This window comes from Trachurus trachurus (genome assembly GCF_905171665.1).
Source record: "Trachurus trachurus genome assembly, chromosome: 9".
In the NCBI taxonomy this organism is placed as follows: Eukaryota; Metazoa; Chordata; class Actinopteri; order Carangiformes; family Carangidae; genus Trachurus; species Trachurus trachurus.
In genome coordinates, this window is record NC_139895.1 from 25,696,351 (window position 1) to 25,757,298 (window position 60,948).

Below are 60,948 nucleotides of genomic sequence, written 5' to 3' on the forward strand. Positions count from 1 at the left end.
TGAATAACACCACATCTTATTGTTCGTATTTGGTATGTTCTTTTTCTGTGATGATATTATGCAGTCAAGGTGCCTCCAGAAATATTCAGAGGAGTTAGGATAGGTGATTGGGGGGAAAGAGCTTGGTCTTTAACCAGTTCTTGCAAAGCTTTGAGGAGTGTTAATCCTGCTGCAGCATGAATCACTCCACAAAAAGATAAAAACCAGAGGGTACAGGATGGTCTCTGTAGAATTCAATAGTAGCCTATAACTCTCCTTGAATTCACTTCAGTGCAAATGTCAAACTCCAGGAAAAACAACCCCAGATTTGAATATTCTCACCACCATGTTTAACTGTCGGTTTTTAACACTGCAGTATTTGCTTCCTCTCTCCTTTTAGTCCCACAACATACATCCTTCTTTTACTACCATCAATGGCAAAGTTTGACTTATGTCTACTGTGAAATGCTCGTATTTCTTAGCCCACACTAAACATGTGGCCTTGTTTTTCCTCCTGAGCAGTGGCTTAGAAACTGCTACGCATCCTTACAGACCACTAAAGACAGCCTCCTTTTGGAGACTTGTGTTCTTTATTTAGCAAATTCTTCATCTGTGATGAAGCTACTCCTCTTTCTGCCAGGGAATTAAGCTTGATGTGTTGGTCTTCTGATCATGTGTAGCCTTGGTCTGTCTGATCGTGCTGTTCAGTTTCTGCAAAGTGATTGAGTTTACTGCACGGCCCCGGGCCCCCTCAGAAACCTTAAGTCTGGTCATGATTGGACTTTTGACACTGTTCTGACCTGTGACACCTTCTCTCAGTTCTGACAACATTTTCACTCTATGTTACTTAAAAAGCAATAATCTACTGGAAACCTGAGGCACAGCCTTATTTATAGCAGTTGACCACAGGCTGCAAGTTGAGTTATATGAACCAGGCTCTGATCAAATCGACCTGAGTGTCATCTGAACAAATGCTTCAATGGAAGGGATACTACTCGAGGAAATTTGACCTTTTGTCAAATTGAGTTAGGTTGGCCATTGCTCCAAACTTCTTTAAATTTGATAGCTAGAAACTATTTATTTATATAAAATATTTAATCTCCAGTCAGTCAAACTTTCTGATTATCTCCAGGTTTACATTAAAATATTTAAATCTTTTGAACCCATACTAAGTGCATAGTCTCAACTACCCGAGTCTCAATTTAGACTTGAAAACTTTCTATCTTTTATGCATATCTCCTTCAGTTAATATCGCAAAATGACTGGATTGGAGTGAAATTGAGGTTGGCTTGCTTTAGAGGCAGATAAAGTTAGGCCTACATGTTGAGTTAATGAGGCAAAACTCGTTTCATTTGTAACAGGAAGAAAAAGAGTTGGAGGGAAGAAACCAGTGTAATGCCAAACGTGGTAGGCTGAATGGCAAGAAATAAATCTAAGCACAGCTCCATATGTCTGAAACCCAGGCCACGGAGACAGAGATCTGGAAGCAGCACATTTTTTCACAGAAGTTATTTCCCAGTTATCAATAGGTCATCAGGCAATGATAGAAGGGATTATCTGGTCAAGGCTTCAGTTTGGAGAGTTCACCTCCCCAGAGAAGGAAAAAAAAAGAGTGTGAAATTGACTATGTTTGGCTCAACTGGCACAATCGCTGGACAGAGACTGATTCAACTATACATTTAGGAAAGGTGATGGAGGTGAGCCCAGACTTGAAATGGGTGATAATGGCTGGGTGACTTCACTACAGAACAATCCCAAGTGTATATTGAAACCTCCACCGAGCAAAGGAAAAGCTGTAAAAGGGATAAATCCTATAAAATATGAAATTTACAATTAAAGAGACAGAATGACAAGGAATACAATAACTACAGTAACAATAATAAATCTTCTGGAGGTGAAAAGTGACATAAAAAAGAGATAACACATAATAAGGTTGCCTTGAAATTCATAAGTCATTGAGACAGTGAAATCGGGAGTGTGCAAATCAGTTAGAAACAACAGTGTTGGGGAAATTGATGACCAGAAAGATTCCCATATTTTACTGTAGCCTTCTCACACACACCAGCTGCCCTGCAATGTAAGCATCACAAGTCAAATCTGCTTATTTTTTACACCACTGAGTCAGTAATGAAATGACTTCCATAACTTGGCAATAATCCCTTCTGTCACTCATTTTCCAGGGTGAAATGGCTTTTGGGTGTTGTGCTTTATACTGTATATTCCTATTTAATTTATGAAATTGGGGCTTGGAGCTTTATACTCTCATTTCAGTAATGAGAAGTTGTACACACTGACCCGGGTGTGTGGAGGACTATAAACATGTCTGACTTTGAGCTCTAACCCTGGTTGAGCCAGGAAAGTGTTCACACAGCACACAAGTGTTTCACCAATATGCACATGCAAAAAAGAACATCAAGGCTGGATAACTGTATATTCATCATGATATTTGATATTCCGTCGGTTATTAATGAAACTCATCTGCTCTCATCTCATCTGTTCTCATCACTTTTCACTTTTTTCCTTTCATCTTAATTTTCTTTCATCATTTCACATCATCTTTTATCTTACTTCGTGTCATCACCTCATCAAATTTCATTATCTCTCACTCTTTCTGATCTGTCTTTATCACATGTTTCCTCTCATTACCCATCACCTCATATGCTCTTTTCATTTCTTCTTCCTCTGACCTCATTATATACTAGATTTACATCATACTGTGTATCTTACACTTGAGATTAAACATGCATATAGCTAACAGCAAATGACTGGCACTGTAACCTGAGAAGATGATGCTGTCACTGTCAATAGTGCCGACTGCTGCTCTCTTTTTGCAGACATGGAAAATCCAACAAATGAACACAGACCACACATGGCAACAACAGGAGGTAAGCAATGGCCCCCGCTCAATGCGAGAACTTTATTTGGCAAAAATGAGATCTCTTTCTATTATGTAACTGACCTGGTAGACTAAGTGCTGTGATGAATTTGCAAGATCAATTTCAATGAAGTCATTTATACTTGCTTTCTTTTACCTCTTCAGCTGAGTGCAGTGCACTTCTCCAACAGATTTAATGGAGAGAAGATCTTTGGCATCAACTTCAGTGGAGAGAGATGTTCTTGTATGCTAAATCACTTTTAGACAGCGATCTGGATGATGCTTAGAAGCAGGTCTGGACCACTTCTAATGGTGAGATGAAAAGCTTTGCAATAACTGTGGCCACTGAAGCAGAATACACTTATGGGCTTTCACACAGTATTATGTCTTCATAATTGTCAGTATTGATAAATATCAGGATAGCATCTCTGAAATGACATGACCCAATGTAGGTCTAGTAAATAAAATTGCTGTAGCTACTTTAGAACATGGGTCCAAGCATCGCTTTCAAGACATTACTCAGCATTTTTCACGTGATCTGACTGAGTTGCAAATTCACATTTTCTCAAAGACCTTTTTGGATGTATTTGTCATTTTTGTCACTACATCCCTCACAGTCTTGCCTTCTCTAATTGACATATCCCTTTCACTGAGTTCCTCATGGGGCACCCTGACTCAGCACGGTGAGTGATGTGGGAATATACCTGTCATCGATTTCCAGCTACTACTGGTGGCGTGCCTGATATCAATTTGCAAACTGGACCACATTTCATTGAAAAGGGAAAGCCACGATGAACCCTTGAGTACACACGGGGCCTGTTGCAGCCTCTGTCTCCAGGCAAGGACACTGTGCCAGATGGACTGTGTGAAGCTAGGGGACAAACCCTGTTATGGAAGAGAGCGGTCTGAGCATGCACAAGCAGACTGTTGACAATGTAGACTAGAGCATGTGGTCTGTTTTGAAATCAGATTTCCAGTTCAGGAAAACAACCTCTCTCAGTCAGCTATATGTAGCAGCAGGGGTAGCTGGATTGGGAACACATCAACACAAGTAGCTTGTGATGCAAGCTTGTTGTTGGTGATGATTACACAGGCCTACACTTGCATTGGATGTCATCTGCAGCCCTTCAAGCTATACAGGACATGAGTCAAGAAATCAGTGGACTGGCAAATCAATGAGCGCCTCACATGATTGAGCACCTTGCACCACCATCAACATGAAACTTGTATCTTTTATTTCATTCCCAAGCCTTTTTCTTGTGATTTTTTTTAATACATAGCCTATATATATTTCTGCTATGATCTTCCAGAGAATTTACCAAGATGAGTGTTTTACCACATGAGTCTTTACTCACAGAATCACTTGCGTTTTTACGCAGCTGCTCCTCCTCTCCCACCACCGCGGCCGTGTCCACGACCAGTTTCTCGAAGCACGCCGAGCCGAGAGAGGAGCTCTTCTGCTGGTACGTGATCAGCTGGGACACGGGGAGTTTGGGGCTCCCGTGCGCCGTCAGCTCCGGCTTGCTCCCTGTGGCCCCAGAAGCCGCGCCAAGGGGATGTGTCAAGGGCTGTCCGTCTTTGCTGGTGCCGGGGACCGCGTCGCTCCCAATTGACTTCTTGTCCCCTTCAAAGGACAGATTCGGCTGAGACGACGAGAACACGCGGTCTAGTTGTTTCTTTTTCCTCTTAAACATCCACAGCCCCGATTCCTTCTTGCTGCCCTCCGCGCCCCCGGCCCCGCGACGCTCCGACCCCAGTTTCGGACTGAGCCACGGCTTGGTTTTCTCCTGGAAATTCTTCCACATCCTCCGCTGGTAGGACAGAGACTCTTGTCCTTTCGCGCTGCTCTCATCCTTGGGTGATTTTTGCTCCATGGTGCCTGTGCAGCAGCCAGCCAGCCTGAGCACACTCCGTATAGTGGAAGGATGTCACAGTTGGGCTGCTGCGGCTCGGGGAGCACTTCCACTGATGAGCGCCAAGAAAGAAACGCTCAGTGTGATGATGGAGGGGGTGCGAGCCTCACAACGGACCTTGCAGAATGCCTATGTAGGCAACACTGTCAATTTAGTGTCACTCAGTGCAGCACGCCTGTTAAACGGCGATCATTAACCTTCCTCTGGTGAATGAAGGTTTATCTCAGCTCTGTGGTGAACTTGGAGAACATGCAGTCTGCACTTCTGAATAGAATAACCTAAAAAAGAAATGCTCCGCGCGGCTGTTGCTTGTCTTTGCCTCCCTGCTCTGTCCACTGTGCTTAAACCAGGGTTTGAGCAAACTTCCTCATTAATTGCTCTATTCAAATGAAGGACGGAGGGACCACCGCGCCTCCCTCTGGCCAACCATGTCACACGACTGGATAATCTGTATGCTGGTGATTGCATAACACAACCCCACGGTGCCTTGTGGACGTTTATATTATAATTGTAGGCTCCCCCTCAGCCCATCCGGTGTGTATGTATTTCTTTGTAAACTGATAGCCAAAGTGTTGTTTGTGACTGCTGATCTGTGGATTGACTCTTTCAAAGTGATGACCTTGGTCAATGAAAAGCTGTGAGTTTGAAGCTTAAAAGGTTTAAAAGACTTGTTGTCTTTTGTGTGTGGAGGATGTTTCCACACTGTAGCCATCTCAGTATTTTCTACCCATCAAATAAGCCAGGCTTCACTGAATGTTATCACCCCATTGCAGGAGTGAGCAGGCGAGCTCAGCACTCTCTTCTCTTTATAGTTGCTGTTCTGCTGTGATGTGTATAATAACTCATTATGTCTTCCCCTCTGGCTCTTGTTTCACTGCCGGCCTGTTCCATCCCCCTGGTTAACACTGTACCCACGTTCATATGAACAAACACACACAGACAGTAATTACAATAGTGAATATGTCTCGCCATCATACTCTCTCTCTCTCTCTCTCTCTCTCTCTCTCTCTCTCTCTCTCTCTCTCTCTCTCTCTCTCTCTAACACACACACACAGACGAGGTCACATCATGACCTTTTCTCTGTAAATGGGACTGATGCAATTATACTTTGAACAAATAAATTACAAAAGGATATGAATTATATAATTATATGGACATCATCCCACTAGGGAGGAGTGAGTTTGAAGGACTTGCATGCAGTTCGTTTGGACATCTCATCATGTGAGACCTTGGCATCACTTGGATGTAGGAGCGATGGTGAAAGCGTGAGTGGTTCTGATAATACTTGACCCTGACCCTCTAACAATGAGAAAATACTTATCAGCCTTCATCTGTATTTGATTATTTAAAGCTACACTCAGTGTAGCAGAATCATACAGTAACTTCATTATCTTATAATTTTCCTCTCATATATAAATATATCTGAGTAATGTCAATTAAACATGGGATTTTCTTTTAGCTTGAGATCACTTGATATTTCATCCATCCTACAAAATACAACACTTTAATTACAACCAGGAGGCCACTGGCAGCAACACGGTGAGCTGCCCTGAACCTCACTTTCAGTTAAGTAGATTGAGATGTGAGAATGTGAGCCAGATAGTTTCTTTCAGCTGCCATCGGCTTTTCTATTGGGCTTGCATGGATAACTGATGAGTCTGCACTGAGCAGGCCTTTCCCCTTAATGATGCCCATCCTATTGATACGAGACTAATCCACAGTGTGTGTGGCGGTGCATGCACACACCTGCAAACAGCTCTAGCCATTCACAAACACCGTTTTTATCTCACCTCAGTTGCATGTAATTCAGTGACACCACTATAGTAACTTGACTCAGTTAATATATAGGCTACATGTTCTATCATTCCAATCCAGACACAAGTCATTCAGTCCAGAAAAAAGATGAATGTACAATGGAGTGCCACAGAATAAAATATGTTATTATATTATGTTGTGTGTATTGAAGCAACAGCAGAAAAGGATGCCTTTGATGAATTGCCCAATATGGCCCTACTGTCTGCAGTTAAAATAATCAGATATCCTGTTTTATAGTCTTAGTCCACTTCACCTATTAGAAGTGGCTATAAGCACATTTCTCAACACTGGCCAAAGCACAGCTGCATTGATGTAATTTAAAGCTTAAGTGCTTCATCTAAACAGCTTTAGGATAGTTATTGAGTCAAAGTCTTAAATTTGCTATTTAATCTTGAAATTATTCCAGTAAATTTTAATGTACAAACCAGTGACTTTCACCTTTATTTTCCTGTACAACAGGAAGGAACAGACTTTTAATCAAATGCCAGTAATGTCATTTTGTGATCTGTGCAGAAATTGACCACATTCTGCTGCATGTGAAGCTCTTCTAGTTTAATAATATCCGATAAGCGATACAATTTGAGAAGGGCTTGATTGTTGTACTTCATAGGCACATGCATTAGACTCTGAATAAAAGTGAATTTTGAAACCATTTCTGAAAGGTCAAGATTAGGCTAAATCCACTGAAATGGAGTGTCAAATAGAACACCAAAATGAAATCCAAAATGTGGAGAAGATTATTTAACATGATGACCAACATGTTTAATGTCCTTATCTGATCCTATCTGTTGAGGTGAAGAGTAAGAAGTGACTTCAACCACTGCTTTCCTACTGGCTTAATGTGTCATGGTGTGTTTTATCTTGAGAACTGCAGTTATGTAAACAGATTTGTCAATCACATTTCTGAGACTTTCAGTTAAACTACTGCTCACACTCCCAGGTCAGCAGATCTTCTGGTTCGCTGAGTTAAGCTTCTTCACAAGATATACAATGCCTCATTCTCGCATTGCCATTGGACAAATTCATACTGTCAGGCAGGCACACCGAGACCACAGTTACCGAGTGACATGACAACACAAACACATCAACTCAGGAGCCGACTGAAGGAAATCATACAGGCCTGTGAGTATTCTGAAGAGAAAATAAGAAAACAATTGCTCATTGTATTGCTGTTAATAAAAGGCAACATATTGTATTGCATTATATAATTGCAATAAATGGTAAAGATTATGATAAGCAGCAGTGAGACTAAACACATGTGAGCAGCAATTGCTGTAGTTTCTTTTTTAGAAAAGAAGAATGACACATGAGTCAAGGTTGGAGCCCCGCAAGAATCACAGCAGGTAATGTATTTTACTTAATTACTGTAATGATATAACTTAATGTATTCTAATCATGTATTTCAACCATAACTGCATTACAATGACTATTTTTCACCTTACTCACTGTCCCTATGCCTCGCTCATTGAATTCTAAATATCAATCTGTCAGAGAGGTAGATAAGTAGAATTTCCCCCATTCTGATGCGATGAAAATCAGGTTTGAAACCACCTGTGACCTTTCTAACAGCACTGTGAATCACATTGATCAAATTAATCCCTAATCCACTGTAGCATCAGGCAGGGTGACACAGCACGCATAGGGACATGAAGTCAATGAGAGATCTGGTCAGGGGATGACCTGAGGGTATGGAAGCGAATACACATCATCTCATTCTGTCTTCATTATTCTTTTGGATGGATGAATGTTTCACTGAATTATACTCCAGAGTTTTTTTCCCCCCAATATGTATATTCCTGTGTTGTGGTGCTATAGAACGTTCACTTGGCCCTGCCCGAGTCGCACCACATTATCAAAATCAATAATAATGAGCTTGTAAAATTTCATGACTCAGAGATTGTTTTTCTCTTTACTCCCCTTAAGGTCTGGTGTCTTAGAGGATGGTCTGCGTGGTCAGGAGAGGACGCTGGCTGTGTTGCTGCAGCAGGCTTTCAGGATCACAGAGGAGGTGGCATCAGGCCTGCAGTCCAGCAAAGGCTCTGTCCAGGTGGAGGCACTTTCCCGCAAACTGCTGGAGAGTCACATACTGACCATCACACGCATTGTGAAGCAGCTGAGCATGGACATACAGGTATACAAGTGGGTGAATGGTGGAGAGCAGTGAATAAGGTGTCATGTGCAAAACCACTCAGATAATGGTCATGTGTGTAATCTACTTGAAACGTGTTACATAGTAATTTTGTCTTTTGTCTCCACCTTTGGTCTCCTGTGCGTCCCGTACATGCTTTAATCTGCTCTCTTCTCCTCACTTTTTTTGGTGTTACAGCACACACACATACACACACACACACACACACACACACACTCATAACCACAAACTCACAGCTGATTTGATTACACCTGATAGAATGGTGCAGCGTCTGAGCAAAGTCCAACTGAGTCTTCATCATAAGCAGCTCGTAGTCATCTCATCTGTATGAACAAAAAACTAATGATGTCTATGGTTAAATAAATGCTATTATGTTATGTAATAATGTCTGAAAAACAGTGGTCAGAAGAATTACTGCATGGAAATTTGACTCATGGGTTTGGAGTCATCTTTGACCACCCAGAATATCTAGCCACACTCTGATATAGAAACAGAGCATTAAAATGAAATACACAGCTTCATTAGTGCATACCAAATGGGACGTTAATGTGTTCAGAGGCTGTCATTATCCGAAATATTACATGAATGCCTAAGAGCTAATTAATTCTGCAGATGAAGCAGTAATAAGCTAAACCGTGAAAGGACTATTCAAATCAAATGAAAGTAACATCAGACAGTTGCTCTTTGCTCTCACGATAAGGTTGTCTCTTTGATGTTAGATATTACATACATCAAGAACAATCAGTCATGTAAATGTGGTAATGAAATTTAATAGTTTAGGTTATCTTTAGCTAACCGACAATGGTTCTTAGTAGGGACGAACCGATTGTGAAATTCTTGGCCGATACCAATGTTATAAATAACAATTTGGCCAATGGCCGATGCTGGTACCGATTTTTTTTCTCTGTTGTTTATTCTTCTTTTGTGTAAAGGAAACCAAGAAATCTTCATGACTCACAAAAACACAGACATTTTGCTCACTTGACTTTAACAAATTGATCTTGCACGCTCCCTCTGGTGTCTCAGCAGAGTCACATCCCCCCAAAAAAGAGAATAGAAAACAGGCTTCTCCTCCGAGTCAGCATAATGTGCCACTTACATTGGCCATGGCCATCAGTATTTTCCGATGGCCGATGGCAGTCAATGAGGCAAACATCGGCCGATACCGATGTTCAGCCGATGCACTGGTGCATCCCTATAAAGAGGGAATTAACATGCGATTATGAATGAAAGTCATCCATAACACTTTCATAAACATTTTCTATTACATGTTCTCATCTGTATTTTGTTTAACTTTAATTTGCTGAGAAAATATTTCCATTCTTTTGTGACACACAGGCTTTAGAGAGACAGCTCACCCAGCGGGACTCTGTAACCTCTGGAACCACACTAGCTCTTCAAAGCTTAGACCAGAAAAACATGGCTGGTATTGGAGACCTGAGAGGAAGAGTGGCCAGGTATGCACACAAACCCACTGTCTGCACTGAGACACAACGACACAGCGGGTATGAAATACAAAAATGAAATGTTTACCAAGTAATTAAAATTTTCCTCCAAAGCATTATTCACTGCAATTTCACAGTAATTTAGATCCAGGTCTGCTGCACAGGGTGATCAGACTGATTAGGTCTCCTTGCAGATATCCGACTTGTTTTTCTCTCCCCTTAATGAAGTGAAATTGTGGAGGCTGCATCTTGTCTGGCAGCTCTTTACAGTCTCACAACTTCCAAATCCATCGTGGCCTCACCTCTGACAGCCTCACAGACACACACACATGCACACAATTAAATGTGTTTATCACCACACTGAAGTTTCGAGATTTGAACACAGTCTGATTAGCATTTGCTATTCTGTGTCTGTGCAGGTCATCCTCATTAGATCAAAATGCTGAGTAGAGTCTGACATCTTAGTGCTCTGATTAACAGCACTTGCATTAGGAATTGTGTTTTTGCTGTGTAGCTACCTGAGCCCAATTATTATGAACATCCCCAGTAATCATTTCAGTCTGATATAATGTATATGGCATCAGACAGAATATCAAAGAAGTTGTGTTATTCTGTGAGCTTCTTGTTTCAGAGCAGGAAAGCATCCTTCATGGGGTTGAAGAGGTCAGTGGTGAGAAGGATATTGCCTATTACTCAACAAATACCTGATTAATGGTCCAATAAGGCCATAGAAAAACCACACCTGCTCACTCTAATAACATTTTGTCATAAATAATTTGTCATTTGTCATAAATAATCAAGTAAGCAAGGGTCCAGTGGTTGTGGATAAAGTATTGTTCCCTTTGTGGAAGCATTTTAATGGTCTACACAGGAAACTAACATAAATCGCCTACTGGACATTTCAATAATTAACTGCTGGATTTGATTGATGAGCGTATATTTGTTTTAACACAAATATTATATTGAGACTCAGTATCCCTGATAGAGACAAGGAAAGAGTCTTTGCTGCGCCTATTGATGATATCTTCAAGCCACAGGAAGGAAGAGGGCTGTGTTGCAATGCTGATAAAGGGTCAGCACAGAAAGTGCACAGAGAAACAAGATGTTACATAATGAGAGGCTGTAAATATACTTCTCCACCCTCTCTGGATTGGGTTTGGTGATACTCACGTTTTTGATTGATGCTGTATTTTGCCCATTTTTTCTTTGATCTTTACAACTTTATTCCAATCAGGACAGACTAATAACAACAAAGAGAGACTAAATTAAATTTATTGTGCACAAAAAATAAACTTTGGTGCTTAGACCTCGGGCAGGAGACTAGCTGAGTGAACTGATCTGGGGATGAGAAGCTTGTACTAGTACTAGTACTGGACACTAGTGGTAGGGAAGCATGAGGCCGCCTGATGAGGGAACTTCTTGGCTGAAGATCCGGATGAAGACGGTCTGTATCTTGATGGAGGTGGTGCAGGGGTGGAGGTGGGCTGAGAGTTCTGCTGAAATGACAGCTGGATGACAGCAGAGAAAGAGAGCACTTTTAAATTTGACAGCTAATGACAGCTTGATAGAAGAGAGAGGATGGCAGACTGTGATTGGATGAATTAGGTGAAGAAGGGTGGAGTGAGAGGATAGTGGGAAAACTGGGAAGAGGCTTGGGGGCGTGCTTAAGGAGAGCTCCATTTACATTTTCAAAATACAATCATTTGACCTATTAATACGTGTACATACTTACAGGCTATTCAAATGAAAAGTTTTCAAAACAGCTAAGAAAAGATGACCAAGTTTCATCAAACCTTTGGTGTGATCCATGTACACTACATCTGACCTTATAACATTGACATCACCTGCTGAATGCATCGTTTAATAGTTGGTGGCTTTTTTGCCATCCAATTTAAAATTTAACAGGATAAGTTGACAGGCAAGGCAAATGAAATTGCCTTTCTTTGATGACCAGAAAAGCCTAGCCTTAACCTAGAATTGTAGTGAAGGGGTTGAGTTTTAATGTTGTATTACAGGGATGATAAACATCCGAATGATGATACTTAGGATATATGGACAAACAGATAGATTAATAGTCTTTTTTTGTTGAAAAATGCAGGCTGTGAAATTTTTTGTGTCAGATTTAGTCTTATACAGAAAGAGTAAGAATGGATCTGTGAAATGATGTCCTGTGATTTGCCTGTTTTTCCAGCAGTAAACCACTGGCACATTCAAATGTGTTTGTTCAGCATTGTAATGATAAATTCTCTCTGCTTACCTTCTTCACTGTTGGTGCTTCATTACTCTTCCTCCCAGCACTGCCCAGACTTCTGCTCATCTCTCCTGTCCTCACACCTTTCCCCAACTCCCTCCCACCCTTACTATTCTCACCACAGTCTCACCATCCCTCTGTGCTTCTTCACCTATTATCTCAGGTGTGATGCCAGCATTGCCAAGCTGAGCGCTGAAATAAGTTCTGGAGAGCAGCAGATGATTAGACTGCAGAAGGAGGTGGCAGAGCTCAGGTCAGCTGTGGATGTAAAGGTCAAAGAGCTGGAAGTCAAGGTGAGATATGGCGCATCAGTGTTGACAAAGATGTTTGACAGAATAGACGAGAAGCAGCAGTTTAACTGAAGTTAACTGAAGTTTGAGCAGTGCCACAATGAAAATCCTCTTCAAAATAAATAACTCAACAACTATTCATTGGTTTGCTATGAAGTTTATTCAGATATTCAAGGCTCCCCAGAAAATTATGATGATGATGATATTGACATTTCCTCTATACTAGGTCCACCAGCAGGTTAACATTTGTTTCATAGTGAAATGTCTTGACAACTATTGGATGGGTTGCAGTGATATTTTGTACAGATGTTTATTATGCACAGAGGAAGAATCCACCTTACTTTGGTAAACAATCATCTTCTAAGTGCCACACATGGTGAAATTTTTCTTTTATCCCATGAAATAGCTCAACATCTAGAGGACGGACTGACACAAATTTGGCATTAATGGTTCCCAGTAGGTATAAAGGGGTGGGGGGGATTACATTCATTAAACTGCTGCTTGTGTGACGGAGTATAATCTGACAATACACACAGGGGATGTGTTTTGTTGTTTAACCGAGAGAGGTTGACTGGCTGTTTGGCAGGTGATTTAGAGCTTACTGTTGCTGGGGGAGAAAAGCCTAAATGAGTAAACTCAGGGGCTCAACCACAGTCACGGCCCCAGAAAGAAGGAAATGAGATGTGAAATTAAATCAAGCAAACAGGGATGGCAAGGTCGCACCATAAATAGTTTTCACCGTCCTTTTGTCCAGTTTTCTTTACACGTTCATTGTTATAAAAACACAAAAACCCTGGATTAGAACATACTGTATACTGTACGTCACATATTATTATGCTCCCCACTTTACTTAATCTCACACACCCATACTCATTCAGCCTGTGCTCAGCTGTGTTGGCAGCAGAAGGTGGTAAATCATTGTGATGGTAGCACATTAGCTGTGGTGCAGTGGTCAAGCATGTACCATAAGGATAATTGAAAATGCAGAGGAAGTGGGTCGCGGTCCTGACTGGCTGCAGGAGTGGTGCAGTGTCTTGAACAGCTCGACTCTGCAGAAACCGCAAAGGGTAAGGGTCAGTTAATGGAGCCTGCACCTCAAGACACTCCCACATCACGTAACAGCATCTGTTTGTGTGTTGTTGGGTTTTTTTTTTCTGTCACTAGCTTCGTCACGACCTTGGAAGACTGCAGGCCTCATTGACAGAGCATCTGCAGAGCCAAACTACCTCCATGTCTGATCTGCAGAAACAAGTCCAACAACTAGAAGTCACGTAAGGCCATGCATTTAAAAGTCAGCACAACCCACACTTGGATTACTTGTTAAAATACGAAGTGAAGAATGTAGTGGAGTTATTGTGTTTTACTTTTGCTTTCTTCCCTCTTCTCTTTTCATGGAGTGTTATCAGTGCAATGAGTGTGTCTCCACAGCAACATGGTGAGCAGGGAATTTGTCACCAGGCGTTAAAAAAAAAGAAAAAAAGAAAGAAAACAGTGAAGATAGCAAAAATATCTTACAGCTGATATGGGTAACAAATTTGGCTTATTTGCTTTTTAACGAGCCTTGGGACTGATTCTCCTTTTTGCTATTTTTATTCTGTCCAAACCTACATAATAGGGGAAAAATCAACAAGTTACTCATTTGTTAACAAATCATATGCCAAACCTTCTCATTCTAAAGCCATAGAAAGCCATGGATACCAGAGGTCCGTCAAGGAGTTTGGAGCTTTTACTAACCAAACTAATAAATAATTCCATTTAAAAGCAAATTTGCAAAAAGAAGTGAGTATAGCTTTGCCATAGTGGAGGCAGAAATGATGAATATGCTCTTTTTAGTTATGATGAAGATCAGTAAGAAACCAGGTCACTTATGTTAAAACCACAAAGTCCAACACATGAAAATAGTTGCTGAAAAGCCACAATCAGAGTTTCATGTTGTGTCTGCTCTGTACGACTGGTTCATGTTCACAAACACAGAAACGGACAAAGAAGTCAGACAGTGTGTTTTTAGCTTTCATTTCACAGAGGTAGCTCTGTAGACTTTGCACCCCCAATATCTGTTTGGGGGTCTCGTGTTTTTTCTAAAACAACCAAGAACACACTGCGATTGATGGCAATGTGTAGGACCAGCCACAGAGTCTGATTTGAAGAACTGTCTAAGATGCTCCAACAGCCCTGACATTTGCCTCAGTGGTTGTCTCAAGGATCCTTCACATTGATGGAATTAGAGGAAAGGCAGTCGGCTGAGCTGAAGTGAAATATTCTATTCTAAGTTTAATTTTAAAAAATGGCACTTCAATATTCCCAATGGGATACTTAAAGCAGATATCAGCTTCACGGCCGTTTCGGCTAATGCTGCGTTCAAGGCAGGCTTTTGAAACCGTAAGTTACAGCTTCAAGTCACAACTACGACTTGGTAGCGTTCCAGGTAACCCGTAGCTCGTGTTTTTACCATCCTGTTGTCTGTGAAAGTTCCCTATAACGGCCACTCGTAACTTCCGACCCGTGAACTCGTACCAGATCGAACTGGTATGACTTCACAGGAAGGAAAAACACAAAGTACGAGTTTCTTTGAACGCACCATGAGTTAGCAGCCCCCGCCCTTGTCAGGCATCAATTGGTCCTCGTGCTACGTCACCACATTCACGCGCATCCCTTGGCTGCACACACAGCCCTTCATGCCGTTCTCTCTCCTCATTGGATAACACTTGTATCCCACAAGGAAAATTTTCTCCTCGGGTTACAGCAGAGCAGAGTGACGGAGAGACTCGTGTTTAGGCTGAAATACTTCATGTAAGTGATTGCTGACGGAAAATAGGACTATTTAGGACTTATATTAACAAAAACATTCCACTGATATCTGCTTTAACTATAAGTATGATACATCCCACATAAAATTTCACCCAACTTGTCCAAGGTTACAAAGTCAAAGTTTACCTCAGAGACATTTTAACTTTTTAACTTGTGCTAAAAAAGTTGGGCTATGTGATTAATATCAGCTGAATATAGCTGCAGTATATAATATATATATATATATATATGGCAACCACTCAATAGAGACAAACAATAAGAATGACAGCAGATGTTCTTCAACAGTTGTTTTAGCATCATGCAGAATCATGTCTCCATTTTTTCTCACCTTTGTTCCTTCCTGCTAATAGCCAATAGCTAATACAAATCAATAACTATCACATTTGAAAAGAGCTTATAAGAATGTGAGTTTGTACTTCTATCCTCATACAGTAACAGCACCCCAACACAGTAACAGTTTTTTTTTGCCTGCAGAGGTTAGCACTGTTGCTGAGGAAGTCTTACATCTAATTAACACTTCCTTTTAAGCAGATGAAGCAGCTTTTAAAATAAATTGTCAGATTATCAAGTAGCCTATTGATATATGATTGGCATTCCGCTTTCATTTCACAGACATTTATGTCTAGGTTTATTAGACATTAAAGGCTCCAGTGAATTATTGGTTGTGGAAACTAATTATTTTTCTGATGCCAAGCACCAAGCAGAGCCCAAGTAGAGGAGCTGCATTTAGCATTACCTACTAGATCCTCAGAAAGATATTAGCTTAGATGCATTTCTAAGACATTTTTAATCTCTTTTACTATTACTTAAATTGTTTGCATCTTCGGAGTTGTCATCCCTTACTGCATTTTCAATTTACAGCTCACTCAATTCTCTACTTTCTCTGTCGGATGTCTTTGTAGGGTGTCATGTGGGCTAAAGGAAGTCAAGGAGCAGATGGACTCACTACGAACGTGGACAGAGCAACAGCTCAACAGTTCTATCCACACACGTGCACCGTGCAGCCAGCAGCTCCGCTCACTGCTGCAAGACAAAATGGTATAGTGTCTTTCAGTTTGATCCACAGTTAATCCAGAATATATCATATCTGTGCATTTAAACTCCCTTTACTTGACTGTCTCCAGGTTCTAAAGCCGACAGCTGTTTGATTAGTGGTGTGTAAATGTGCAGAGTTCACTCATACTTTTTGAGCAGAAAATAGCTTATGCTGAGAAAGCTGCACAGTCAGAGGTCAGTGCTTACAAACATAAGCACTGATACATCATCAGTAAATGAAGTATGAGCCCTGTGATATAATTTCCTGCCCACCACAAAAGCTGTTGCTTTTCATAGCTTCCCTGATTTTTTGTATGGTTTCATTCTCTTATTTAACATAAAAAGTCAACACTTGCTCCCGCACTCACTTGAATGTGCATGCTGATTAAGCCTTGATTTCATTCTCTTGTTTCTCATTGCACAATTCTGCATTTTTTCCCCCTGATGACAAGCATCCTTTTCCTGTTTCATGTACTCTAGGCGTCAGGCTGTGAACTTTGTGTTACACCAATCTTAAAAGTAATGTGCTTCTATATGTATAACGCTGCAATTTTTAACAATTAGTGCCTTAAAACAGGATTAAAAGAATGTTTAGGACTTGTCGCGTATACACAGTGAGGATTAAAGAACTGATCAGTGCTGTAGCTAACTGTGAAATCTTAGTTTTATGTGTGTGTGTGTTGTTCTGTTTTAAGCTAGATGCAGAGTCTGGGTTAGCTGAACGGCTGCACGCTCTGGAAGCCCGTGTGGAGCACTTCCAGGCAAATCGGCTGAAACGCTCTGAAACCAAACTCAGTAAAAGAATGACCTCTGTGGAGAACAGCCTTCAGCAGGAGCTGCAGCTGCTCAAACAGGAATACCACAAAGGTGAGTGATCTCTGTGGGTAACTTCCTGTCATCAGTGAGTAAACACATGCATACTACATGTACCATAGCCTACCATATATGTCAAAGGAAAGAAATCACATGCAACAGTCACAGTTCACAACAGCCAGAAACAGAGACGCAGCAAGATACACAGAGAGAGCGACTGTTAAATGAGTCATAAATTCAGTGACCCGACTGCTCGACAAATGTGGTTAATTTCTTTTGTCCACAAATGAGATGCTCAGTAAACCAGTTAATCACAATGGTCGATGACTTGGTGATGACATCTTAAATGATGCACGAGAAACAAGCTACATTTAAATTATGTCGATAGTAAGAGCAGCACAGCTCATATACACATGAATACAACCTAATCCACAACTTCTCCAAATGTCATTGTCATGCTTTTGTAAAATACTTGTATGTATATTGTATTTTGAAGTAGTTCTTTGTTTTTGTCTTTAATTTTCTTCACATTGGCAGCTACTTAAATAATTATTTCAGTGAGCAGCACAACTATAGAGCCAGTCCAGTGATTGATTTATTGAGATGGACTGGCCTCTAATTGGCCTAAAAATCTCTTGACAGGCCATGATCAATTTTGCCAAGGAAGACATATATTCACCCATAACTGCAACAGGCTCATTGTAATATAACACTCTACCTGCTGTACTTAACTGTTATAAGCTAATATATGGATTTTTAAAGACGGTGGTGTTATGGGTAAATCACAAAAACATGTCAACCAGAGACTCTCTGTGTAACACAGAAAACTACCAGCAACAACACACTGATGTGAGTTCTGAATCTTAAAGGTCCCAAATTGTAGAAATAGAGATTTCCATAATAATAATAATTATTATTATTATTTACATAAAGAATTAGTGGTATTGTATTAGTACGGTGGGTGTATGGAGAAAGCACATAAAAATGCACAGCTCATAGTCATAAACTCTGCCTTAAAAGAAGCTGTCCACCCTGAGCCCTGCTGCCAGCATGGTCCTCGAGGACCAACCATCCATTTTACCTTTATTCACAACACAACACGAATAAGTCACTTTATCACTGAGTGTGCAAGTCTTGAGACAGAAAAATGATGAGGAAAGTCTTGGATGTCAGGAAGCCAATATATTATTGCACAAGCTTTCCAAGGATAGGAAATATGAAAGCTCGGTGGCTTAAGTATAATTCTTTTGAAAAAACAGAAAATTTTAGTTCAACTTTGACAATCTGTTCAGTGCATTTCAGCACTGACTGACCATCAGCATTTGCATTCATCGGTGAGTTTGACAAAGTTTTAGTAGCTACAATCTTTTGCCTGTCTCAAAGTGCAGTCAGCCAATCTGGAGATATTGTTCAGAGACTAAACACAAAATGACACCAGGCAGACCAGACACTCCAGAGTGAAGTTTGGGAAAGGACATACAAATATATCAAGAGGTTTTTTTTGGTACACAAATACTCCTTCAGCTTCAGGTAAAAGGACTTGGAGATACAGCAGTCTTTTCCACTTCCAGAGGAAATCGGGTGGATGTGAGCAACAGCTGCTTCATATAGCTACCTCAAAACTAATAATTCATGGGACAAGCCATTGGAGCACACAACGCTCCTACAGCACAACTCTGCATCATGCTGCTGTCGGCATTCATCCCTCTCTCACCGCTGTGTACTGTATATTGGAAGTTCAATTACCAGGAGTCCTGGCACTAGATCTCAAAACTCTCCCACTCTCTTGTCAGTCTCTTTCAATCTCCAGTAGACAAACAGAAAACGGGCAAAGTCTCCCTCAGCAGATAAGAGAAGGGGGTAAACTACTCTATGAATCACCATTCAGCCACCGATCTCAGTGCGGAGCAATTCATCCACGGCTCTGTTTTAAGTATAGGATGAAAAGATGGAAGGAGACGGTATGAGAGGGGAGAAAAGCAATGCATACTTAATGAAAGTCGTAAAATATGTGTGGCAGGACAGGCAAAGGAATCAAACAGAGAAGGAGAGATTTATCATCCCGCCACTGTGCAAGGAAGTTTATCCCTCCACCTCATGGGGACCGCAGCCAATTTTATCTCTACATTACCGGCAGCAGGCTAACATCATTCGACAAAAGTGAAACTAAATATTAGTGTAACAGGCTAGCAAAGGTTGGTATAGAACACCAAATGATACAAGGTGATGAAAACAGTGATGGATCACAAAGCCAGTGCACAGCCACAGGCCGGAAGCCCAACTCAGTATAATCTCAATGAGAAGAGGTTAACCACGCTTCTCTTTTGGACAGGGTTCCTGTCTGTGCATGATGCCATCGAGTCCCTGAGGCAGATAGGTGACATCAAAGCCCGTCTTGACAAGGAGATGCTGCAGAAAGATATCAGGCACATCGGCAGCAAGGTGGCAGAGCTCAATGACTCATGACTGAAGAGGAGCTCATTTTACTGTCAAGCCTCACCAGAGCCAAACTCTTCTCAAGACATGACCATGGATGACAGTGCTGATTGCTTCCTCACTAGCCCGCCATTCACATCTTATTCCATGAGCCCATAGCTATGTAGACTGTAGTTGTGTTTGATTCAATCTTTTCATGGGAAATAGAGAAATCTTGTCATTCAGAGAGGATACCTTCTGTGAGCCAGTCGTGATTGCTTGTCTCAATAACCTATTTTGCCTGTTTTTTTTTCTATTTAACAAAGATTGTCTAGGTTTGCATCTTTTTATATAAGCACACATGATTCAGTTAGACCTGACTGATTTTATTTTTAAATATAAGATTAAATAGTAGGCTTCCTGTTTTAAGACAGAACCTGTTACATACATTTTTTTTTCTGTTGAAAAAATAAAATATACATACATACTGTTTATATTTGATATCTCCAGTAACTAATGACTGCTTGAAAGTAATTTCCTCATGTACAGTCTATGATAGTTAGTAGATCCTGTTCTGTTACAGGTAGACTGGGGTGTAGCTATACTGTGAGGATGTACAGTACTACTTTACTGACAGAAGTATTGTGGCACACTTTTTTGGAAAGGAAAACCCTGCCGAAACCCGGGATCGAACCAGGGACCTTTAGATCTTCAGTCTAACGCTCTCCCAACTGAGCTATTTCGGCTTATGAGCCCCACAATGGAGCAGAGAAGATTCACATTTGTAACATGTAACCATAGACTGTATAAAGCATGTAACACATATGCATGCAGCCTCTGAGTGAACAGTCCATTTACATGACGAACGAGTAAGCATAATGAGTGGGATACGATACTTTCTCCCACTAAAAATGATAACGTTTTAATAATCTCCTGAGTCAGAGTTAATAATTTTCGGTGATGTGTAGCCTACACAGTCAAACTTATTGTACAGGAAACATTAGTGTGTGGTGTGAAGTTATAGCGTCGCCATATTAGGCCTACTGGGACCATAACTTGATTATGATGTGACTCAGCCATAGGGACTCAACTAGATTAAGCCATACAGTTTAGACGGACACTAAAGAAAACATATTCGCTGGCCAGTACGGGGATCGAACCCGCGACCTTGGCGTTATTAGCACCACGCTCTAACCAACTGAGCTAACCGGCCTTATTTGAAGGGTTAAATGACGTCATCTAGACGGCAAGTGAAACTTACTGAACAGAAAGTAAAGGTTGTATGCTATCGCTGGCAGAGACCGACTCCTCACTCCGACTCCTATATAGGCTACAGACGGTAAGTTGATCTCTTTTAACTTAAAAAAAAAAAAAAAGCCGTAGAGAAAATCTCCGTAACACCAACCTATAGTGTCATGAAACAATGGGTGTCTTATTATAACACAATATAGCCTAGTATAAAAACACTCTAATGTGGTCGTTTAGAGGGGGTCTGCTACATGGCCACAGTTCGTTTTAATAAAGATACGTAAATTATTGTGCAGCCCAGTGGCGGGTTCAAACCATAGACTGTAAGGTTCAAACAGTGGAGGAAGGGTCCCATGGAGGGTCATGAAGGGAAAGGGATAAAATAATTTGTAGCCTACTCAAACGCAAAGGTTGTCAGACACTGAAACTGCAGCCTTTGAGTTTATTTGCAAATAAACTGAACACCTACAACACTTTTACCATAAAGTTGAACAAATCTGAATTCATGCACCAAACAATATAGCCTAAGAGTGAATTAAAACTGTATGCTGTCAAGATTCACTTGAGCAAAACATAGGACAAGTATGGAAACACAGGTGATTCAGAGAGCAAATATGAGGAAGCAGTAGAGGGCACAGGGCAAGGCAGAATTATTTGTTGTACGTAGGTAATTCAAAGTGCTTTCAATATTATAATATTATGTAAAAGGAAATTGAGAGAAAGCTAAATACGCTTTTAAAAGATTAAAGTTAATTAGGAGATTAAAAAAGTTGAAATAGGCTAGAAGAGATTAAACATGAAAATAAAGATTGCCATGCAGTGCCAGATATTCACAGTTTGGGTTATGATCATTTTGCAAAACAAAATCCAATGAGAAACATGCATGAAAAGAGAAATGCAGTTCATCATGAATAATATTGTTTCATTAGGTTCCAACTGAAAGAAAGTGGGGTGATAGGAAAACTGTGCCAACCACTGGGTTAGGATAAAAACGATTGCTTGCCTCTGTGTTGTAAAAGATACACTTTTCAGTTCACTTTTAAATATGCTTTAACGACATATCCTTGGGTATTTTGAAAGGTTTTAAGTTATTATTATTGTTATATCACATTTCTGTATTAGGCCTAATCCCTGACAGGGTTAGAGACCCTTGCCGGACTTGGACAACACCGTCTCTCAGTCACACTCCTACATCAGGATGTCAGTGCAGTTCTCTGGCTGGGAGGTGGTGGATGATGGCGCCTCTTTTCCTGGGGTCGAGCTGGGGGCATCACAGACACCTCAGAACCGGGGCGTTTACGCCATGTACCACGGAACCAGCGTTGCCAGCGCACGGCTCATCATTGCCGGTGGTTTCACACCGTCATCAGGTGGCATGCTGGGAAAAGGCGTGTATGTCAGTCGCGACAGGAGAAAAGCCTCTGATTATCCAAAGAATAGTAACCAATCAGACCGCGTGGTTCTTGAGGTACGTGTGCGTATTGGTCGTGTCAAGCGTATCGACAAGGACCACCATCCCATGCAGTACAACTGGAGCGCGCATGGCTACGACACTGCCTGGGTCCCCCCCAACTGTGGGATGAAGTCTGTACCCAGTGGACGAGAGGAGGACTGTGTGTTTGACCCCAAAAGAGTGACGGTGGTGGGCATTGCAAAGGCACCAAACACCACTGTGGAGAAGGAGCTTGAGCAACGTCTGGCTAAATCATCTGGAAAAGATGGTGCTGCTAAAGTGGAGGTGTGTTCACTGTGTAAGAGGAAGACCCAGCAGGGTTCTCAACACGTCAAGCAACAGTGCTGGCAGTGTGGGAAAAACATCTGTATTCTCATGTCCAAGCATTTTTGTCCAGCTAAACCCTGATACAAAACCAGGGCAGAAGAAGGTCCAAAAAAAGAGTGGAGTTTTGGTGCGAAGACAATTCACATCTTTGTAGCCTCTGTATGTTAACTGTTATAGGTGCAAACTGTCATGATAATCACTGCCTGACATGTGGGAATCTATAAATGCTGTAAAGTCTTATTCATAATTTGATCAGTCTTTATAATGATTACTTATTTCTTATGTATTCGCTGTATATTCTCTCTGATCATGTCTAGTCAAGACAAGACTCTGTATTTAAGCAGTGTGACTTAGTGGACATCAATCCTTTTATGTGATGTATATTTTTAAATGTGACAGTCCTCTTATGATTTTGATTTGCTGAAACAGATTTAAAGCTAATAAATGTCATTATCACATCCAAAATGTCCAGTTTGGTAAGCCTCCATATCCAGTGAAGACAGCTTCATGATTTTATACTGATGCAATTGCAAAATTTAGGATGGACCGAAAGTAATTCTGGCAGGTACTAAAGGTTCATGCAAATAAAAATAAAAAAGACAGCTGTGGTACAAACAGCCAATGCAGTCCTATTTCTGTAGGATATGTTTAGATTTCTTATTGATATGCTACCAGGAGACTGGCCCGCAAACCACAACCTAACTTGAATACCGGTACTTTTTTTTCTTTTCTTTTTTTTTTTAACCACGACTGATAAAAAAAAAAAAAAAAAAAAAACATTTTCCACTGACCTCCATCACACAGGTTTGATTTTTAAAGACAGAGTGACATGGTGTTCTCAACTTTATAAGTCAAGACAACATAAGGAGGGAAAGGGTGGGCGGTGATGGTGCATACAAGATAAAGCAGTACGCTGTTTGTCATGTCAGCACGTGGTGTGAATCACCAATACATCTTCAAACTACAATCGATCCTATTCCCACAGTGGCTCCAGCGCTTTCAGTGTCACCTGGCTTCTGTGCCCTGACTGTTAGGCCTACTTAGTTCTCTAAATAACAACATTCTTGAGTTTCTGATAATCTGGGTGTAATTAATTAAGAGAGCTAGAATAGAGTTAGCCTACTATGAACAGCTGGTGAGACATACTGTATGACAACATCAGTGGCAGAGATTGAAAAAAGACTGATTGGCCCATAGGTGGATCAAACCCACATCCTTGGTGTTAGTAGCACAACACTCTAACCAACTAAACTTTCCAGCCATGACTCGCAAAATGTATGACGTCAGCTAGAAGGCAAGTGAAACTTACTGAACAGAAAGTGAAAGTTGTATGCTACAGCTGGCAGAGACCGACTCCTCACGGACGGTAAGTTGTTTTCTTTCATCTTCAAAAAGCCGTAGAGAAAATCTCCTTAACAGAAACCTCATGAAACAATGGGTGTCATAATATACCATGTATAAAACACTAATGTGATCATTTAGAGGTGGGCATGCTACATGGCCTTGTTTTACTTGTGTAAATACTGTATATGTAGCCTAGTAGATTATTGTCCAACCCATGGTGGGTTCAAACAGTGGAGGAAGGGTCCCCATGGAGGGTCATAAAGGGAAAAGTGTTAAGTGCAAAGGTTGTCAGCTGATGACACTGAATCTGCAGCCTTTGTGTTAATTTCCAAATAAACTGAACACCTACAACACTTATATACAAGAAATGTACCAGAAAGATGAACAAATCTGAATCCATGCCCCCCAAACGGGAGCGTGCCTATGTTCCCTCAGCCCTATGTTCCCACTGGACTCTCTCTACCTATCTGGACTCTATCTTATCTGGCATGTCTAGCCTCTACCTGGTCTTTTTACTAAACTTAACCAACTTAAGGCAAGTTTATTTGTACCTAGACAATTCAGAGTGATTTCAATATGATGTAAAAGGGAATTGAGACAAAGGAATAGATATAAAGACATGTATAAAATATGGTTTTAAAAGATTAAAGTTAACTAGAAGATTTAAAAAGTTGAAATAGGCAAGAAGAGATTAAAGATTGGAATAAAGATTGGAATAAAGATTGCGTGCAGGGCCATACTCCTGTCAGGGACAGTCACAGTTTGGTTTATTATCGACTTAAAATAAAAAATCCAATGAGAAACATGCATGAAAAGAGAAATGCAGTTCATCATAAATAATATTGTTTCATTAGGTTCCAACTGAAAGAAAGTGGGGTGATAGGAAAACTGTGCCAACCACTGGGTTAGGATAAAAATGACTCTTGCCTCTGTGTTGTAAAAGATACACTTTTCAGTTCACTCTTAAATCTGCTTTAACAACATATCTGTTTTCATCCAGGGTTACAGACTTTTGCCGGACTTGGACAACACCGTCTCTCAGTCACACTCCTATATCAGGATGTCAGTGCAGTTCTCTGGCTGGGAGGTGGTGGATGATGGCGCCTCTTTTCCTGGGGTCGAGCTGGGGGCATCACAGAAACCTCAGAACCGGGGCGTTTACGCCATGTACCACGGAACCAGCGTTGCCAGCGCACGGCTCATCATTGCCAGTGGTTTCACACCGTCATCAGGTGGCACGCTGGGAAAAGGTGTGTATGTCAGTCGCGACAAGGGAAAAGCCTCTGCTTATCCATGGAACTGCAGCCCATCAGACCGCGTTATTCTTGCAGTACGTGTGCGTGTTGGCCGTGTCAAACGTATCGACACAATCAACCATCCCATGCAGGTAACCTGGAGCTCGAATGGCTACGACACTGCCTGGATTCCCCCCATGGGTGGGAATATGCTGTTTAGTCGACAAGAGGAGGACTGTGTGTTTGACCCCAAAAGAGTGAAGGTGGTGGGCATTGCAAAGGCACCAGACACCACCGTGGAGAAGGAGCTTCAGCAACTTCTGGCTAAATCATCTGGAAAAGATGGTGCTGCTAAAGTGAAGGTGTGTTCACTGTGTAAGAGGAAGACCCAGCAGGGTTCTCAACACGTCAAGCAACAGTGCTGGAAGTGTGGGAAAAACATCTGTATTCTCATGTCCAAGCATTTTTGTCCAGCTAAACCCTGACACGAAACCAGGGCAGAAGAAGGTCCAAAAAACCGAGTGGAGTTATGGTGTGAAGACAATTCACATCTTTGTGGCCTTTGTATGTTAAGTGTTATAGGTGCAAACTGTCATGATAATCACTGCCTGACATGTGGGAATCTATAAATTATGTAAAATCGTATTCATAGTTGGATCAGTCTTTATAATGATTAGTTATTTCTTATGCACTAGCTGTATATTCTCTCTGATCATGTCTAGTCAAGCATGACACTAGGCCTATATGTGAGAGCACACCAATCGTTGTGATTTATATTTTTAAATGTGACAGTCCTATATGATGTTGATTTGCTTTAACAGATTTAAAGCCAATAAATTTCATTATGTTATGGCAACCAAAATGTCTGGTTTGGTAAGCCTCCATATCCAGTGAAGAGATTTGGGAAAAACTATCGGCCTACAGATGACCCCCACAGCTTAATGAGTAGCCTAAATGCAATTGCAAAATAGATGGGCTGAAGTAATTTTGGCAGGTAGCCTACTAAAAGCTCATGCAAATAGAAAAAATATGACAGCTCTGGTACAAACAGCCAATACAGTCATATTTCTGTAGGATAAATTTAGATTTCTTACAGGTACTTTAACTAGTTTTCCACTAGATGACTTGCATGGTGTTTTCAGCCTTGTTAAGTGAGGACAAGATAAGGGGGTGGGGTGGCGGGGTACGGCGCACAAACACAGCTACAAAATAACAAAGTAGCTATAATAACTAGATGGTCTGAATCACCTTTACACCATTAAGTCTTCAAACTACAATTGATCCTATTCCCAAATTCAGCTGAACACAGACTGAATGTTACTCAGTTCTCTAAATACAAGTTTCTGATAGTCTGATAGGAAATGTGTGTATTTTTTTTAAGAGAACTAGAAGGCAGTCACTGTGATTATTCTGATGAAAGAACAACGGTGGACTGGGGGAGAAAAAAGACTCATTGGCCCGTACGGGGATCGAACCCGCGACCTTGGCGTTATTAGCACCACGCTCTAACCAACTGAGCTAACCGGCCGTGATCACATGGCTACACATTTTACAAAATGAATCCATCCTGACACTGGCGTCATTACTGTAAAAGAAAACGAAAGTAGATACACAACAAATTAACATCTCGTGAACAGAAAGTGGAAGTTACTGAAGTCACAGACCGAAGCTCCTGACCGACGATAAGGTTTGTACACTTAATAAACGAGGTAAAATACATAAAATATTTGGCCTACCTATACAACACAGCGCTTACATGAAATTATCGTGACAGTAACTTTATGGAAGTGAGTTGACGTTTGAGTCCGTAGTTTGTTCACCTTCATTCCGCTGTAGCGTCCAAATATGCTCTCTTATAAAACAATGCTAAGGTAGCGTTAGCTTGGCAACTTTAGATTTGTTAAATGTGATATAGTTCATTTTGATGAAGTGTATTTTTATAACGTGACAGGATTATAGGCTACCTCAACACTATGAAAACCAACATATAGCACCTAACTTGTGCAAGACCAGAAATAGGACAGATTACCTTACCTTACCTGTGGCCCCGTGAAAATGTCAGGTTATTAGTGTGTTTTTGAATCATATTTTATACTTGCTTTTGGTAGCTTTTACCAGATGTAGTGGTGCCCCGTTCAGTATGTAGATGAGGTCACAACGTAGGTAGCTGTGATTTCTACAGTATGTAGGTAGGCCTATATTATCTCTTAAAATGATACACAGGCCTATAGAGGACATGGTGTTACAGCACACAACAGTTGTTGCCAGTAGCCATAAAAAGCTGTGACCCTGTATTTAAAACTGCAGGAACATTTCAGTTCCAATCTACATATATGTATTGATCTTATGATAAAATTATTTCTAGTGGCTGCAGAGGTGAATTTCTTCTCTGGTATGAATCTGATGGATCACAACGTTGTTTATAACAGAACACCATGTCCACTGAGGCAGTAAAGCTACATCCAGTCATTTTACAATCATTGGCCATGAAAGGTCATATATCATCACTCCTAAATTTGTTATTAATATTATCCTATTGAAACAGGATGTCGCTGCAGTTCTTTGGCTGGGAGGTGACCTATGACGATGACTCTCCTCGTGTGGAGCTGGGGGCCGCTCAGGAGCCCAAGGACCGGGGCACCTACACTATGTACCATGGCACCAGCGTTACCAATGCACGAGTCATCATTGCCAACGGCTTTCAGCAGTCGCCAGGTGGCATGCTGGGAAAAGGTGTGTACATCAGTCGTGATAAGAAAAAGGCTGATCGTTACCCATTGAACTTGAACCCTTCAGACCGCGTGGTCCTTGAGCTGCGTGTGCGTCTTGGCCGTGTCAAGCGAATTGACATCGACAACCACCCTATGCAGTACACCTGGAGCACACAGGGATACGACACTGCCTGGGTCCCCCCCAATTGTGGCATGAAAGCTGTGCCCAGTGGCCTAGAGGAGGACTGTGTGTTTGACCCCAAAAGAGTGAAGGTGGTGGCTATTGCAAAAGCACCGGGCAATGTGCTGACAGAGCTTCAGCAGAGCGTGGCTAAGAGTCTTACAAGCCACAACGGAGGAGGCGATGCAGCATCACAAGGTTCAGCGGTGTGCTTGCTGTGCAAGAGAAAGACCCTCCATGGATCTCCACACATAAATCAATCCTGCTGGGGCTGTGGGCAAAACATCTGCACACTCATGACCAAGCATGTTTGTTCAGGTAGGGTCTGAGAGGAGGATCCATGACCAATGACCCGAAACAGTTTAGGAGAAACTAAAGCTTAAGTTAAAGATGTAGTGTGGGAGTTATGTGTAAATGAGTTGTAACTTTCAAACCCTCCCTGAAAGAGTTTACACAATGCTAATTAAGGCTACAGGTGGTGATAAAACAACAACTAAATCTATATCAATGTGTAATAGAGTTTTAAATCTGGTGCCCGTGACAGTCACTCCAATACATGACCCAGCACTGATTGCCTAAGCTCAAGAAGAGAGAGGGTGGTGGAAAAACCTAAAAGGTATTCAAGAAAAGTGTCTGATAGCCCAAAAAAAGAAAACAAGACTTATAAAGGAAGAAGTTGTTGGCAAGAACAAACTTTGACTTTATCAACAGTATGTGTGTAATTACTCTCACTGCCATAAGGGGGAGACAAAATTCCCACAATGCAGGTTTAACTAGAAAAGAAATGTAACTCAGGGTACGGTATAATCAAACTTCAGAAACGACAATCAAAGTTTTCCCTTTTTCTTCCACAACTTAAGAATTGTAACTGGTGTAATAGGTTACTGGTTTCTGCTGCATATAACTTGAGGAACACAATATACTGTATAATAACAAAATGTATTTTTGCACATGTGATGGAAATGAGCCATTCATATGTTAAATTGACAGATCAGCATGTGTTAAGATTATATGCAATCAAGATGAGACTATCTTTATATACTGAAGGCAATGCTTTTATTTCAGCCTGAATGTTAATATTGGGTATTTTGTTTGACATATATTTTTAAATAATATGGAATTTCACTCATGATTTTGTTTTACTGCATTGATTTTCTAAATGCTGTATAATGGCAAACCAAAGAATTATGTAAAACTAATACATTTCATATTATTATTAGTGTCCATTTTATGCAAGCATTCATAATTAGCTAAAATACATTATTTCATTGAGCTGTATTTGTAGATATGGAACATTCAGGATGAAGAAGAGGCTAGCAGTGAATCCAACTTCAGCAGTCTTTGATCTCCCCTTATTTTAGCATATTGTAAAAGGACCTGCAAAAAAGATGAGAAAATACGTCTCAAAATTGTGTTGAAAATAAACAACAAATATGCATAAACATGAGCCTGCATCACATTGAACATTTCTGTGCTAATGCCGTCTCCACACAAGATTTGGTTGGGAACAGGCATTTTAAATCATTACATATCACCACAGTCATCTGGGGCTAGTGTAGGTGGGCAGCTGTGTACTCACAGTGATCAGCTCCTGGTCGTCTTTGGCATGCAAGTGTCTGAGGAGGTACCAGCTGGCCACCTGCACCACACTCACTGGAAAGTCTTGAGAGGAAACGTACACCAGCCTCTCCAACAAACGCCTCGTTTCCCTGCAGAAGACAAACAGACAAAAGGTCAAACATGTTCATGTCTGTCACTGTTGTGTTTTCCCTTCAGTTTTTTCTGACATATTTATATATATACGTATTACAACTGAGTCATGCTGTATGAATGAGTGTAGTTTGTTGTGTTCTCCCTCCCTGCCTGCAGGCGGTGCTGTCATTTTGCCTCGTCTTTCCTCTGTCTTGTTTTTTTGAAAGTTTACAATTTCCAAAAGTCTAATTGGCCCCTACTTAAAATATGACTGCTGTTTGTGCCGGTCCTTCTCTCAGCTTTTCATTGGCTCCCAGAAATCCTGTATTATAATTTCAATTTTTATTTCTAAGTGTAAAGTGTATTGAAGTCTCAGACATGAAAAGGTCTTGCGGGTGTATTGTGATGATGCCTGGCACAGAGGAATTCCTGTTGGAGCTCTCTAGGAGCCAAATCACTATTGGCCTATGCCTTCTCTTCAGCCTGTGATTAATGTAGCACTCTCGTTAAGCATCCTGGCAAGTCTGTCAAGGAGTGACAGAAGGCTATTATGTGAGGAGAGGAAAACTTTGCTTTGGAAATTGCTTTGCATTTCCAGAAGTGCCAACATCTTGAAAAAAGCAGATGGAGGCATGGTGGAAAAGAAGAATTTGCATATTGACACGTAGCAGTTTACACAAGCATTTGCATAGTTTGTGCAGCAAGGTAAACAACAGCATGTGGAGCACTGACCTGGCTGCCATCTTGGTCACATACTGCAGCAGGGCCTGGAAGAGGTGAGCCATTGGGGAGGAACCCAGCTTCAAAACCTCAGTTGTGGCTTCTAGTACCAGGTCCTTCCAGTCGTTTCCAGGGACACCTGCCTGAGAGGTCAGATCACACTTGGTTAATTACGCAAGGTAACCATGGGAATCTCTGTCATGTGAGCATTGGACTAAAAACCACATTTCCTCCAGTCAAATCACAAGGGTTCCCTCTTGTCTCATTTGTTTTTCCATTAGGCCATGGCTATTGATCCCATAATTCAGCTGGATAGCCTTCTACCTCATTTCTGCCTTCATAAGGAACGTAGCCAGCCTGCCTCTGGCTTTGTGTGTGTGTCATTATTTTCAATGCTACCAGCCATTATTGCTAAAACACTCATCATTTAACTTCTATTTTGCAATACCATTAAAATTTCAATTTCTGAAAAGGATCTTATTTATACCCGAAAATGAAGAATATTATGGATCTTGATTGTTGCAGGAACTCACCATACAGGGTCCTAGAGCCAGCAGGGCTAGTCGAAGCAGGCTGGAAACCTGACTACTGTGCAGGCCGAGCTGTGAGGCAAGCTGCAGACTCTGTCTGTAAGCCATAACTGCCTGGACCAGCAGACCCTGGCTACAATACACCTTAGCCAGCCACTGAGTGAAGGAGATGAGAGTGACAGGACAAGCACGGATGAGTGGGAGTAGAGGTGAGAATGGGAAATGTACAGAGGAATGGGTGGGAGAAAGAATATGAGAGGTGAGACAAGAGGGACATAGAAAAGATTGTTAGAGGCAATATGAGATGAGGAAAGGTTAAACGTTTTTTTTTTTCTTAACTACAATGAAGCCAAATGTCTAATTTATTACTTGCAGCAACAATGAATTAAAAAGCTTAAATATTTTATCCAAAGACAAAATGACACAAAGAAACAGCAAGAAATGTCTATCATTAAATAAAAGTATGTCCCGCATCTTGACATAATTTTTATGTGATCCGTTTTATACCGATCTGACCATGACAGCCTGATATTGATGTACGTTTACATCTCTAACTCCTAATTTACACTGTCATATTTGAGGTCATTGGCCTTCTCATCTGCTGATTTGACATTAAGTGCTGCAACATGAGGCTTCAAGCAAGGCACGATATTAGGCTGGTATGTCTGTTTTGGTGAGAAGAAAATAAAATAAAATTGTCTCAGTATAACATGAACTCAACTTTCAAACAAGTTACAATTTGATGCTGACACAAGCAGTACGTTCATATCTGGTTGATAGTTTGTTGCCTTTATACTGTCTGTCTGCATAAACTATGTGGCATGATGCTGTTTGTAGCACTAAACAACTGGTGCTTGAAATTAAAAAGTAACAGATCATTAGTATCTCACTTCAAAACAAAGTGCCATCATAGCATTTTAATGAGAAGTAAAAAATGAATGTGCGCCCACTTACATGCCATGCCCCCAGGTTGTTGGGGTTCATCATCACCGTGTTGTTGAGCTGCTCCAGCACTGTGTCTGGAAGGGCAGTGCCCTTATTATCCAGAAGGAGGCGCTGACACTGCACCTGTCTCAGTGACAGCATCACCGCTGGGTGTTCTGGGGAGACATTCAGCACCTGGGACAAAGCAGAGAGCACACATGGTACACATCAGAGAAAGGAACAACACAAGCCTTAAACAATGTTGTTGCTGTGTGTGTTCAAATCAAACCTGTGTGCAGAGGGCTTCTGCCTGCTCCAGCTCTCCAGCCAGCACCAGACCGGTCACTGCCTGTTGCAGCACCCAGCCTTCTAACGTCTGGGCCAGAGGGCGCTCTATCTCCTCCACGTTTCGCACTGAGAAAAAGAAAGAGGTCGGTGTCACTTGTGTAGAATAAAAAAACACACACTTCAAATCCTCACCCCAACAAACATACCTTTCTCAGAAACTACTGCCATAAGGATTTTCTCCAGTCCTTGTTTGCAAGGAGCAGAACCGGAAAGATAACAGGATGTGTTTTCTGTGTGACAGGCAGCCATTAATCCTGCCCATGCAGCTGGATCATCTGGAGGTAGAGAGGGGTGGAGACTCAGATCACACAGATATTTCACAGTATCAGTTTGGTACATGAAATAAAATAAAGCTCTGGATTGGACAGGGATAAACACAAAACAGCAAAACCTCATTCAACTGTACAATATCAGAGACACCATTATGCTGAAGCATGGTTCTCACAGTGGAGTTACATTTTAAATATTTCACTCGCGTGCAGACATTTCAGACTGTGGGTTTTTCATAATTTCTTTAACACTGGTTAATTCTCCATGGCATCTGCATTTTCATTAAGTATGTGAACTTTGTTGTGTTTGCATATGTGTGTATTTTATGTGAATGTTTACCGGGACAGAGCAGCACAGCTCTCTGCATGGTCTTCAGTGCGTTCCTCTTCCTGTCCTCTCCAGAGTGTTTTCCGTGAGCCAGCTGGTTCACTCCACTGTACAACAACGCCCTCTGCAGGGACACAAGTGTAACCACCTCAGGTTAATTTATGAACACTGAAGAACAGGACAATTTTAACCAAGTTTCCTTTTCAGCTGTGTTTGTACAAAATATTTAACATAGTAAATTTGAGGTAAATGAACAGAATATTAGATTAAATAAATGACTGTGAACTAGAAACTACAAACGATGCCATTTAAACAACATAGTTTTACCTTTCCTTGGGTCATACTGGAGAGACAGGCAACATGCCCAGCCACTGCTCCACCCTGAAATACACAGTCATCAGAACCATGAAGAAAACACCTGTAGCTGTTCAGCAGCACTACAGCACTACAGCAGCTGCTTAGTTTAATATGTGTATTTTCCTGTGTTTGTGCTTGGGATGTTTGTTATGCCTGTGTGTTTGACTTACATTTGCCTTCTTGGGGTAGTACTGTGGTACCACTCTAGACAGCAGTGCCCACAGTGAGGGGTTTCCTGGATTGCTGTGAATGAGACAGAAACAATGTCGCTACACTGTTTCACATGATGATGATTCTTCAGCTACATCTCAGTGGGTGCGATGTTTAAAATAAACAGGGGGTGCACACATTAGGCTATTGCAGGGTAAAGCGCAGCAGTAGAGTGGGGTCTAAACAACTCAAGCAAGAAGTTCACCTGTGCACAGCTCTGGAGGCCTCTCTTTGCACGGCACTGTAGTTACCCTGCAGGGCAAGCAAGGTGCAGGTGAGTAAACATCGCTGCTCCACAACACTCCCAGAGGCTGCACCTTGCTTTAGCAACTCGGTCAGGGCAGCAGCAGCTAGTGTAGCATCACTGTGCACCAACCCAAGGGCACATAAACACAGCAGAGACTCTGGGATTGGCTCCTTTAACATTGAGCTGTGGAGACAGAAAGCAAACAGAGAAATACTTTTAGCTTGCAAGTATAGTGCATGTATTTTCCCAAAGTCATCAAGTAATAATGCAGTCAATAACAATTTTTAAGTCAAGCTTTCCCTATGCTCAATCAAATGCTTTGACTAGCAGACTATCACATCTACACTAAGCAGTCCTTAAACACCTTATACCCTTTGTCAATCAGGTTTGTATTTCTGGCGTCATGGCATGTGAATTCAATATTGTTTGGTAACCTGTCCCTGACTGACACTAAAATAATGTTTTAGCTTGAAAATCCTGCTTGAATTGCATTGAAATTCTGAAAACTGAAACAAATGTAATACATTTAACTAAGGCTTGTTTACCTATCTCTACTGGCATGAATAGAAAATAAAGACTGGTTAAGTCAACACATTTCAATTAATGGACAAGAACAAAAACAAACAAAACCACTGATACAGTCCAGACATCAGCATGGGCTCTCACCACTTAAACAGCAGAGTCTTGGCTGAGTCTACGTTTCCTTGTTGGTGCTGCAGCAGGGCCAGAGCTGTCAAGATGTAAGCTTTCTCCTTCTCAGTGGGGGCCACAGCCAAGGCACGTTCATAGGCTGCGGTGCACACAAACACACACACAATAGTTTATTCACAGTCACTTTGACATGAGAAGGCAAATACAATCTCTAATTTCAGTGTGTCTGCCAGTCCTCACCACTGGTGCTCTCTGTGATGAGTCCTGCCCTGCAGTAAGACAGAGCCAGCCCAGCCAGATCACTGAGCTCCTGCAGTGGAGTAGAATTATAAACATGCACTGCTTCCTCCCACTGGCCCGCGGTGCTGCGAAACACAGTGGAACGTACACAAGAATGAATTATGAGAAATGGAAGTATTGTCAAAGAAATACAACACATTATAATGAGACAGTTGGTTGTTACCACAAAGCACGGCCATAGCTGCCCAGAGCAAAAGCCAGCTCTTCTGTTGAGGACATGGATCGCAACAGTTCAACAGCTCTGAAGAAAGAGAGAAAGATTGAAAAAAGTGAATTATGGGACAAATATCTGCCTCATATATAAATATTTATTCAGTCAGTGTAATTTACCTTTGGTATGCCTGTAAGGCCTGTCTCTTCAGATGCAGATGCTCATTCAGGAAGCCCAGCATAATAAAGGCTGTAGGATCTGACTGGATCCTCTCTGGGGGACAAAAAAAAAGAAACTTCATGTCACACAACATTCATCTCCAACACATCACCCAAATACAACCAAGGGATATGTGGATCCTGCATCATCATCACCCCACAAATAGACATTATACCTGTGTATTTGCTGAGTGCCACATGAGCAGCAGAGATGGCATTCATCTGAACTATGTTGTAGCGATACAGCTCAGAGTCTCTGTTGCTCTTATCCAGCAGGGTGGAACATACCCAGTAGGCATAACCTTTCACTCCCTCCATCTGCCAGGGAAAGAAGAGTGACAGAAATGAAGATGACAAGAAAGAGAACAGCAGGAAAGTCTGATGAAGTAAGGCGGCTACCTAACAGTAGCAGCAAAAGACTTATAACTGAGCATTTAGCAGAATGACTGTGACAGCTGAAGCCAATATTAAACTGCCTTTATCTAGCTAATGAGTGGGTATTACAATAGAAACCCAAGTGGTTTTGGGAGGTTACGCACATGTGTGCTGAGTTCAGTGGTGTGCCTGAAAAGATCCATTGTGTCATAGCTTCCCACTCTCTCTGCTATCAGAGCCTGGTAAGAAAGAAAATAGATAAAAATGTAATTTAGATACACAGACAAAGATATCAAAGACAGAAATACATTTAGTCCCATAAATAGTAACCATGAAATTGCAATATTTTCACTCCAATGAAAATCTTTTATTGCTAATCACATTTTTCATGTTTCTAACACTGTAGAAAGGTCAACAGAATTCCATCAATAATTTTACTTATTTATCCCTCAGTCTGTAGTACAATATATATAGTATGTGACGACCCCGGCCACAGTGAACTACAGGCAAATGGTAATTTCCACAACATGGTGGCACTGAAGCGACCTTTAAAACATTGTTTATTGATGTCTTCATAAGATAAGGTCGGGTGGGGTGCAGTACCTGTCCGATCCAGCAGTTGACATACAGTGGTTCCAAGGACTGGGCAATCTTGAAGGCCTCATGTGCAAGCTAGGACAAAAAGTCCAGACTTTAACACTACAAATATCTGCCAGCCAAGATTAAAACAAGAACAATATGCAAGGAAACTGATCATACATACCTCTATATTGTCCTTCTTCAAATACAGCGTACCAAGGTTTGTCCAGGCAACAACATTCTGTAATGAAATATCATCAGGTTTAGTAAAAACTTCAGAATATTTTTCTGATAATGCTATTAATTGCCAGATAAAATGTGTTGTACATACATTGGGTTCAACTTGTATGGACTTGATAAAGCAATGTTGAGCCAAAGCAAAGTTCTCCGAACCTGACATGCCAGGAAGAAAGAAAAGAAAGAAAGACTTAACTTACAAGTTTGATATTTCAAATGTATACAATTCACATTCAACACACTGCCCTGTAAGAAAATACTAGGTCTAATTTGAAATGCTTGATAGGTGTTTGTTTATCATTTGGAAAAATTCTGCAAGTTGGGGGTCATCTAGGGTCATCTTTCATATTGAGTATATTGTGCAATACAGCTAGCCTCGTAAACCAGCCTCTCGCGGAAGTGCATTTCATTTCATTCCGAGGGAGAGTCTGGCCTCATCCCCATTCTAAGTGTTTGGACTGAAACCCTCAGAAGGCCGAGCCAATCAGCGTCGCCCGCTGTGATTGACACAGCACGTTGGCCAATCAGGGACCGACTGGTGCAAAGCCCCGTCACTACACCAACTTGCTGATTGGCTGAATGGGGTTGTCTGGGGTTGTCTGTCAATGCTACTACCAAAGATATTAAACCGTCTTTGCTACTACTCCCGCCCACCCCAAACGCTTGCAGGGGGGATGAGGCCAGACTCTCCCGAGAAATGAAATGAAATGCATTTCCGCGAGAGGCTGGTTTACGAGGCTACAATACAGCAGTCTGAAGAGCTATTGCTACAAAACAGTACTTTTCAGAATAAATTATAATAGAATAAATGTTGTAAGAGGACACAGTCAAAAGGGTCTTTGATACAGCACTTTTTTTTTTGAGAGAGAGAAATTAATCATGTCAACTACACATGGACAGGTTGATCAATGTGTCAACCAGATGGGGAAGACCACTATAATTTACAAATATGAGGATGCATATTGTTACTTTTGTTCATAGAAACCACTCCCAGGGAATTCCAGTAGCTGTGGTTCCCACTGTCCATCATGATGGCCTTTTTCAAACACTGAGAAGAGGAAAAAAACTGTCACAAAAAAGCCACCCCTGGGAGCAAACAATGCAAAACTGTTGTGTATGAATCCAGGATATTACCTGCTGAGCCTTCTCTAGTACCACAGACTGGGAGTTCTGGTCTGCTTCTGCTTCTGATACGCTGTACTGGCGGTAATAGTTGAGCCCTAGGTCATACCAAAGGCTGGGGGCCTCAGGCATCAGCTTAATAGCATGAGCATAGCATCTACAGACAAGAAACCCAAATAACCCATTATGACATTGAAGCTATTGAGTGTGAGCTTTTCACAGAGTAGTGATGGTATAGTCAGCTTGGAAAACCATGCCTGTTTGTGGACATACCTCTCACCGACTTTGATCGTCTCAGCCTGGTTCAGCATGTGGCTCTGTGAGTTGGGGTCTGCACCAGCCAGCAGGGCAGGCACTAGGATCTGCACTCTGTTTGGTGATACGGTGCTGACTGTGGTGCATGCATCTCCCAGCAGCTTCCACAAACAGGACAGGTCCGGACGCTGCTCCACAGCTCTGAGGAGCACAGAAATGCACTCAAAGTTAAAGATCCTGCCGTATATGAATGACTAACAAAGCATCATTTCATATAAAGGCTTGCTAGTTGAATAAATGCCTAATCATTACCTGAAGAGGTTCTGTATGGCTTGCTGAATGAGGTCAATGGCTCCACCATCTCTGCAGTCCTCCATGAAACTTTTTGCCAGAGACAGCTGACACTCTCCAAGACCTGAACAACACACCATACAAATCTAATTAAATGGTCAGGTTAAGACAGAGGTCATGCAATAAAAAACATAAAATTATATAAAATTAGATGCATTCATACAAACACCAACCTTTAAGAGCAGGAACATAATCCTGCTGTGCAGTGATCTGCAAGTACTCGGCGACTGCTTCTTTGAACTTGCCCAGCGTCTGTTTGATTGCAGCCGCCTGGTAAACACTGTAGATGGAGGAGGGCTTCAGTTGATGGGCTTTACCGAAGGCCTTCAGAGCAGCTGTGAAGCTCCTGCGGTTTAGGTAGGCCTCACCCAAACACTCCCAGCACACCCAGTCCTCTGGGTCTGCCCTCAGAGCTGCCTGTAGACTATAAATATAAACCCAAGGGTCAACAATGCTCATATACATAAAACATCTAAAGTAAGGCAATAGATTTAGTTGTATCAGATATGAAATTCTTACTCAGCTATGGCCTGCTGATTCTCTCCAACCTTCAGGTGGTAAAGGCCTCGCCTCATCCAAGCCCATTTAGCTGAGCCCGGAGTGGCTTTCTCTATCACTGACTCAAGTGTTGCTAAGGCAGTTTCCTATGGCATTCAAGGAACAGGAAAGGGGGTAAAAAAAATTGAAAGGAAGGGAACATGGGTAAATACATAGGTGAAACTAGAGCCAATAACACACTTAAACTCAGAACAATGTGGCTTTAGTTAACCATTAAGGTGACTCACCATATCCCCCTGCTCCATACTGAGATCCACTGAGGCAGTTCCAGACTCCGCATCCTCGTTGTCCAACTCAAAGGCCTTTTTATAGCAGCCTCGTGCACGGCCAAGATCATTTGCCACCTCTCTGTAATAATGTCCAAGGTAGCGAAATATACTGCCATGGTGTGGATCTAATTTTGCAGCCTGAAATGGACAAATGAGGCTCTCAAATTATGATGCTATGTATTTATGGGAGAGTCGAGTAGTTGGACACATATTCAATCTTAAGAGTAAATGAGGCAGGGAGGCAGTTTTTAATTATCAAAAATGGAGCAATACAGTTAATTCTCACTAGCAACCAAAACCTTGATTTTTCAACAGTCATACTAACCTTCAGCAAGTTTGTATGAACTTTACTCCTGTCTTTACGGGTCTCCTCTCCCATGTCCCAGTAGAGTTGTCCCAGCAAAAAGTAATACTCTGCACCATTTGGACTATGGGTAGCCGCATTTAAGAAACTACACAATGGAAGAAAAGGGGAGAATTGTATAATTTAATAATATACAAATGGCCTACTCTACCTAAGTTCACGTTAATGGAGTCGGTGCAACAGATGGAATAAAAGAACATAAATGAGCTTGTTTTTACCTCTGCTCTGCCAGCTGCTGCTGGCCCTCAGCCACGTGTACCAGTCCTCTCAGTGCTAAACCCTGGGCAAGGTTTGGGTTGGAGGCCGCCAACTCTGATGACACCTACGGAAGACACAAATTTTATTTTTAATTTGTACCATGTTTGATCTAAAACAAGATTCAAGACCCCTATCCTGTCGATCAAACTGTGCACCAAGAGATGCACAGCAGAATCAATCTTCTGAAAACATCTATAAAAAACAACAACAACAAAAAACAAATAATAAGCTAGTGACTATGCATAAACACGATTTAAAAGAATGAATTAAAAAAATAAAACATACATCTTGAAACTCATAGTTACTGCACACAAGATACTGTTAAATATTTCACAGCATAAAATTGCTCCAAGTTAGACTCTGAGGCTGTGAGAGCATAGTATCGCACGATTTAAGGGTGCACCCATGGTCAGGGATGGATTTTTTTTTTACTTAGCAGTCTAATGGTAGTTGGGTAGAGGCTCTTGCTGAACCTCACAGTCCTGCTAATGAGGCTGCATTATCCCCTGCCCCAGGGCAGGTCGGAAAAACAGGCAGGGGCAAGGGTGAGTGGAATCACTGATGATGCTGGTGGCTTTTGACAGGCAGCATATTTAGGCCAAGTCCTCAGTACATGACAGTGTGAGTTGTTTAGTAGTGGCTCTTCTCAGCTGACCTCACCACTCTCTCCAGGCTCTTTGTATCCGAGACATTACAGTTCTCATACCAGCCTTTATAGAAAGTTTTGCAGACTGATGGACTGAGAATTATGTGTGCTGTACTGGATCTCCACAGTAGTGCCATCAATGAAGATCGGCATATACATGGGTCCTTTTTATCTAGAATTAGTCACCAACTCCTTGTTTTTTTAAAAATATTTTGGACCAGATTGTTGTTACTGCAACAGTCTGCAAAAATGTTCACCTCTTTTCCATTTGTCTTTTCCTGACTATCCTGGATGAGACACATCCATGTTATATCTCTGCATATTTTATGATATGGTTTGTACTTAACTTTGCACAACAACTGAAATCAGAGTGTATAATAAAGAACTCAAAACACATCTTCCCAGTGGGGAACCACAATCAGTGAAATGGTGGCTGATATGTTCTTAGCTGCCGAAACAAACTGAGGCCTGTCTGTGAGAAAATCCAGTTGCAGAAACATAATCATCTATGCTTTGAATGTAGTATTTGCTGAAATATAATAATATTGGAATAAAATATAGCAAAATAAGATTTTGTTATTATACAATTTCTATAAAAAAATCTATCAATCAATTTTATTAGTGTAGAAAATACTCATAGTAGGTGAAAGTTCCAACCTTAAGTGCTTGATCACTCTGTCCTTTGTTAAGGTATGCACGCCCTTTAAGAGCCACTAGAACTGGGTCTTTTCCAGCATCTGGAATCTGAAAAAAAATGAACAAACACAAACATGACATTTGTATGTTTATCCACAATTACAACTACAAAATACATTCATATTAAATCCAGAATAAATAAAATACTTGTAACTGTTAAAATATTTGACACCCAGTTACCAAAAAAAAAAGGTATTAGTTAATTGCATTACCTGTGAAAATGTCTCCAAAGCCTGGTCTGCAGCTGCCTCTCCCACACATCTGGCTAAAGTCTCTAGCTTCATCCTGAGCAGTTTGACCCTGAGCTCCTTGTCTCCAGGAACACACATGATCAGACCTTAGGGAACCGGACAAACGCTGACGTTTAGTTCATTCACAAATCCTGTTTTCTACACTTTTTAAACTTTTTATTTTTTGAATATATCTGGATCAGAGATTGTCAGTTTGTCTAATAGTTATGTATAGCAGATTAAACATACCTTGGGAGCATGATGTGGCGCTGTCTGAGTATCGGTGCACTTTAAACTGAGCTTCAGCCAGACTGTACCAACCTGTACTGCTGCCCATTTTCGTCAGCCCTGAAAAAACAGAGGAGACATTTACCACCACCACTGTCATTCTATATCACAATGATGGCCACGAAGCGTCTGCGTCATTATTAAGTACTGAGTGATTACACAACAAACAGAATTCAGTCTTTCTCATTTGCTCAAATGTACCTTGTGAAAGGTCCTTAATGGCATCTTTGTATCTTCCTTCCTGAAGTGCTTTGGTGCCCAGACCTAGGTGACCTAACCCACAGTTAGGGGCCAGATTCAGGAGCCGAGAGAAACAGCTGACTGCGTCATCATTCAGGATACCTTCAAATAAAAACATAACATGATTTAAGATTGCCTCTGCCCTTCACTGACAATGATTGACTGGGGCCTTTTTAAAAAAAAATCAACTTCACCTCTTTGCAGCTGTCTGCCGTTCAGACTAGTTTTAAATTGCATCCCCGTTTATTTACTTAATCTAAAATATTAACCATTTGTGTGAAATCTTGACATAATTGCTGTGTTCAGTTTTGAGGAATGGTTAAAAAGTATTTTTTGAGGTGACACTGATCTTGACTTTTGACCACCAAAATCTAATCAGTTATCGTTAAGTCCTCTTGAATGTTTGTGTCAAATATAAAGAAGTTCTAAAAGTGTTACTGAGATATCATATCTATGAGAATGGGACGTACGCACAGAAGGACAAACGGACAACTTGAAAACAATATGCCTCTAGCTATGGCTGTCACCAGCCCTGAGGCATTAAATATAGAACTTGTACTTGTCTTGTTCATAAAATCTAAAATCACAGTACAGACATATTCAAAAGAGTCTTACCTGTTTTGAGGTAATGAGAACAAAGGACCTCAAGAGGATAACTTTGGTTGGGGTAGTGGGATAGCATGGTCTCACAGGCTTCTTTCATTTTAGCTTCTTCCTGGGGCAGCTAAAGTAAGAGCAGATTCCTGATGAGCAACTGATTTAGGAAAGTCTGTACACAGCATTTTATTGTTACTTAATTTCTGTGATGGTTGGTGAAACATATGTAAAGAAGGTGTGCTTACTTTAGAAAGACATTTGACATAGTCAGCTGAGATCTTCTTGTGTTTATCTCCTGGCACAGCCTCCATAAGAGCCAGGGTGCTCTCAAATGCCGTGATTAACTGATGACCATGAACAAATAAAATAGTTATCAAAAGGCTGATAGTCAGTAATGGGTTCCACGAGGTGAAGCATATCCGTTTTGATTTGGTTTGTTAACATTTAGGAAAACTTACGTGCTGCTGGATTTCATTGTCCTGCTCTTCCTCATTAAGGCACTCTGAGAGCTGTTGGGTCATGTCTTGCCATAGCTGCAGTAACACTTTCTTGTCCACAGCTTCTTCCTCCTTCAGCCTAATGAGCTGCAGCCAAACCTTTGCCAACTGTCCACATGTACAAAATATGCATTCAAATGTGTGAGAGTAACACAAAACCCCAATTTTTTATTAGTGTTGGCAATGTGCCTTAAAATTGCATACCTTTAAATATTCTTTGTCAGACTGATAGATCTCCGACACCTTTTTGATCACCTCATAACATTTATTTTTGTCTGAGCTGGGAATGGAGAACATAATGAAAATTGCTCATAAACACCACAAACAAGAAAAATGACATTAAAAACTAATGAGGTGAGCTCAACTACTGAACCCATCATACATTTTGATAATGTTTTTATAAACATACTGATATAAAACAATCCCATATCTTACCTAGCATACAACTCAACAAGTTTCTGATAAACATTAGGCAGCTCAACTTGGAAATCCCACTGGTCCGTCTTTTCATAGAGATTGGCTAAACCCTGAAGCACAAACATGTTACTGACATGGTTCATATTTGGACACATGGACACAAGTAACATAAATGCATGACCCTCATTCACATTATCAACATTATTTGTTTATGGTATAAATCACTATGCAAGTTCAACTGATGACTGACATCTAAGAAACAGTGTTAGCGCTTACTACTTGAATTTTACCTGCCATGCCAGTAGTTGCTCAGGCTCCAGCTCCACTGCCTTTTTATAGGCTGTTTGTGACTGATCTGGTTGGTCCAGTTCACTGGCTGCCAAGCCGATGAATACCCATGCATTGTAGTTGTTCTTTTCCAGTTTTAAAACAGCCTAAAACCACATCATTGAGAGAAAAGTCAACTATACACAACATCCCTATGTGAGAGGTGCATTGCCTTATTCAGTAGCCACAATAGTTGGAGCATGCAGTGAACATATCATGTAAATAATCCTTTACCTTGCAGTGTTTCAGAGCCTCTTTGAACTCTTTGTTTTTAATGGCCTCTCTGGCACTTTTTAGTGCTGTTTTCACCTCTTTACCAGACATCTTGAGATTATCTGAGTATAACAAAGAGACATAAGAGAAATGCTGACACGTCACGCTGAGTCATAAATAACACAGATAGCCTTACAGCCTGGTGAACACACAAACGGCATGTGCCCACCTACCCCAACACGAGTTAGCTGACCCCCAGTTGTCTGTTACCTGGGTGAACGCCTGACAGTTGACTGACTGGGAGTTAGTTCATTTGAATTAGCAGAGTTAGCTAGCTACATACACGTTAGCATTAGCTCTGAAGCTTGTCAAGACCTGCAAACTATGTACTTTAAAATAAAAACGTATTATATACCTTAATTTATGCACATTACAAAGCTCCTTAAGTTGATTCAGCCATAGTTACCTTTTACAGGTTTGGTAAATGTTCTCAAAACTTGGGAGCCGTCCAGTGTTTACGTTGACTGCTCATGTCCAATAACACGGAAGTGAAACTGAAAGTAGCCGCTCCTCCTACTCTGAATTTTCAAAATAAAACTCTTGCAGTTTTGGTCCGCCCCAGAGTATGGCTCTGGTCCGCCCTAACAGTGTATTTGCAAGGCAGACTGAGAATCAAAACAATAAGTCAGTAAGTAAATAAATAAAAGACTGATTTATTTGAAAAAAACAACAACAAACGTCTTTATTTATGATGAAATTAGGAATGGAAGGAATTGGAAATGATCTAATTTCTAATCAGAGTGAGTCCAGCTCTTAACTATCATTAAAAATGAAAAAAATCACCAAGAGCCATAAAGCCACCCGTCAATAGCTCTCTCATTGGCTAACACATCAGTTTGCCAATCTACATGCCACCTGAGATTAGCAATGACCTCGCTGTAGTTTCTTCCCAGACTATCTCGCCAGGCACTAAATGCTTTTTTATTATAGAGATGGACAGTTGAAGACACTTTTGGATAGTCAACAATGCTCCGCAACAGCTTATCCAGATGCATCTGTATATCTGGGAATTTATGAGCCACATTGTAAAGTTCTTCCTTGTCCAGTGTGAGATCTGCAAAAGAGAAAGAAGAATGGAAAAATGAATGAGCAGTAAGAGAAAGTGAAGTGACTTAAGTTTTGTTTCCAAATTGAGAAACTCACCAAAAAGCTGGGGAGGGACACTGAGGCCATCTGCATAGGTGATATATTTCCATCTTCCACTTCTCAGCATGTATGTAGAGGCGTTGACATTACAACCATGATATTCACTCATTACCCAGTTTGGATGTTGCTTCTTGGAAAATCCAATGGATTTGGATAACAGAGGAAGGAGGGTGTGGCCACTGAGATTACCAACTGCTGAAATACCAGCAATGTCTGGAAAATACAGTGTGTTAAGTCAAATCAAAAAATAGGGTGACATCAGGTAAATTGGGCCATCAGGTAAAATGAGCCAGTTAAGGTTTGAGCCTCCTAGCTTTTTAAGTTTTAACAGGCAATGGCTGTAAATGATTTCAAATTGTTGCTACAACTGTACTTGACAAAAAACAATTGATTTGAGTGGTCTCTGGTTGCTGTTGTGGGTGGGACAATGCTTTATATCCAGCCTGCTGAGGAGAAGTGTGCGAAAAGTGGCCTGGCAAACATATTTCACTTGAAACTGATAAGGTTGATAACTCCGTAAAAAAACAGATCTACAATAAAAAATGTGATTTATAATACACATTGTGATTCCCCCCATTGGATAGAATGCAAAATTCTTGCTAAGCTTACTTATTTTTAATTTAAATGCATTTTTTGTGGGTGGCTCAATTTACCTTAATGCATCATGGTAAATTGAGCCATGCATTTCAGCTAAAATGGGCCACATACAAAACACAGTCTTACACTGAAGTTACACAGAAATTGAGGGTGCAAAACATGTTCAAAGTTAGATATATATCCAAGGTTGGTCAGTGCCACTCATGGTGCCATTAGCACTGTGGGGTAAAAAATGGCATCTATAATGCCACACACACACATACACACACAGTAAAAGAGCCTATAACATAGTCAGTTAACAAAGAGCATAGCAACAACATGATCATGTAATTTTAAAATGCATTTTAAGATTAAAAAATGTCTTCAACCTCTTATGTATTCACTGTTAATGTTAAGTTTAGTGTTGTAGTTTAGTAGTAGTGTCAATTAATTATTAAAATTTAAATGATTTCTGCTAAAATTACTGTGTTGTTCTCTCTTGGCCCAATTTAACTGAACGGCTGGCCCATTTTACCTGAACCTTCATCGTACCTCGAGAGGGAATATCCCGATACTTTAACTCTCATAATTCCAAAATAATTATACTTTTTAATTTTTTTTTCACACAGAAACATTTAAGAGACCTATGTCGATCTTTAAAAATATCAATGGATTTCATGCATAGCGTTTTTGATGGTCTTATTAATCGTTTACCAAAAAGTGGCCCATTTTACCTGACTTCACCCTACAAAAATCAAAATCTTGGTGCTTTTACTTGTTTGCATTTACAGACCATTGGCACCAGATAACACATTGACAGTGTTATCCTGGCCTGACATTTTAATGAATTATAACCTTCAGAATGCAATTTCTTCCTGCGTTTTCTGTTTTTCCTTACCTAGCACAGTGGGGTAGAGATCAACCAAAGACACAAGCTGGTTGACCTGAAGGTCAGACATCAGCCCAGGCCCCATGATGAGCAGGGGAACATGAGAGCTGCCCTCAAACATTGACATCTTGTAGAACTGCCGGTGCTCCATGGCTAGCTCGCCATGGTCAGCCGTAAAGATTACAACAGTGTTGTTCAGCAGCCCAGTTTCTCTCAGAGCTGAAATGAGCTGGCCTGGTGAGACAAAGGCACAGAGTAAGCTGGACATCTGTACAATTTCTACTTAAATCAGAAAATGCTGGTTAACATGATCTCTCTGCTGATGAAGCTGATGTACTGAGGGGAAATAGCGTAAAGTCCTGTATATGCTTTTGCTTTGAGTTGGAAATGAATAATTAATACAGGGAATACAGAGCATTTAAGAGAACAGAGAAGAATGCTGCATGTTGTTGCACTAACTGTTATTAGTGGGGCACAGAAGAAATAGGCTCCCTCTCGTATTATTGTGTCTCCAAAAGAGCAGTAGCAAAGGGTAGGCCTAATTAAATTCAAAGCCCCTAAGTGTTCTAACAAGCTGTTTTGTATTATCAGTAACACTGGGAATAAACTTTCTGAAATTCGTAAAATTCATCTATTAGCCTACTATTGCTGATGCACATACAGTCTCGCCACCAGCTGTTGCCAGAGTGTTGCTGCACTCTAAAGTAAAGTAGTCTCTCAAAAAAAAAGTAGCATTGACAAAAAAATGCTGTTTCATTAATGTTACTTTAGAAACAGAGTCTGGTTTGAACTGAGGAAATCTTTGTGCACTAAAAAAAACACACACACACAGATGGCTGTCTAAGCCAAAAAAGTAATAGCAGGTGAGACTGGTTTTTAGTTCATTGCTGATGTCAACTAACCGAGCATGGCATCTGCTTCAGCACACATGGCGTAATAGAAGGCACGGATGCGTTTGACTTCCTCCTCAGTGAAAACACCACTGCAGTTTTTGGTGAAGGTGGAGTAGTAATCGACAGGGTGCATGGCGGACATGGGCAGCCATTTCGGAACAGAGATGAGATCAGAAGACACCTGTGTACATGAAGTAGGGAAATTGAGTTTGACAGTGATTTCTATCTAGTGATATGGTGTGATTTCGCAACAGCAGAGAGAAGACTAAAATAAACCAGGGATAAAAACAAGCCTCCCTTTGAGAGCCAGTATGGTGAGGTGAGGAAGGTGGATCCTCCTGCGGTGGGACCCAGGGATTTAGTTTTGTAGGGATGAGGTAAATTGAGACCGAGGTAAAGAGCAAAGGGCTGCTGTGAGGATGCAGCTGTTTGGTGTATCCACTGTGTTGCCTTGTCTGTGTTTTTCCAGTCTTCTCCCATGATCCTTACGGTTGACATGTTCCCAACAAGTTGTGTAACTGGCCGTCCCTCTTGGCGCAGGAGGAACTGAACATCTCTTGTCCAAGCCTCGACACGATTGCTGCAGGAGTGGCACAACATGCAAAAGACAAGATGCGAGCAGGAAACAAAAATGGGAAATGGAAAGAGACATTAAGAAAAGCATCAGACCGATGATTCACACTGTTATAGAAAAAATCTGCCCACGCAGACAGTTGGTTGTTGCTTAATATTCATAAAGCAGGTTACTGCCAGTCATTTTGTGTACAGTATATCAGTGTGTTTTAGGTTAAGATGAGTTTGGAGAAGAAAAAGATAGTGAAGGTGTTTTCTTTCTTGAATCCACACCAGGGTTACAGGCTCTACTTTAAAAAACACTCTTGTCCACATCACTGACTATGTCTGCCTACCTGACAGAGTGACTCCCTGAGGTGTAGTCCAGCTTGCCCATCATCTTGGTGCGATATCCATTCTCCTCCAGAAAATTCATCCATGTGGTTGTATTTGCATCTAGGCATTTGTGGTTGTTCCACGACTGAGTGAGGTGAACAAACTGACCGCTCCACATTGCTGAGAACAACAACGTTTGAAACATGTTCATTATTCCACCTGTAAAACCATGCTAATTGCCACAGCATAGGCTATGTTTAACTGCAATTAAAAGGGAACTTCTCTGTGCATTTTGGCGGGGAGATCAGCCACTTACCTGCTCTTGAAGGGCAGCAGATGGGAGAATTAGTGTAAGCATTGAGAAAGGTTGAACCAAGCTCCCTGAGGTAGTTTATGAATGGCAGCTGAACAACTTTGCTCCCAGGTTCAAAGGTCAATCGCCCATCCTCAAGAATCAAGACATATTACATTTAAACCACTAGCCAGATGGATAATAAAGATTATATGATTAAAAAACAAAAGACAGACTTTAGAGCCTCTTTGTAAAGTGTACAAGTTAGACCCACAGTCCTATTCTCTCATTCTGCTGGCAGCAATAAAGCATATAATGTAATGTAATCCATACTTACAAAAGCATCACTCATCACCATCAGAATGTTAGGTCTGGGTTCTCTGTGGCAAAAACTTTGACCAGAGTTTTGAAACAGAAAAATCAAAGTCGGTACTAATATATTCATGACAGCGTTTCAAGTTCTAGTGTTCTGGTGATCTGCTGTTGCAAAAGCAGTAATCTGACAGAAGTGGAGACGATTCATTAGAGTGCGCAATAAAAATAATTCCTCTCCTCTTCGCTTGTAGGCTCTGGCAAGTCAGGGGAATAAATGTAGACTATAAACATCCCGGTAAAGCTTTCAAAATAAGAGCCTTCTTCTGCAGCATATCAAACCAAGCTGTAATGACATGGTGAAAACTCTAGAGGGAAGCATTCACTTTAATATACGTATGTATGCTGGCTGCACAGTCTTGAGTCAGCTCTGCCATAACTAGGCTACATGCTTTAGTAGGTACATGATGCAGTAGTAGTAGTAGTAGTAGTAGTAGTAGTGATAATGGAGAAGGATGTCCACACGTTTGTGAGAAACTATACATGGTAAGCATTTCAATGGTAAAATCTTTTTTTTTACGTGTTGTTATGGTAGGCTATTATAAAAAATATATTTTTATTTTATTTTTTATTTTATTTAAACAAACAACAAAAAGACAACTCGTATAAACACAAGTCATCTTTTTTATGGTTTGTCTTAATGAGGGCTTTATATGTTATCCAGCTTTATCAGTTGCCTTGGTGTTGCAGATCTTGCATCATCCTGCAGTTAAATGTAAATACCCAATAGATGCACATAGTGCCACTAAATTATAATGTGCATTAATTAAAAACACTTACATCGAACTGAAAGAGATATTTCTGGCAATCGTCGATATGTTGAAATCACTGCGCCAGCCAGTGTTATTATTCAACAGGTGGTAGCCTACGTGCAGCTCGTCTCAGAAACCCTGACGACCACCAGGTGGCGATTTGAGCCTCAGAGTTGTTTTTCTGTAAAACTGTGACTTCAACACAATGAGAGATCCCCCTCCTCCCATATGTGCATCATTTTAATCTTAATCCAGAAACAATATATGTGATAGATTAGTACACAGGGAGCTATGTCTGTTTAACCCCCTACCCTTTTAAACCATAAAACCACATTATTATCCATCAATACAAGAGGGCTATGCTGCAGTCATCATACAGGATGCAGATCTGTTGTTTTCTGTTGATTGCACCGGGACACAAAGGTTGTTGCGAGTATATGAGGATGTTTTCCCACAAATAAATGTGCATTATGTCTTAACATTTTAGTGTGGAAGTTATGGGATTATGCGCTATAGCCTATTGCATGATTGGCTGTATAGGCCTAATGACTGTATAACAAATGGGAATATTTGTTTTCATTATATCTGGTGCAATCAGAAGCACACAGCCTATTCCTAACATCAGTCGCTGAATTTAAAATGTGGAGATGAATAGGGACGACATTTGGTGGGGATGGATATTCGTGCATATTTCAAATATTACAAATTACCTGTATAGCCTCACCTAGAGAGCCAGTGTGGTGAACATTTCTTTGTGCAGTCTTTCAGTTGTTTGACCAAACTTGTCATCTGGCTGTGTGCCACACTTCTCTGCCTTGTTCCAGAAGGCGGAAGGAGGGGGCTGTGAAGAGCCGCGCATGCGCTCAAGGTTGTTTTTCACACAGACCGTCGCTTAAAGTGAGCTGAGCTACGGGGGTTTCCTTGTCTTTGACTGGAGACCAACTAGCAGAGAGGCGGATGATAACAGCATCCATTGCTGTTATTCAGCCTTCACACATCTCAATGAACTGCTCGCAGAGAAGCCACTGATCGTGCCTACTGCTTTTTGCAGGGCAGAGATACTGATCAGTGTCTAAAAACTGCAAACCCTTTTTTCTTATGAGATTATTTTTCATAGACTCTTTTTTAACTTCAAGGTCTCTGTAGCCTGTCTCTTTCCACCATGGTGCTAGGAAAGGTAAAGAGCTTCACAGTAAGCTACGACTGTCTCAATGACAGCAATGTTCCCGTTTTCTCCAGCGGGGACTGCGTCTCAGGGAGGGTGATCATCGAAGTCACGGGAGAAATCCGTGTGAAATCTCTCAAAATCCACGCAAAAGGATTTGCAAAAGTTCGTTGGACTGAATCGAGAAATGCTGGATCCAACACTGCCTACACGCAAAACTACACAGAAGAAGTGGAATACCTAAATCACAAAGACATTTTAATTGGACACGAGAGAGGTAAGAGTCCGTGCCTTTATTTCTCCTTAGGCAGAAGTTTGTAGAAACTGACTGTAGGATGCTCTTTGTGCTTGGATGGGGATCAGGTTCACTGGAGGATGCTGATGCTTGAATGCAACAAACAATGATGATGACATTATAAAACGACAATTAAGAGCTGGAGGACTTTAAACATTACAGCCTTTTATGCTGGTGTTGGTATAACTGTTTTGTGACATTGCTTAGATGAAGCTACATCGTCACTTGTTTGTGTCAAGGTGTCAGAATGAATGACAGCAGCTCGAGCATCCGTGTTTTTCTCTCCATTTCAAGTGTAAAATCGACCATTTCGGTCATTTTCGACACACTGGACGATAGAGTAACAATCTGCGGTGAAGTACGTGTAGCTTTATCTTACATTTTTGGCCCAGAACCGCATCTTATCGAGCGTTTCTTTGTAGCTTTTCTGAAGTTTCCACCCATTGTTCAAAGCGGTTCAATCCTGTTCAGAAAACTGGACCGGGAGAGGGCGGGGCCATGGCGCAGGCCCCTCCCTCTGCGGGGCGTCATTGGCTGAGGTGCTCATGTGTGGCCAATGACATCACCTTCTTGCAGAGAGTGACAGAAAATCCTGCAACTTTTTAATTTGGAGAGCACCTGCAAAATATTACGAGTCGATGAAAGTACCTGCAGGTGGATGAAAAACCTATTAAAATACGCAGTTTCGGTTCTTTTTTCTACTTGATTATGTGCTTTACGTCATATAGAAGGCTACTTGGGTTGCATTGGGTTTTTCCTGTCAGCAGCTTAGTGGTTGAGACGTAGCCTATGTCACTGCTGTATGTGTCATATTAACCGCAGCATATTATGGTTGTAAAAAGTAAAACACCTCGATCGTGAGCGATCGGCTTCAGCAAATGTGTGCATCAAATGGTTTAGGGATACTGTTGTTTTCCATCGTCTAATATCCCTACTCTTACTAAATAAATGGATATAGTTAATAGACTCAGTCTTAAGCCGTCGACAATATGTGCAGGTGAACTGGTTTGGTCCAGCTGTCCTTTTTCAGCCACAGAGTCTTTTTTGTTTGTCATGCAAAGCAAACTGTTAAAATCAACAGTGCGTTTGCAGGGAGGCGACACTGTACCCAGTGCTGTAGCCTACGCCTTTCATCAAAATTGATTAAAAAACATATGTCACCAAAAGTTCATAATGAATGAAACGTTTCCTTCGGGGCTGAGGCGGCGGAGAGCCACCGCTGCAGCCGGCGGTGAGCAGCAGCAGGCTTGTAGTAGTGACTGCGGTGTCGCACAGTGAATGCGTAATGAGAGCGGAGCGGCTGTGGGAAGCTGCTCGCACCGGTTTAGGCCGGTCTCCTCCTGCTGGAGTCTGCTGCTTTGACTGACAGCTCCGCACTTGTTTACCACACGGCTGCTGCTAGGGGGAGGGAGTGCTGAGCTGGCAGAAGCACGCTCAGCCTGTCGCCCCAGCTCTTCATAACGCACTCATGATGTTATAAATGAGAAATTAATTTTTTATTCCTACCTAAATGAAATAAAATAAAATAAAAACTTAACCAGCAGTGTGACGTTGCGAATGTGTCCTCCCTCTGTAAAGCGGAAGGGGATTCGTTTTGTTTAGTTTTTTATGTCAGAGGAAAATAAAAACAAATGGGTCGTTGTTAGTGAGACAGATTGTTCCTGCTGATTAGGATTTTATCGTTGCCTCATATTCTAGTTTTCCATATATCCTCTCTCTCATATGTCTAAGGGCTGTAGGTCTTTGTTCTTACAAAAGCACAATCTTCCACCTTCAGATTTCTTGTACTTTTTCCTTTTCATCCAATCAACTTCTTTGCTGTTAATATTTGGTCTGCTTCTCATCTCTCAATACAGTAATTATTTACAGACAGATAGTAAAATCAGTTTATTCTCTTTTTCCTCCCCCACCCTGTGTTTTTTTTTTCTTTCTTTTTTTGGTATGACTTTCAGATGCCTTCGTAGAGCATTTTACCCAGGTATGGTATACATGTGTTTGGAATATTGTCCTCCTTGTGTTTCAGACGATGACAACTCTGAGGAAGGACTCACCACTATCCATTCAGGAAGACATGAGTATGCATTCAGCCTCGAGCTTCCACAGACGTAAGTGTCTCAATATTACAGTTTTGATGGAAATTACATTTCAACACCACCAATATCCAGATGTTCAAAATATAATTCTGGAATCTTTCCCTCCTCTCTTCTTCTCTGTAGACCTCTGGCTACCTCTTTCGAAGGGAAGCATGGCAGTGTTCGCTATTGGGTAAAGGCAGAACTTCACAGGCCATGGCTCCTGCCCATGAAGACCAAGAAGGAATTTACAGTCTTTGAGCACATTGACATCAACACTCCATTATTGCTGGTAAGCTCTTTTAAAGCAGCTTTGACTCTGAATATGGCTTTCAGCAGGCAGAGGCATTGTATGAAGAGTATCATTCAATTCATCATATAATCATATAATTTTCCTAATTATGTGGAAACATTAGAAAAAAATTGACCTCTTGCATCTAGTTTCCATATGTGTTATGCCTGGCACTGTGTATTCAGAAATGTCAGCAGTTTCAACTGCACAACCTTGAATTATGGAAAGATAGATATTCGTGAGTCTGGAAGAGGAAAAGTTGTTAAGCTGTCTTGTAAAGATGGATTTTCCAATAATATTGGTGAACAAAAGAAAATTATTTCATTCTATTCTTATCATAGATCTCATCATTCTCTGTGTTTTTGTTTGTTTCAGTCACCACAGGCCGGCACGAAAGACAAGACGCTTTGCTGTTGGTTCTGCACCTCAGGTCCTATTTCCCTAAGTGCCAAAATTGAAAGGAAGGGATACACCCCAGGTGAGAATAAGTCAATGATTAACAATGTACTTGATAACCTTGTTAGTCATCTATTAACTTCATAGATAAGTAAATGAAAGTATTACACTTTGCTGAATATTGCATTGATTAGTAATCACACATGGGATGAAAACCTGATTCCTGTTTAAAAACTCAAAGGACCTTCACTTAACTTCTCCTCCACCCTCTACAACTCTGCAGGAGAGTCAATCCAGATCTTTGCCGAGATTGAGAACTGCTCGTCCCGCATGGTCGTGCCAAAGGCAGCCATCTACCAGACCCAGACCTTCTATGCCAAAGGGAAGATGAAGGAGGTCAAGCAGCTGGTGGCCAACCTGCGGGGAGAGTCTTTGTCGTCGGGCAAAACAGAGACCTGGAGTGGCAAGATGCTGAAGATCCCACCAGTTTCACCCTCCATCCTGGACTGCAGCATCATCAGAGTGGAGTATTCGCTCATGGTAAGTAGGACCTCACCACTTTCATGTCCTGGGCATGCAGCACAACCCCCCCCATTTCATTTGCCACCTTCCCTCCCTTTAGAGATCACTGGCTAGTGTCTCTTCCTTAATTAATCACCATTACTCAGTGCTATTATCAGAACATAATCAATATTTCCTAGTAAGTCAGTATCTCCTCTGGTAAAGAACCTGACTGACTCAGCTTGCACTTGCCAAATCTGGACTCTGGATTGCACCAGGTGTTATCTCCACATGCTGCTAAGAGCATTAACCCAGAATATCTGTGGTAACACCTGCCTCGCGGGTGCTTATAACCTCTTTACCCTGTGAGCAGACAGGCACCAGACGAGGGCTCTACCTTGCATAAGCAACCAACCTCATGAAATCGACCCACATATTGTTGAACTGCTGCACAACCCATGTAGCCCCAGCTAGCGTGGCTCTATCTTAAGATTGATTAAACATCCAAATAACTTGCATCATTCTAACCTGCTGTGGTGTCCCTGTGTCTCGCCTCAGGTATACGTGGACATACCGGGCGCAATCAACTTGTCCCTGAACCTGCCCCTGGTCATCGGGACCATCCCCCTCCACCCCTTCGGGTCCCGCACATCCAGCGTCAGCAGCCAGTGCAGCATGAGTTGGCTTGGCATGGGTCTACCTGAGAGACCTGAAGGTAGGTTAGATCTCATGGTCATGAATCAGATTTAAATTTCTATTTTAAATGTAATTCCCTAGAATGCTCACACGTGCCTTGTGCCTGCTCTACAGCTCCTCCAAGCTATGCAGAAATTGTGACAGAAGAGCAGAGGCAGAGCAGCCTGGATGTCCCAGCAGCACGTGAGGAGCTGGATGGACCTCTCTTCGCCTATATTCACGAGTTCCGCTTCCAGCCTCCTCCTCTGTACTCTGAGGTAAAAATGCCTTCGAGGCAAAGCATTTCCCACTCATCTTTTTTATTACATGCTAAATGAAATCAGCTCTTTGTGTCCATAAATAAAACACCTTCTTCTGTTCCCTCCTCCGCTCCAGATCGATCCAAACCCAGATCATGCCAGCCGCACAGAGGAGCGCAGGCTCGATGCCTGTCCATCACGCTGAAGGGTATTCCCAAAATTCCCCTGAGCAACAAGATGAACTCCCAGGAACCTGTTTGCAAGGCTCAACTTTGTTTATTATTCTCCAACAACGGCGTTCATGCTACACTGTTGACATCACGAGAAAACAAAGTATCCGACCAACCAAGTCTTGGACAAATACCCACGGTTGAGTCGGGTTGGACAAATCTGTTCCTGCCTTCCCTCAGTGAGAGAAACAGGAGTCACAAGTGGGGAGTATCACTTCCTTCCTGTGCCAGCCTGCTGAGGGTGGGATATGTACAGATGAACACATATTCAGTCTGTATGAAAGAAAAAAAATACCCCACTAGTAGCGAGAGCCCTGGTGAAAGTATTGATGATGAAAAGGAAGAATCACCAAGGCTCGGTCTGCCAAGCTCCTCGTTCATCCTTGATTCTTCTGCACTCATGGCACATATGGACATGGCTCCTCACACAAAGGGCAGAAGTAATCATGTCCAGACTTCCGCTGAATCTCCCGCAGAAACTGGGGCGAGGAGAGAAAAATAACGACAACAACGTTCTAACCACCACAGTCTGTATGAATGAAAGTTTTCAGCGGCAGCAGTCATCAACAGAGCAAAGACTAGGTCCTCCTGCCTCATTTGGGATTTTGTTTTGCACATTTTATTCTTTACTTGAGTTGTGTGGCTCCATTTTAATGATGAGAATTGAAAAAAAATCACTAATAGTTTGGTTTCAGCCTTGTAATGCACCAGACTAAGAATATGAGACTGCAGGCTTAACTTTAAAGACTTTCTTCTGCATCATTTTGAGCAATGCCGAGAACAGGATTTGATTTTTGAAAAAAACAAAACAAAAACAAGACTGAAAAAGGTCAAGAACGATGCACTGAATTTGTTTTAAGCTGTTTAAGAAATTTCTTTCTCTCCTTATGACATTTCCTCAGTGACTTATAAAGAACTAGACTGGACTTTTACAACAGCTGCAGCACACCATCTCCATCTTGAATCTCTTTAAGATGTTGCCTCCTCAGCTTGGATCCAAGTGTGGCTTCCCTCCTCTTAGTTTAGTTCTGTTATTCTGTTCTTGTATTAGGCTCCAATCATAGAATATCTTTTAGCTTTTTTTTTATGTTGCGGTCATTCTGGATTTGGACTAGGAGGGTTGCAGACCTGAATTTGCCACTGAAATTGTAGCTGACGAGAGAAGTGTGTGTGACTTTGTGTGTTTGACAGAAGGTGGCACATGGTGGAGGGACTCGCCTCACCCCAGTCACCTGCAGCCCCCCTACTCCTAATCTCAGGACAAGCTTGCATAACTGCCCAAAAAGCACTGTCTCAGGTGGTCTTCTCACTTGCCAAACGGTTGGGGAAAAAAAGAAAAAGAAAAAAACGTTTTAGGTTTTCTTTTAAATTGCACTGTTAGAAATAATGAAGAGTTCTTTTTTTAACTACCAAAACAAGAGAACAGACCTGCAGAGAAGCAAGGCAGCTTTCTGAGATAAATCACATTCCCTTTTTGTCTTGCTGCACTTGCGCTATTCATCCAACCAACAGTTAGATTTTGCCAGACCAGTGAAGCCAGAATGCTAGTAAAAAAAAGAAAGAAAGTATAATCAAGGAAGGAAAATGGAGGAATGACACTGCTTCTGCATTTAAGAAGCTAAACCCAGCACAAATGAATAGCTGGGGACATTGCTAAACCTCTGTTCAGACTGGTCAGAACAAGTAGTGGTAGGTTGACATGAGTAATACATTGGTTTTCTAACTCATTCAACACAAAAGACCAGCTGCAACAGAGGTTTGAGTCAGTCAGGAAAAAAGAAAAGCAGCACTTTTTTGATAAGAAAAAAAAAAAAGCATTCAATGGTGAAGGTCTGGATAAAAAACCATTTGGTACTAACCGCAATATACTAGAGGATTTTCCAGTAAAGCAGTGTTGTGTAGGACGTAAATGCATTATATAATCTTTTTAAGATTAATAACTTTTTTTTTTTAAGTTTACATTTTAGCTGACACAAGTTTGTATGTATTGTGTGTGTGTGTGTGTGTGCACGCTCTTACCGAGATCCAGCTGGCAACTAAATATACAGCTTCTGACCGTAATCGAACTGCAGATTATTAAAGTGATCTTATCTTAGTGGCCTTGACACAGAAAAGACCTGATCATGATTCTTCATCTTTCAGTGTCTACGTTAACTCTTGTTCTCCTTTCTATTATGTTTGTAAACACCTGTATGTTTTAAACCTTTCTGTGTTTATTCAAAAGGACAAAAAGGGAAGAGGGAAAAAAAGTCCTTTAGAAGCAAGTGTTTAAAAAAAAAAAAGAAAAGAAAAAAAAAAGACATCCTGGACAGGCCTCTCGATTGTGTTATTTTTCTGAAGCTGATGAGGGTTGATTTTTTTTCCATGTGTTTCTGGGCATTGATAGTTTGCTTTCTAGTTTAACAAGCAACCTTCCTGAGTTAGTCTCCCTGACCTCTCTGATCCCCTTCAGGCCTGCGGGGTGGTGGTGGCAGCTGTTGACCAGCCCCCTCCCCCCCTTTTCTCTGAGAAACATTTAGTTAACATGGGATAACAGACAAACTGCTTCTTCCACAGTAAACTCTTGTCCTAGGCTGTTTTATTTGTTTGCAGTTCTTTGTTTGGATTTTATCTTAGGGAAACTGAATCAAGCTACACGCTAATGAATAAGCTTACATATTTGTTTCAGGTTGGTCAATTCCGTAGTCCATTTGCTTGGGCCTCAGTGTAGTCCAGTGTCAAAACTAAGCTAAACTCCTGACTTGTTAAAGGCAGGAACTGAAATGTTCAGAGATAAAAGAACCTAGGAGACGGGATCTGAAACATTTTAGAAACAAAGTGCAATATTACTCACTGAATTTTCTTCATTCTCCATTTGTATGTTTGTTTTATCTTTTTTGTCTGTTAATCATGACGGTGAATAGATATTCTATGAATATACTATGTTCTGAATGATTTAACCTTTTGTCTAGTTCTTCCTTTTGATTTGAATAAACATTTTGTTTTAAATTACTATGGACTGATGTGCATTTTTACACAATGAACACATATACATCATATTGATTGGAAGCTGCTGTGTATGTATAAGTGTGCTTAATTCAGAAAAAAATGTATACTTGGAAGACTGACCCTTGTTTAGTCACACAGCTGATGACTCTTTCACAGAATTACAACAAAACATCTCTTCAACTGAAAAGCAAACAGAGCCAAAAAAAAAAAAAAAAAAAAAGCAGCTGCCAATGATTAATCATTTTGCGCTGGTTTTACCCTAGAAACCCATTTTATTTGGGTCATGCCAATTCTGATTACAGGTTGCCTCTTTGCTGGACAGTGGACACAGTTCATCTGATTTAAAACTAGTACAACAGTGCCCCTAGAGGTGCTTCAAAAAACACTCGGGGCTTTGCTGGCAGAAATCTGTATGGTAGTGAGGCCCAAAGGCTGCCACTGGATAAGTATTACTTACAGTAAATCATGGTCCAGTTTATTTGAAAAAAAAAAAAATCTTTAGTTATATTTCAAGTTGGTTTGGAATTCGTCCATGAGAACAGAAATATCCATTACTGCTTCTTAGACAGAGACACAGACAGCTTGGGATTTATTCTCTACATGTCCACACTGGTCCGACCAAAGTTACCAGAGGTTAACTGTGGAAATTCCTTAGGTCAGGAGAGGAGGGGCTAACCCAAAGAAATGCACTTTTCCCTCTAAGCACTACTTATTATGTGACTGCATTACATTTGTGTTTTCAAATAATTAACCCAGAATCTTTTCACCTTGTATTACAGGCGTGTTTAGTTCTGTTGATGGAGCCAAATCTTTCAATTCTTGATGTGATGCTGACTGGTGGTCCTCACATCTGGTGTGTTAAAAACAGCTGGTTATGAAGTGGCAACTCAGCTGTTGAATCATGGTTGATGTGCAGCGCCCCTCACTAAGAAAAACTCACAGTGAACCTGATATGAGTTGATGGCTAGAAGCCAGGTGACCCACAGCTACAGGTCAACATGTAGCAAAACACATGATTTATTGATCCTTGCTGAATGATGCATGCAAGAAAGGCATGGCAGCCCACTGCAGAGCAGTAATGAAGAAGGTGCCAACATCAGATCTAAATGCATTAACCATGTTCTTTAATCTTCTCTTGTATTAATTTGAACTCTTTTATTATGATCAGGATGAGATGTCTAGAGTCTGAAATCCTTGTTTGTTTGCTGCTGACACAGGACTTTATTTGAATATGTTGCCATGTTGTGTTTAGTCTGGGTTGCTCTCTTTCTGCCAACAGTTTGCGTACACACGACCTATTTATGATGGTCAACAACCTGTTTCGTGACCAGTCAGTCAATATCACTCCTAGCGTATCAACGTGTCTATTACGTCAGTCTGGTTTTATGCTAATTGATTTTGTTGCAAACTACAAGCATGCAAGCACAAATGAAGTGAGAAAATTCGATCATGCCGGAGGTGAATGAATATATTGTGCTGTTTATCTCATAGGTCAAGCTGGAACTAATGCACAGAACGATTTTTGAAAAAAAGAGCATGAAAGTCATTGGTGTTGCGTAACTGAGGTTGCCAGTGATTTGATTTCCAAAAGGCCCCTGTGACGCAGGAGCCTGCAGCGAATGTAGGGTGTAAACCTTTGCCCAAAACTGACATGTTAAATACAAAGTGTCAGCTCATCAACTTCACGGGAGAATTTTTGCAAATTATCAGTTCGGGCCAGCATCAGTGATGACTCAGCAGCTCTGTCAGCTTTGACCAAGCACTTCAGTTTGCCTTTGTCCCCTCCTCCCCCTCAGTCCCCCCCCCCCAGGCCCCTTTGACTTTTGTGGGCCCAGGCCTTTGTGGGTGTCTGACCCCTGCGGATTGAAAAAAAAAAAAAAAAGGAGGAGAGGATTATTGATGGAGAGCATAGATTTGGGCGGCGTGCATGCATGTGTGTGCAGTGGGAGTGTTGATTAGCAAGTGCTGACGCTACACAGGCCTCAGCTGTTTCCTCTCACCAGCTAATCCCACTACCCAGAAGCCCGTGTGATCCAGAGGTTCTCGGTAGCCTGCTGTGACCAGGCACGTTCAGCATGGATGGGGAAGTTTGGACTGAGGCCCCTCTGTGCCTGCTTGCCAGTGCCACATCATCATTGTGACATAATAGAGATACACACACACAGACACACATCTCTGCACTGAGGCGCAGCATTGATGTGAGCCCACGCATTCCTTGAAACAATGGAACAGCCAATATTACAACACTTCTCAAAATGTGATGCAGGAGCAGATCCACTGATGGAGACTTGTAACTGCATATGAGAAAAGTCGAGTTTGTGACTGGTTTTTATCAAAGCCTGGGAGGAGGAACATCCTCATATGTACATGTGGGCTCACAGGAACAATATCACACTCTTCAGTCCCTTCAAACTCGATGCACACAGAACATTATATTGGTCACTTACTTGTTTTG

General features: G+C 41.3%; 8 protein-coding genes across 12 annotated transcripts in view; 5 read left to right on the top strand and 3 right to left on the bottom strand.

Moving 5' to 3' along the window:
• The window catches only part of mctp1a (multiple C2 domains, transmembrane 1a), a gene marked incomplete at both ends in the record, with an annotated part of 135,885 nt that extends 131,157 nt beyond the window's left edge, over positions 1–4,728 (bottom strand). Inside the window, one exon of the mRNA XM_083979886.1 lies at positions 4,210–4,728. Within this exon, the coding sequence (XP_083836012.1) occupies positions 4,210–4,728 (519 nt within the window). The remainder of the gene's footprint in view (positions 1–4,209) is intronic.
• Positions 4,729–6,021: 1,293 nt separating this feature from the next.
• fam81b (family with sequence similarity 81 member B) lies at positions 6,022–20,152 on the top strand (the record flags this gene model as incomplete). Its single annotated transcript, XM_083978607.1, has 8 exons — positions 6,022–6,032; positions 8,506–8,713; positions 10,070–10,188; positions 12,591–12,720; positions 13,882–13,988; positions 16,428–16,563; positions 17,256–17,427; positions 19,706–20,152. 8 exons carry the CDS (start codon positions 6,022–6,024, stop codon positions 19,837–19,839), a joined length of 1,017 nt encoding a protein of 338 aa, XP_083834733.1. The 3' UTR covers positions 19,840–20,152.
• A 2,027-nt stretch (positions 20,153–22,179) lies between these two features.
• On the top strand, positions 22,180–26,218 carry LOC310990896 (uncharacterized protein). Its single transcript, XM_083978437.1, has 2 exons — positions 22,180–22,993; positions 25,978–26,218. Exon 1 carries the CDS (start codon positions 22,235–22,237, stop codon positions 22,895–22,897), a length of 663 nt encoding a protein of 220 aa, XP_083834563.1. The 5' UTR covers positions 22,180–22,234; the 3' UTR covers positions 22,898–22,993; positions 25,978–26,218.
• On the top strand, positions 24,147–26,002 carry LOC310991039 (uncharacterized protein; the record flags this gene model as incomplete). Its single annotated transcript, XM_083978608.1, has 2 exons — positions 24,147–24,182; positions 25,161–26,002. The coding sequence occupies 2 exons, from the start codon at positions 24,147–24,149 to the stop codon at positions 25,878–25,880; spliced, it is 756 nt and encodes a 251-aa protein (XP_083834734.1). The 3' UTR covers positions 25,881–26,002.
• A 792-nt stretch (positions 26,219–27,010) lies between the features above and the next one.
• Positions 27,011–29,500, top strand: LOC310991762 (uncharacterized protein). Of its 2 annotated transcripts, none has more exons than XM_083979673.1 (2): positions 27,011–27,082; positions 27,941–29,500. In XM_083979673.1, exon 2 carries the CDS (start codon positions 27,942–27,944, stop codon positions 28,614–28,616), a length of 675 nt encoding a protein of 224 aa, XP_083835799.1. In that variant the 5' UTR covers positions 27,011–27,082; position 27,941; the 3' UTR covers positions 28,617–29,500. The 2 variants fall into 2 exon arrangements, with proteins under 2 accessions (XP_083835799.1, XP_083835800.1); XM_083979674.1 differs by having other exon boundaries at positions 27,053–27,104.
• skic3 (SKI3 subunit of superkiller complex) lies at positions 29,208–44,297 on the bottom strand. Of its 3 annotated transcripts, none has more exons than XM_083979670.1 (41): positions 44,225–44,297; positions 43,773–43,873; positions 43,502–43,645; positions 43,230–43,321; positions 42,999–43,074; positions 42,756–42,902; positions 42,543–42,641; positions 42,316–42,424; positions 41,662–41,802; positions 41,422–41,520; positions 41,155–41,279; positions 40,904–40,990; positions 39,561–39,664; positions 39,304–39,430; positions 38,937–39,116; positions 38,671–38,795; positions 38,325–38,575; positions 38,113–38,215; positions 37,819–38,001; positions 37,558–37,702; positions 37,393–37,471; positions 36,518–36,579; positions 36,371–36,427; positions 36,211–36,279; positions 35,772–35,846; positions 35,409–35,550; positions 35,194–35,287; positions 35,027–35,104; positions 34,804–34,928; positions 34,579–34,702; positions 33,871–34,095; positions 33,626–33,698; positions 33,426–33,479; positions 33,111–33,222; positions 32,648–32,776; positions 32,443–32,567; positions 32,184–32,348; positions 31,233–31,385; positions 30,712–30,842; positions 29,867–29,996; positions 29,208–29,664 (listed from the first exon to the last, which is right to left on the bottom strand). In XM_083979670.1, exons 2-41 carry the CDS (start codon positions 43,860–43,862, stop codon positions 29,584–29,586), a joined length of 4,710 nt encoding a protein of 1,569 aa, XP_083835796.1. In that variant the 5' UTR covers positions 43,863–43,873; positions 44,225–44,297; the 3' UTR covers positions 29,208–29,583. The 3 variants fall into 3 exon arrangements, with proteins under 3 accessions (XP_083835796.1, XP_083835797.1, XP_083835798.1); XM_083979671.1 differs by having other exon boundaries at positions 44,218–44,281; XM_083979672.1 differs by having other exon boundaries at positions 44,167–44,271.
• A 293-nt stretch (positions 44,298–44,590) lies between these two features.
• On the bottom strand, positions 44,591–49,063 carry arsk (arylsulfatase family, member K; the record flags this gene model as incomplete). The annotated part of the gene is made up of 8 exons (XM_083978667.1): positions 48,833–49,063; positions 48,520–48,649; positions 48,224–48,383; positions 47,613–47,895; positions 47,325–47,496; positions 46,432–46,656; positions 44,955–45,170; positions 44,591–44,865 (listed from the first exon to the last, which is right to left on the bottom strand). Exons 1-8 carry the CDS (start codon positions 48,938–48,940, stop codon positions 44,591–44,593), a joined length of 1,569 nt encoding a protein of 522 aa, XP_083834793.1. The 5' UTR covers positions 48,941–49,063.
• Positions 49,064–50,531: 1,468 nt separating this feature from the next.
• Positions 50,532–58,497, top strand: arrdc3a (arrestin domain containing 3a). Of its 2 annotated transcripts, none has more exons than XM_083978941.1 (8): positions 50,532–51,061; positions 53,103–53,184; positions 53,296–53,443; positions 53,819–53,921; positions 54,123–54,379; positions 54,899–55,055; positions 55,151–55,293; positions 55,412–58,497. In XM_083978941.1, the coding sequence occupies exons 1-8, from the start codon at positions 50,782–50,784 to the stop codon at positions 55,478–55,480; spliced, it is 1,239 nt and encodes a 412-aa protein (XP_083835067.1). In that variant the 5' UTR covers positions 50,532–50,781; the 3' UTR covers positions 55,481–58,497. The 2 variants fall into 2 exon arrangements, with proteins under 2 accessions (XP_083835067.1, XP_083835068.1); XM_083978942.1 differs by having other exon boundaries at positions 50,776–51,061; positions 53,032–53,184.
• Positions 58,498–60,948: the final 2,451 nt, after the last annotated feature.

Coding starts and splice junctions, on each gene's coding strand:
- LOC310990896 (XM_083978437.1), top strand. CDS start 22,235: ATGTCAGTGCAGTTCTCTGGCTGGGAGGTGGTGGATGATGGCGCCTCT.
- LOC310991762 (XM_083979673.1), top strand. CDS start 27,942: ATGTCGCTGCAGTTCTTTGGCTGGGAGGTGACCTATGACGATGACTCT.
- skic3 (XM_083979670.1), bottom strand. CDS start 43,862: ATGTCTGGTAAAGAGGTGAAAACAGCACTAAAAAGTGCCAGAGAGGCC. Junction 38,576..38,670: donor AATCAGCAGGCCATAGCTGA/GTAAGAATTTCA, acceptor TTATATTTATAG/TCTACAGGCAGCTCTGAGGG. Junction 34,096..34,578: donor AAGACTCTGCTGTTTAAGTG/GTGAGAGCCCAT, acceptor CTGTCTCCACAG/CTCAATGTTAAAGGAGCCAA.
- arrdc3a (XM_083978941.1), top strand. CDS start 50,782: ATGGTGCTAGGAAAGGTAAAGAGCTTCACAGTAAGCTACGACTGTCTC. Junction 51,062..53,102: donor TTTAATTGGACACGAGAGAG/GTAAGAGTCCGT, acceptor CTTGTGTTTCAG/ACGATGACAACTCTGAGGAA. Junction 53,444..53,818: donor TCAACACTCCATTATTGCTG/GTAAGCTCTTTT, acceptor TGTTTGTTTCAG/TCACCACAGGCCGGCACGAA.